This window comes from Euprymna scolopes, chromosome 1 (assembly GCF_053919585.1).
Source record: "Euprymna scolopes isolate OS-2025 chromosome 1, ASM5391958v1, whole genome shotgun sequence".
NCBI lineage: Eukaryota > Metazoa > Mollusca > Cephalopoda > Sepiida > Sepiolidae > Euprymna > Euprymna scolopes.
Window position 1 is genome coordinate 100,837,822 of NC_136482.1, and position 72,089 is coordinate 100,909,910.

The 72,089-nt window shown below is 33.8% G+C and overlaps 1 protein-coding gene across 2 annotated transcripts; it reads right to left on the bottom strand.

Annotated features, from left to right (window-relative positions):
* Window positions 1-8,764: 8,764 nt before the first annotated feature.
* LOC145260433 (lysine--tRNA ligase-like) lies at window positions 8,765-47,224 on the bottom strand. Of its 2 annotated transcripts, XM_080118483.1 has the most exons (16): window positions 47,098-47,216; window positions 42,351-42,543; window positions 39,128-39,272; window positions 36,505-36,670; window positions 32,932-33,025; window positions 31,511-31,593; window positions 29,108-29,211; window positions 27,124-27,249; window positions 23,590-23,709; window positions 23,309-23,471; window positions 20,892-21,065; window positions 19,421-19,506; window positions 16,066-16,151; window positions 11,850-11,976; window positions 11,397-11,540; window positions 8,765-9,758 (listed from the first exon to the last, which is right to left on the bottom strand). In XM_080118483.1, the coding sequence occupies exons 2-16, from the start codon at window positions 42,491-42,493 to the stop codon at window positions 9,675-9,677; spliced, it is 1,845 nt and encodes a 614-aa protein (XP_079974609.1). In that variant the 5' UTR covers window positions 42,494-42,543; window positions 47,098-47,216; the 3' UTR covers window positions 8,765-9,674. The 2 variants fall into 2 exon arrangements, with proteins under 2 accessions (XP_079974609.1, XP_079974696.1); XM_080118570.1 differs by lacking the exon at window positions 42,351-42,543 and having other exon boundaries at window positions 47,098-47,224.
* Between the last annotated feature and the right edge of the window lie 24,865 nt (window positions 47,225-72,089).

Below are 72,089 nucleotides of genomic sequence, written 5' to 3' on the forward strand. Positions count from 1 at the left end.
AAACTCGTGTAGTGAGTTCAATCTCAGCTGCAGCCGCATGTAACTTTTTTTTTTTATAGGTGTAGAGGAGGGCGCCATACTTTTCTCAGTTCTTTTAGTCTTTATCTTAACTTTATAATGCTGAGAGTTTAAGAATTGGGCATCAAGTACCATTTTTTAAATCCTTGATATGATTAGATCAAAGATTGAACCCTGGTTTCCCTGCACCATTTAGCAATTAAAGAAATTTAAAAATTTATTAGGTGTAATTTTCTACTTTTTGACCCAAAATGTTATTTTACTAAACTCATAAAATTCAAGATGTTATGTGTTTGCTTCTGTTGATTTTTATGCTGATCATTCATAGCTAAAATAAGATTTTTATTGACTTAATTATTTTGTGAAATATTTAAAAAAAATCTTTTTCATTAAAAAGTTTGTGAACAAAAATGACTGTTAATTAAAAACAATTTTTTTTGTTTTTGAAAAATAAAATTCTATAATTTTTAAAACTTTTTTATTTCATTCAATGTAAAAAGAAATTGGTATGTAATTGAAATCCAGTAGACGATGTCCTTTGTTCCTCCTTACAACCCCTTTCTCACAGAAGAGTCGTTGTGAGTCTATCTCTGCTCTATTGGCAGGTGCTTGACTGAGCTTCGATCTATAATCCCCCTCCTACAAAATATTCACAACAGACACTTGTCTATTTACAACCACTGTCAACAATTTCTCCTACTCTATCTGTGCCTAAAACTAAACGCAACTTCTATGAACAAAGTTTCTTTCCTAGAACTACTGCTTGCAGAACTCGATACTTCATGGTTGCTTATCAGCTGACTCCAACATGGTCATTTTCAAGTTTAATGTAAACAAGTTCTTCTTGAGCCATCCTTTTAAATAATCAAATTCTATCAAATTTCCACCATTACCTATCATTACAGTGTTGTCTCTTCGAGCTCCTTACACTCATTAACCCTTCTCCTCGAGCAGCCTTTGGGCCTTAATAAGCAGTGATTCTCTTGTAAAAGAGAAGAAAGTCAGGATCACCCTACAAGCATTTATTCATGGAAATCAGACTTATTTGTGACAGACAACCTACATAATCTATAATTTTTCATCATCTCCAGAACACTAGCCCACTCTAATAATGAAAAACCTATAATTACAATGGAGATATAGGTGTAGAATATCAAACACTAATATAAATAACTGACAATGAGACAGGCATCTATAAATGTGTTATAAAAACAGCAGAAAAAAGGAGAAAAAAAATATGAAATGTAATCGTGATAAAGATTAGGATAGGTTGTGCAACTATGTGCTTTCCTGCTTTACAACAATCATCGACCCCAACGCTGTGTGCCGTGGTTTCCTTCTCCCTCGTTTTTTTCTTTTTTCAGATCTGGTTGTGTTGTTATCTCTCACACATTAGCGACTGCCGAGGAGGTGAGCACGGGGTCACAAGTATATAAAAAAATAACAATGTAAGAGAAAATACAGAAAACGCAAACTTTGACACATTCAGTAGTTATCAGTTGAGCTCTGGATGCATGTGTGACACTATCGTAGAAAACAATCCTCTGAATGTTAACATTCACATCTTAGTCGTCTATATAGGCGATGTTTGTCAGTCAATTGATCAATTCATTCCTTCATCTTTATCTCCTAAAACTCTCCCAATCTGGTCCAAGCTGCAAATTGCCTTCAACTAGAAACTGTCGTCAACTGTTGCAAACTAGAGACTGTCCATAATTTGTTGAAAAACTCACTGCCACTCCTAAAATTGTCCATAAACTAACTCTGAACTCTATGTCCAATCTTTTGTCTCAGTTACTGCCACACCTGGACTAACAATCCTATTTCGGATACTTTGTGAACAACTTCCTCCTCATCGTCTTTCTACTAACCCAACTTTTTATACTTTTGTTCATTTGATCAACATTTTCCTGGGTTTTTTTTTATTTACTTCCTAGTAGGGGGATGTTAGTAGTAACATAAGGTCATGGCGAGTATATGCATGTCATTGTAACTTTATTTAATATTAGTGGACTGAGATAGTTTTCAAAGGAGTAGGAGAAACATAAGCTTCTAGGTTATTAGTGACCAGAGATGTACTGATTAGCAAATTGGCAAATTTTTTGTCATAAATGATACTAATATTAATTAAATTGTAAATGAAGATAAATTAATTCCCTCTTTTGCTTGCTAGTGAAAATTTATCAAAGAGACATGCATCATCTACAGCATATCAAATAACAGGTATCACGCGCTGTTAATATGTAGATTTTTACAACTATGCTGAATTTGAGGCAAATAGATGTAAGCATATGGAAAATTTCCCTCCTTTCTCGTCCTATCAAATTAACATCATTATTTTTTACTTTAAATTATCTGTCAAAAATAATTATTACTTCATCTTTCAGTTTTCATGTTGAGGAATTGTACAGTAAATTGTGCTGATGTGCAAACCAAAAATAAAGCATTCTTCATCAGTCATACTCTTGTTCATTTTTGGACTCTTGCTACCATTACATATATATTTTTATTTTTCTGGTTTAGGTAATGTATATTTTATTGATTTAAATTACTAATAAGATATCAGACATAAGTAATTTAAATATCTAAAAAATTAAGTAAATATTGACAACAACCTTCAAACATTATGACAACCAGTTTCTGTTAGAAGTATTTTGATGTCAATTCCAAGAATAAGAATACAGCTGCTTGCAAGTTATGTCAAACCATCACATCAAAGGATGGCAAATCAGCAAAAACTTTTACAATAACTAATATGTTACACCATTATAGAAAGGTTCGTTCAAAAGAAGCAAATTTGAGACACTATAAGATTCCTACCTTAACAACTTACCAATGGAGACTTATTCAAAAAATTGTCCAGTTACTGAGTCTATTTGAAGAAATCATTAACGAAGCAAGTTACAGAACTTCAACCATATCGATGATAATACCTACAATTTTAGCTTTGGGGTTATTTCTTCAAAAGCTGTACAATCTAATTCAGACATTTCTGACTTTAGTGGAATCCTTCTTACCACTGTTGAACAATTCAGTGAATCAATGGAAACAAAATTTTCATCCAATCCAAATGATAAAAACTTGTGTGTCTACTTTCCTAGATCCAATATTCACATTTAAATTTCAAAAGAATGACATGGGAAACACTAATATTCTACATCGTCTACTTTCTACTGATGATAATAAAGCAGAATCAGCAGAATACATTTTTAACTGTGTTGAGAGTCAAGAAGATCAAAGTAAAAGAAAAAGTGTATCTCTTTCAAGCTTATTTGATGAATTAGCTTCGAATAAGCCTACAGTAACAAATCCAAACTTAGAGCAGATAGAAGCTGAGTTAAATCTGGAGACTGCAGCTACAACAGAAATACAACAATCACAATCTAAACTCAAAAGGAGTAAATCTAAAATGCACTAAAGAACTTGATCATTATGTAGCTTTATTACTACTCGCAATGATCCATTTCAGCAGTGGAAAAAGACAAAAGAGACCTTACCACTGCTGAGTAAACTGGCTTCAAAATATTTAAGCGCACCACCTTCATCTGTGGAGAGCGAGAGTGGTAATGTGTATGAACCTATGCAAAACAGTCTGTGTTCTGAAACTCTGTTTCTACATTACAACTTAAAAGTATGCAACTTTAAATACTGAGGAGACTATAAGAGCAGAGGAGGCAGGCAGCAAGAATAGAAGAGGAAGTAGAGCAGGTGCAGAATTTCAGCTTATAGTTATTCACTTAAAGAATTACAATTTGTACTTTGTAGTTGGTTTGTAATTTTTTTTTTCTTATCTAATTATTTAATTATATTCATTTAAGAATTGGAAATTGTACTTTGTATTTTGTAATTTTTGTTAATAAAGGCAAAAAGCTATAATAGTGACCAGACAATTAAATGTTAAGCTAAATTAGCTTTGACACATTAGCATAGTACTGCTATCTGATGAGTCACTTGGCAGATATGAAATGATTTAAATTTAATAGGAAAGAGAAAAGTAATTAATCGGCAAATTGTCCGATTACTAATTAATTAGCAAAGTGGCCGATTAGGCTGATTACCGATTACCTGCTGATTAATCAGTACACTCTTATCAGTGACTCTATTTAATTGCCCCTCCATGAGGGCAATATGAGGTACAAAGTCGATTTTTAATATAGGGGATATCCAACTCTCCCAAAAGAGGCACTGGATGGTATAAAATTTCCCCAGTGAAGAAAGATTTCACTGCTAACAAAGCAGATACTACATGTTGAATTACTTGTTTGCAAATAGAAATCAACTTCACTGACAAATTAGGTAGAAGCCTGTAGCACTTGCGTGTAGGACCTATATTGTTTATATGCATGTGCAGCATCTTGTATTAGATTGAGTTATGGTTTGGCATGCACACCAACAAAGATTGGCACCAAAAAAATATGATTCAAACTAGTTCCAGAGTTGATCGCCTCATGATAGAATGGGTCATCCTATTCATGTTTCACCACAAGTGGCTTACAAAAATGGAATTCCAGGTTAGAACATTTGTTTATCGACAAAAATCAGCCTACCAAACAATTATAGCTACGTTTCAGGGTTCCTTTGAATAAAAGTTGATACCTATTTTGCGATTGAGATGTTGGTATTGTGTATGGAAGATGATGACCCTTTACTTATTCAATATTAGCAAGCCCTGTGGAAATTCCACGTAATGTAAAATGTATTTAATCAACAAATGTTTGATATTTTTTTGGATAATGCAAAAAATTAGGGGCTCTTGGTGGGGAGGGGGGGACAGAAAAACCAGTAACATGCAGCAAATATGAGTTTAACATTTCTCAGAAAATAGTATCTATTGTATTTTAAACATAGAACTGACCCAAATTAGATAAATTGATAAGTACTAATAACTAGGAAGATATATGGGGCTACATAGTTCAATACAAATAATAAAATCACACCGTAAGAGACAATCATTAATTTACTTCTTCAATCCAGCACCTCTTGGAAGACGATGTTCTTTTTTCCCTGTTTCTTTCAAATGTTCCCTTTTTATATATAACGTTTTGCTGACTTCTTTCTTCGGTGAAGAACCACTACATGTCAAAATTAATCTGAGTTCCTTTCTCACACCATTACAACAATGATCATATATTATTATAATAATGATATTCAGAAACAATGGCCACATCAAAGGGAGGTCACTCTCATACTCTTGTTCAATGTTGCCAGAATGGCCTTTCCAAAGTCAAATTTCATGAATTTGGCCTTTTCTGAAGCAGTTTGATCTTCATAAAGTGACCTTTTGCAAAGTGTAGCATACAGACTAAGAAGGAACAAGCAAAATATATAGAAATCAATTAGATGCTGTCAAGTTACATTTTTCATCCTAACCAAATCCTCTAACCAGAAGCAATAAAACTGAAAGGTCATTGAGTGTAGGGTGATGGTTGGATCAGTCTATTTATCCTACCCTCAACGAGATGCATTTTTTTTAATCATTCGTTCAAGCACATCCTTTTATTTGTTAATTTTTTGGTCCATCACTTTCACTTCAACAGTCACCACAATACCCCATTTACTTTATAGACTATCCTACTTAAAATACTCCCAATTATTTCAAATCAGTGTTTTATTTACAAAAGATATTCACAATTTCAGTGAAAAAAGTTGGGAACTCAGCAAAAAAACAAAAAATAAAATAAAATCAGGGTCAGCTTAGTAAGATCCTCCAAACCCATCGTAAGAGGAGACAGTCCACTGGTTTCCAGTCTGTTTTAACACCAAACACAAGCAATTTTATCTCTATGTGGGAGTTAGAGTAAAAAGAGATAAGGCTAATGTTGAGCTATAAATGATGAATGTTGGTGATAGCAAATCTATCCTGGTGTCAAATGGAAACGGTTACTAATGTCTTTTTTTGTTTTGTGTGGAGACCACGCTGGTACAGGCATAAGGATAGCAGATCCAATATTTCTGCATTGAAAAGCATCACGGAATTTAAAATATAAGAAATCCTTTTTAAAACCAAATTTGATGCTAGATATATATATCTAACATCCCAGTTATATCTTGAAGTTTTTTATGAATCATGACTTAATTTCTATTCATTTTCACTAGCTTTCATTCTCTTTATTCCAGGAAAAAAAAAAAAAAAAAATTGGAACTGTTTTGATAAACCAAACAGTTCCAATTTTTTTTTTCTGGAATAAAGAGGATGAAAGCTGGTGAAATAAAAAACTTCAAGATATAATTGGGATGTCAATTGTGTATGGATTTTTTCAGATGAGTGAATATTCATAGTAGACTTTTAATAGAGATGGTTAATATTTTGGTCATTATATTAACTGTCTCTAATGAGTTGTCTGGTGTTTGTATGCCATTCAACGAAACACATGTAAGACAAAATAAAATATGAAAGAAAAAGTATGAATAATATATATGTTTGAGGGGGGTGAATTTAGAATGTCAACTACTGATTTTATATATATATATATATATATATATATATATATATTGTATAAGAATATCAGTTCCAGGATGGATCAAGTTAATTCTTTGAATAAAACAGTTTTGCACCACGTTTACGTTTTCCTTACAAAGATTAAAATCAAGATATATAATAAAGATCTGGCATCCTAAAACGAACACCTGATGTTATATTATCATTCCCTACAAAGTTTAATGAATTGGCCGACCTCTTCATTGTCTTTCACCTATCTACTTTCTGATCATTTTTAAGGTGGGGGTAGTGAATGATCATAGTATCACAATAGCTGCATGGAGTCTGATGTAAATACGGCAAGCAATTATAATTTCAATTAATAATATCCCTCAATATCAAACTTGGCTAGAGATGTTAAGAAATAAGTTCAAAAGAGAACCAAATTATACAGTTAAACGTCTCTAGATGATACCAGACTCTTATGAAATGTCAATTGTGTATATGTAACCCCTACAGGGCAGCTCAGGTGCACAAGCTTGGGGTTGAGATGCAGCTGTAGCCGATACCTGTGGCGTCACCCATGTTTTCGTCTAGTGGTCGAATTTGTCGCCGTCATTCGCTCTTTGGTTCTGCTTTTGAATCAGCTTCCAAGCGGTCACCTGGGCTATCTGCAAAATATATTGCATTCAACAAGCATGTTTTCAAATAAAGAAAAACAAAGTCAAAGCTTAATTGGCTTTTCTTAACATAAAATAATTACTTTGGACTTTACAAATAATAGTTACATGCTGGCTTGGTCATGCAATCAGGTGGCTAGCAGATTTTTTCTTTCTTTTACCAAGTACTTCGTCTTTTCTACTGTCAGTATACGGGGAGGTCAGAGACATGCGTATCCAAGACCTGTCGGCCAGGCGCGTGGCAACAAAAATCTGTCTCATCCTCTCCTCCTTTTATCAATATCACTAGCTGTAATCCCCCCTCACATCTTGAAATATGCCCACAAGTGGCGGTCAACCAATCAGCGGCTGTGCCTTTGTTCGGAGGGGGAGGGGGCAGTAAGAGCCCGCTTGGTTGCAGTAGAGAAAGAAAATAAAATAATAAAAAGTGACCTTTACATTTATCTAAGCAAAAGAAAAGGAAAGAGATTTTCCTCTCTCATCTTCTCTCCACCCACCCTTCTCTCAACACATCAGGAACGCGAACCATCACATCGAATTAATCACAAAGGTTCCCATCACGCATGTCAGCCCAGGTGGTCCCTCAACACATGAGTTCATCTGTTAATTCAATCTGGTATTCATTCCCGAGGAGGGGGAGGGGGGAGATCATTTTGATTATCCACCAAGAAACAGACGTATTCTGTTTAAAACAACATCAAACCATCATCATCATTAGAGTCCAGCCGGGTGAATTCTCCTGAATTTGTGTCAATTGACCACCCAGACTACAAGCTGTTCTTTAATCAACTAGCAAGGTCTCCCAGCATCGCCCGGTCCCCATCGGGTCAAAATAGATTTTTTCAAATGAGTGAATCTTTATAGTAGTATTTTTTTGGGGGGGGGGGTCAGTAAAGGCAATTAGGGGAGTGGATTACGATACAATAGGCATGTCTAAAAATCTATGATCTGGTTGATATTCCTCTATGGTTGCAACACATGATAAATGAGGATGATTGATTAGTGGCAGCTGGAAATCTTTGACGATGACCATCTTAGACGCATTTTGTCCTAACTCCTATTTTCTGCCAATACTGCAACCTGAATCTTTACGATTTGTCTTGTTACAGTAATATCTTTGATGATTTGGGTATGCAGCTCGTTGCCCAGAGATAGAATTTGCAAGATATTTCTCTTCACCTCTCTGCATAAGTGAATAGCTGAGCACCTGGGCAATCAAAGAGAATTAATCTGAATTTTTAAATTCACAGGTGGTTAAACCTTCAACGGTGGAATCACAATTGGTTAGTTATCTGGTATGACCTTGGATGACCTGCCATGGATCAGGATGTAGTGCAGGCTAGGGAAGAAGTCAGCTCAATCTATCCAGATTAAACTCCATTACAACAGCCACATTATTATCTGTAACTCACAGAGCGGACAAGAGGTTTGTTTGTTTAACCAGCGTATCAACCTTCTTTGGGCCATTTAATGCTGTATACAAGATTTAAATTTTTGATACTTTCAGACTCGATTTTCGCTGGGTATATTCGAACAAGATGTAATCTTCCAAATAAATTCTAGATAATCTAAATGATTTCAATTTCATTGTTTTTCACCATTCGTAATTTATTCGCATATAGACAGAAAACAGAACAAGACAAGAATCTAAATTTATATTGAAACTTTTAATTTCCAGAACAGAAGTTCAAAATCATTGGATGAATGTTTTTAAGGCAGATATACACGATCAGGAATCAATGACAACACCACAGTAAAATAAAACTTCTCAAACTTATTTCAGAAATTATAAAAATGTTTCCTATTTGAATAAGTATAATATTTGAAATAACTACATTAAGTATAAATTTTAATTATTAAATTACCGATAACCTAATGTTAATGGATTCTGAATAAACCATTGAATTGAGGTGTAAGTTGACATTATCATATGGATGCAAAAAGGACAGCAAACAAGATTTTAAAATTATAAACATGTCTAAATCAATCCAACAGCTTTTGATATTGAGGAAAATTAGAATCCTGCATTTATTAAGATGAATTATAATATTTGAGAAAAATGTGTTGTGTAAATCTTGCAAACGCAAATACTTAAAATATTGCATAGTCTGAAAATGAATTGTGATATTTTTTTTTTGTTTTTAAAATAAAGTGTTAAACAATTTAAAAAAATATTTTTTGTAATAAAATAAAACAATTCCAATAAAATCATTGAATATTTAAGATTTTACAATAATAATTATTACATAATTAACATTTAGGCTAAAAAATATTGAATCTTTTATAAATAAAATTCTGAAATTAATTCTCTGAAGACATTTTTTTGTATTAGTTATATTAATTATTATATTAATCAAGTGTCATGTAATTGATTAGGTACAAACCAACACATGTACAAAAAGAAATAATGGTCCAGTTGAGAAGCCTAAATATAGAATAAGATCATAAAAATTAATTTAAAACTTAGAAGTTCTTTAAGTAATGTAAGAAGCAGAATTACTGTGATGTTATCATTACAATGAATACAAAGATTTCTATTAATATTCATATGTGGATATTTAGACTGCTGCTGGTGGCTTTTCAGTGCCATCTGCTGGTGCAAGACGGTCTTCAGGCTTCATAGCAGGGAATAACAGCACCTCCTAAAATAAGTTAAAAAAAAAAAAAAAAGAAAAAAAGAATGAATGAAATGATGAGGATGAAATCGTACAGGGGATACAATTAATTTGTTTTATATTTGGAACAAACTATCTTAAATGTTAGTTATTTTTTGTTACAGTCATAAAATTCTGACGGCTTCAGCAGCAGTTTCTACATTTCCTTAATTTTATATTTTGTTCTTTTATTCACTGCTGGCATAAAAAATCAGGGTTGTAATAATATCAATAAAAATAAAGAAAAATTTGTATGATGTATGGTACCCATGACAGAAACAAAAAGATCTTCCAAAAATTATAAAAATTGATCAAGTAATTTTATTTTTTATAAAGAAAATCAATTTTTAAGTAATTAACAGGAATTTGTAGGCTTGAACAACATAAATCATGCAAGTTTGAATTATATTGAATTACCCCCCCTCCCTTATTTCTAAAGATTATTTTCAAAATGGCAGACAAGACGGCCACTCTTTAGTTACTCATAAAATTTGATTTTCTTATTTAAAAATAATACTACTTGGTCAATTTATATGATTTTTGGAAATATAATTTTCGTTTCATCATAGGTACATATACAATTTTTTCTTTTATTTTGGTTTTTAATATAGGAGGAATTCTGGACAGGAACCCAAAAGTAAAAGTGTTACTTTGCATATGCATTAATCTGAACCAAAGTTAAATTCTGTCAAACTTTCAGTTTTTGAAATTTGCTGCAATGTTGACTTTTGAAAACTTATTTATAAAGTTAACAATTTAGTGAATAAATAACATTTCATCAATTGAATAATTCTGATTTTTTATATAATATGAAAAAAAATAAATGTCTACAAAATATAATATACATGTGGAATAACCTCTCTCACTAGATGGGAAGGAGAATGGACATGAGCTCATCGTAATCGCATAGATGTTCTAATGTAAAAAGTAAAGTCAGTCTCCTTGTCAAATTTTGTCGATATCTTTCTTCCTACAAAATCAATATTTGGTTTCTGGTTGGTCAGTTTTTTTTAGTGGATTGTGTTTCAGCTTTATTTTATTTTATTTTTTTCAAGATGAGGATAGATAATTTGGATTATTGACTACTGTTCTCATCTTAGATGTTATTCTTACAGCATAATCTCCAACCTACTTAAGGTGTATCTTGTGAAACTCAGAAATGTTTCAGTTGAACCTGGGAACCTACAGAATTTCAAGCGGAACCCATCTATTTAAGCTACTTGTGGAGTGAATAAAAGGTTTCATTCTTAATTCTGTATGGATACCCATGTTTGACAGAAAGATCCCCATGTTCAACAAGATGCACCTGAAGATGTTAGAAGCTACATTAGCTGAAAAATTGTGAGAATAATATCCAAGATGAGCACAGTAGTCACAATAATCCAAATTAAGGTGGATTGTTACAATATGGCTTTAAGAACAATAAAATGAAATTTAATTAAATTCTTTTTGTCCAGATTAAAAGAGGTGCTGAACCATCAGTTGCTGGAAAATCAATGTTACATCTGTATATGCTTTTGTTAAGCAATATTGATGTACAAAACAAACTTTTTAAAAAAATATTCTTTTGATTGGATTGTTTTATGTTTGTAATGAATACAAAAAGTGCAGATAAGAATTACTTACTTTAATGTTATTGCTATCAGTCAAAAACATTGTCAATCGATCAATTCCCATACCCCAACCGGCAGTTGGCGGCAATCCATACTCTAGAGATGTGCAGAAATTCTCATCCACAAACATTGCTTCATCATCTCCAGCTGCTTTGTCCTACAAATAAATGAAAAAAAAAAAATCTTATGAGAATAAACTTTTCAGAGAAAACATTTTTATAATAAGAAAAAGATATGAAAGTTAAGTCTTTTTATTACAAACTATGATATTCTATATAATATTATAAACTATTCATTCAGAGCATTTTCTTGTTAGCATTTTTTGGGTTATTCTTATCTTCCTTGCAACTAAAATTTTATTTATTTTTCTGTATAAGTTGAAACAAATAAAAATTAAAAAAACTAAAATGATAGAATTCTCAAGTAATGCAGTAAAATGTTAACATGATATTTTCCCATTACTTACTTGGGCCTGTTGTGAAAACCGATCACGTTGAATAACAGGATCATTCAACTCTGTGTAAGCATTACAGACTTCTTTTTTCATCACAAATAGCTCAAATCGTTCAGTCAGTCCTGGTACAGACCTATGCCTGAAGAAGAAATAATAATCCACATTTCAAAAGACATGAAGGATACAAACATAATTATGATTATATAAGGGTCATTCCAGAAAGAAAAAAGCCAATGGGTGAAGAGGAGGCTGGTCACTTTTAATGCATCTAAAACCAAGCTTCTATCTTTACATCATAAACACTCTGATCCCGATCTGGCATCAATTGAAATGGATGGTTCTCGTGTTTTGACAAGCTTCTGGGTTTGACCTTTACTCCTGATCTGAAATGGAACACGTACATCAAATCTGTTGCCAGGGATGCTGGGAAAATGGTGGGATCCTTCTACCGCTCCAGAAGATATCTCACTACTGATGCAATTCTCTATCTTTATAAAAGCCAAATACGTCCAAGGATGGAGTACTGCTGCCACATCTGGGCAGGAGCTGCTAAAAACAGCCTATCCTGCCTTGACAGAGTACAAAATAGACTTTGTGGTTTAGTGGGGGATGCCCTTTTCTCTTCCCTGCAACCTCTCTCCCACAGAAGAGACGTTGCAAGCCTGTCTTTGTTTTATCGCTATTTCCATGGCAGGTGCTTGCTGAGCTCCAATCCCTCGTCCCCCCTCGCCAGACTTTCACGAGAAACACCCGTCTGGCTGAAACTACTGTCAATAATTTTCCCCACTCTTTATCTGTGCCTAAATCCAAACGTAGATTCCATGAGCAAAGCGCTTGCCTGTTTCCCACCTGACTACAACTTGGACGTCTTCAAGTCCAACATAAACTCCTGACAAACCGCCCCCTTAAGTAAGACACTCTATTAAAACCCCCAATACTATCTCATTGATTACTGTACACGCAATAACCCTTATCCCTGAGTGGCCTTCAGGCCTTGATAAGTGGTGACCCCCATGTAAAAAAAAAAAAAAAAAGAAAGAAAGAAAAAAGCCTCCTATTTTGTAATTCAAAAGGTTGAAGAGCTACAAAGAGGGAAGTCACCAACAAGAACACCTAAAACAAGTCACCACCATTCTCAAAGCACTTTTGCCAGGAAGTCAATGATGCATTTCTGCTTCTAACACATGTCCATGACAGGGGTTGCTTTATTAAGAGTCTCACACCATCAATATCTGCAATAGACAGATGAAACTTGCAGGTCATGAATGCATTAGTTCAGACATTATAACAATGTAATTTTCAATCCTTCTGATCCATTCGAGTGAAATAAAAAAAATAGAAGGCATTACTTTTGGAATGCCCGCTCGTATATTTGCATTTACTATGGCAGAAGTTATTGATGGATAAAGAAAAGCAAACAGAGACAAAGGTTATGAAAAAATATTCGATTTTGGTTAGCACAGAATAGTTGTCAACCAAATGGATACTGTCATGGATTATGGAATCAGCTATACTAAGTTCAAATTCAATCAGATTCATGGTGGTCATTAATACACTAATAGATGATAGGTGAATATACAAGATTATATATATATGTCATGGTCGTGGCATTCACCATAGGTCAGCTGGGTCAGCTCTTTCTAACAAGTTCATCATGTCCCAAATACTGGCTGACCAGGCAAGGCGATTTAAGGTTGCTTCTGTTAGGAGTGCAAGTCATTTGCGGTTCCAATGTCAAACTCTGAAAAGGCGAATGTCCAGAATCAGTTCAGCATCCTGTTCCCTGTTCTGAGTCAAGTTTTGAGTTGGCCATCGCGATGTTTCTTCCAGCGGTGTTGGATTGATGACTTCATCTGAGTTTATATATTATATATACCTACCTATAAAGGAATTTTTTTTCTAACTCTGACATTGATATTAAAAGTTTACTATTTCTATTTAAAAATTATTAAAACATACCCCTTAATATACAGTTATGGATATGTGAGCAACTTCATGAATGTTAATCAATTTGTATATTCCTTTGAAAAATGAACGTTAATTGATTATTAATTTATTTTTTTATTAAATAATTGGTTTCATCTACCTATTATGCTTAATTCTATTTATACATAGTTTCTACATTGTGCATAATTGTGTAGAATTTACGAGGAAAATGTTCTAGCACACTTACACACACACACATATATATATATATAAAAATGATCTCGTCTGTGTGTGCGAAATGTCTCTACTAAACTTCTTTCTGAATATTTGGTCTCCAGACTTGAAACTTGATACATAGGAAATTTGGATATGTGACTCAATTTTGATTGTAGCCTGTAAAAATAGCTGCTGAGGGGTCAAAATAAAAACAAAAACATTGACCTTGGCAGAAGTAAGTCAAATAAAGCTGTTACTACTGCGCATGAACAAAAAATTCATAGTTTAAAGTCACTTAATTTTTAACATTTCTTATCTGTTTATAGCTCAAATAGTAACAACGTTGTAGTGCTATATAATGACTAAGATTGAAACGGTAATTTTTATTTTGATTCTAGCTGATGGCACAAAGTCATTTTTTTTATAACTTTCAAAATCATTACTATATATTGAATACAATAAAATAATCAACTGAGAAATTGCTCTATAATAATAAATATAAGATAATTGCATGAATTAAAATACTTATATGGGCAACGCGGGGCGACCTGCTAGTATATATGTTTAAATAAAACAGCAGACTTTTTAGTCCATTTAAAACAGGCAAATGTTATAAACCATTGACTTAGAATTAGTGCTCTATGTCAAAACTGATGATTGAATGTGGTTAAATTTTTGCATTAAACACTAATGCCTAAAAACACTAATGCCTAACTGTGCATCGAACAAATACCACAATACTTAGTTCACTGCATATTATCATAAAAAAGGTCGGTAATGTTGTATAACAAGACCCTAAGTTTCAAAGATGATGGCAGGTCTGTCAATTGAAGTATGGAAGCACAAAATTGATACAATACTTTCGCTATTCTTCAAAACAGCTTACATATATTTGGCCAAAATATTAAGATTATTTTTTTTTTGATATATTTTTTCTCACATATTTACATTTTTTTTCTCCAAATATAGTTACATTTTCTTTTTTTAAATGTAGTATATTTAAATATACTTTATTTAAATCTGCGCAGTCTATTACGATCATCAGTGATTTAAAAAAATATTATTTTTTATAGTTAACTATAATTTAGGTTGATTTTTTTCACTCCTTTAAAATAAAAATATATAAAAATAGTAAACTTTCTATATCAATGGATTTTAAATATCTATATTTATATTTTGTCAAATTGTTTAGATATTTCTATGTGATTAAAAAGCACAAAATCAATTGATAAAGAAAGTTTACATATTTTTATTATGGGGGGATGAAAAAAATAAATGTAAAATATAATTAACTATAAAAAATATTTTTTTTTAATCGGTGTTGATTGCAATGGACTGCACAGGTTTAAATAAAGTATATGTAAATAAAGTATAATTAAATATACTACATTTAGAAAAGAAAACGTAAATATATTAGAAAAAATATAGCAACAAAAAAATCTTAATATTTTGCTCAAATATATAAGTAAGCAGTTTTGAAGAATAGCAGGAATATTGTATCAGTTTTGTGCTTCCATACTTCAATTGACAGATCTGCCGCCATCTTTGAAACTTAGTGTCTCGTTTTATGCACCATTACCAAAAGGTCTATACAAAATTTCAGACAGATTGGCTCAGTAGTTTCTGAGAAAAAGTAGAATAGACAAACAGACTAAGAGAAATATAATATAGCTATAACAACAAAGTGAAAACATGCGGTATCTAAACAATCTTGTAATATAAAAATATACTTATTGCAAGTGAGCTACACAAATATTTTTTTTTTTTTTATTCTTGAGGTAAATCAGGCTTAATGCATTTAGCCTTATGAATTCTCTCAGAAATAAAAGAAACGTTTCTGTGTAGTTTACTTGGTATAGGTGTACTTTTTATACCACTACTAATCTGTATTCATGTATTGAGCACTGTCGAAGTAAATACTGAAACAAAAGGTATATGTAAGGGAAGGTCAATGGCTCTAGAACCAAAGTGTTTATCTAAGCAATTGTAATCTTACTGTTCCATAATTATTTAAGTCAATATCGCAACAGCAAACGCCTCATTGTGTCACACTATAAGAGAAATAGGAAGTTACATAGAAACTTACCATTTTGCTAAGGGACTCATTATTTGTGGATGATCGATGATGTATGATGGATTCACACACTGCTCTTCCAAAAATTCTCCAACCAACTGAACAAGAAAAGAAAGTTTGAAATAATTACTTGACAATGAAACACAAAAAGAGAGTGGAAAAAAAAAAAAAAAAAAAAAAGTCAAAGCAAAAGTGAATCTTTGATTTACATGAAACTAGCAGGACTACTCAGCATTACATGGGGCCGAAGTGTAACATAACTATTTCTTCTTTGCCTAACCTATTCTGCTTTCCGGACATGCACATACATGCAACTAAAGTTGACATAAGGGAAATAACTCTGAAAAAATCAATTACTTCCCTTTACATAATAACATTAAAAGATGTGTACGTTCGGATAACATTAAATGATATAAATGACCCTAATGTTTTTTTTTTTTAATTTTACATATTATTTATCCACCATTATACCCATTAAAAAATATCAACTTTATAGATGTTTGCTGCATATTTTTTAAGGTTTAGTTTGATATTTGCTCTTTATATAATAGATTTTATCATAATTCATGTTGATCATTAGTTTCATTAGATAGCTGTCCGACTAGTACTTTTGGTTCTTATTTAGAATTTAACCTAACCAAAAAAAAAAAAAAAAAAAAAATACAGAAAAATCTTTGATTATGTACCTGTCACGGAACGAATGTCATATTCCAAAACTTACGTAAACTAATCAAGCATTTTTTTTAACTAAGAAAATCAAATGTTATGAGTAAGCAAAAAGGAACTCTCTTGTGTCAACATGTTAGAAAAAAAGGGGGCGGGGCAGATAAGTCCATAATAATTCAAACTTGCAAGATCAGTATTGTAATGCTAACGATTTCACATTAATCACTTTAAAATCGTTTAGAAATGATTTTCTTTTTAAAAATAAAACTACTTAATCAATGAATATGATTTTTGGAATATGCCATTACTGTTGCATGACAGGTATGTACATCATAAAGATTTTTCTGTAGTTTTTTTTAATTAAGCTGAATTCTAAGAACCATACTTTTAAATACACATTTTAAATAAAATGGGATGTAAAAAATATATGAAACAAAAGTTATAAATGTCGAACTGTAAAACTGCTCATTTTAAACAAGTTTTAAAATCATTAAAGTGTGTAAACATGTGGAATGTTTGGTGGAGGGCATGGTTGTAAAGCATACAGATGACAGGCTTGCAATGGGAGAAATGTATAGCTTGTGATTTGATTACCCAAAGTTTTATTTCTCCACTTTTAATACTGAGTAACCAAACCATTTGAAATTCCTTGAAAAAGTAATGTCCATTTCAAATTCTAGTCAGTAATGTATGTCCAGCAATAAAACAGCTTAACTTTTTCAAGTAGGGCTGGCTGTGTGGTCTACCCTAAAAAAAAAAAAAAACCCAAAAAAGTATTTATCCCAGCAGAGTGAGCAGAGGGGATTCAATTGATCTCAGCCGGGTCTGAAAGACAGTTAGGCCTTTAGCTGATGGGCCATTTATGTTCAAGTGGGAAATATATTTGTATATTTTTACAAGTCCCAAGTGTTGTGGAGAAGCTGGACAAAATAAAACATTGTTAGTTATCTTTAACTTGAGCTGTGATCTTGTTTGGAAGGAAATCTTTTTTGTTACAGCAGTGATCAAAACCACAGGATTGACTCTACGTCCAGTGCTGAAATCAAACACCAAATTTAGATGGAGATGAATGGACAATCACAGCCTGTCCCACAAATGCACAGATGCAAGTTAACAAAAAACTATGGGTACTTTTCAAAGGATTTTGACAGTTTTGTGAATTATACATTTAAAACAATTTGAACAATGAATAACAATGAAAAATGGTGCTCTTTTAAACAAATGCATTTCAGGTGAAAACATTATTACATACTTATGTGTCATGCTGAAATTAGTATAAATTCGAAAAAGTATGAAAAATGATCCAGTAGAAAATTTTTGAGTTTAGTGATTTATTGAGTTTTAAATATGTTTTAATGGTAGAGAGGTCACAAAATCCAGTGAGAGGTAACTGCAATTAAAAATTTGGACTAAATCATTAGTACAGCCATTTTAATCCATATATCTAGGACTGTATTTGTGGTTGATTTTTTATTTAAAATACTTCTGGCACATGATCTACAGAATCAGTTTTCATAATTTTTTGAATTTATACTAATTTTAGCATGACATGTAAGTATGTAATAATGTTTTCACCTGAAATGTGTTTGTTCAAAAGATCAGTATTAACAAGCACCTGAAAAACTACTGAAAAACTAGTGAAGCCTTTTTTTTTTTTAATTACTTTTCATGATTTCAAAAGATTGCTTCATCGCCAAAGATGAAATACATATGTTATTGAAAGTTAAAGTAAAATGTTCTGACTTTATTTTATAATGAATTGTTCCAAATTTCTTTTTCCAAAATCTTCTCTTTTGGCATTCTTTTATTTTAATATTTCTATACAGATTTGTTAGAAGTTTAGAATATTTAGTTGACAATTTATTTTTTACAGAAGAAAGAGTAAATTTTTCTTAATATAATTATTAACTTTGTAAAAGATTTATCATTTCAAGAATATTATTAACAGTAAATGATCTGGAGATTTGGTATATGTGTCTGAATTCAAAACTTGCATGTTGATTTCTGAAAGGGTTATTTTATTAATGACTAGTGGGGTTACCTTGTGTTGTGGGGGGGGGGGGTGTAGTAAGGAACCCCGTATGTGTGTGTGGGTGAGGAAGGGAAATAAAAAAGTGCTAGTAGCGGGAAAGGGGGGGGGGAGATCAAAACAACAGTAGGCAGTTTGGGTAAAGAGAGGTGTTAAAAAACAAAAAAAAAGTGGTAGTAGGCAGGCAGGCTCGAATTCGTAATGCGAAGGAGTACAAAAAAAACAAAAACAAAAAAAACAAACAAAAAAAAAAACAAAACGTAACGTCTTAGCCGATGTCTCCATCGCACAACAGTCACCCCTTCTTGTACAAAACTGCCCAGTTGAGGGTGAAGGAATTAAAGTTTTTGGCCAATTTTTCGATATTTGTCGTCCGAAGGATCAAGCTTGATAACAATACCGATCTTGTGAGGATCCGTCATGTGTATCCAAAATTTTTGCGAGTCATACAAACATACACACATTTTGCCCTTTATATATAGTTTATTTATTTGCCCCTTTTTTAATCTTAATATTATTAATGTTATATTTCTGAAATGCTATTTGGACATATTCCAATTTTGATTAGTACGTCTTGCTCTTGTTTGATTTATGTTTTAGAAAAGTTTGATTCGATTATTTGTAATAAAAATATTTAAGAGGAAAAAAGAAAAATAATCACTGTAAACTGACCTTGTCCAGCAACCTGGCCGTAGTTCTTGGTGGAGTACATTCAATTTCTTTCTTTATACAAAGATCGTCAAAAAATTTGCGGCTTTCTACAAATAGAAAATTCAACTATTGTGAATTTATAAAGTAAAATCTCTCAGTACATGGGAACGTTGAATACAACTAAATGTCTTATTCATTAACAACATGATGACGGCAAACTCATGTTCAAGCATTGCCATTGCTTCACCATTTATGAAATGACAAGATCTTGAAGTTTTCAAACAATACCTCTGCCTAAAGTACAGATATTTTTTTTTATAAGTGAGAAAATCAATCTCATCTTTAAAAGATTACCAAATAAAAAAGAGTATGTCTACATCATTGGAAGCAACACTTGGTGCAGTTTCCCCATCTCCTAGATGCCCAATTTTTATAACAGGACATCTCTCTCATTGACTTTATTGTACTCTAAGACACCAAGCAGAACATTTGTTTCATCATATATAAAAACATTGATTTTAAAACAGATAAATGAACACTGATTTTCAAAGTAGTATATACACACACATATGCTATACTACATAGTATACATACATACATATATATATATTACTAAAAAAAAAAATTCTTAGACCCAAGTCAGACCATTTTAAATTTGAAAAATTAGAGTTGGATTCTTGGGCTACTGACTTCACAGCCAGACTCCAGCCAGCCTTCTTGTTTTAAAACTTTCCATTTGTTTTCTAATAAAATTATACTGAATCCCTTAAAAAAACAAAAAAAAAAACCCAAAAAAGTAAACACAATCAATAAGAAAACAGTGATATTTTCCCTAACAAAAGAGCACCAATAAAATTTAAGTGGCTATCATATTTAAAAAAATTATTTTTGTTTCTCATAATCTATATATTTACGCTTGTCGCTTTGACCATTATCATCACATTCGTAAACATACTTTAAAACAAAAATGGAATATTTCAAATCGCACCAACTTTTATTATATTATACTGAATGCTCTTATGAAAATGAAATATTGCCAGCCAGTGTTTGGTGGGTACAGATCACAATACTAAGAAGTTATTTTACGCCAGCTAATACGAAGGTGATATAAGGTATAATCACGTTCAATACACCAGTTCCCGTAAGATCACCAAAGTTAATGATGTTCAGTCTGGGCAGTACTAAATAGGTGACCATTTAGGAAAGCATATGTATGTGCTGTTTACCATAAACATTGTTTCCAGTTGTTCTTGATTTCTCCTTGTTGCCACTGGAATCAAGCAGTGCTAACTCAGGAGATATATAGTTAGAGATTGTGCAGCCCTTGCTTCACAATTACAAGCACAGCCACTCTCATAGGGAGTATTCATTGTCTCTCAAACGGAGGTGATGACTAAGACGAAATATCTTCAAAGCTTTCAGAAAATTGAAAAATAGGCAAAAGTTTTTATAGTAAAATGTATCCCCCACAAGATTAATCAGATTGTTTTACCTTCTGTTCCAAAAGTGGTTGGATCGGGAAACTTCACACCAAGAACCTTTTCAAGATCTTTAGTCATGCTAATTCTTCGGAAAGGCGGAGTGAAATCTATTTCAACTTCTTTTCCTTCTGGGCCATCCGGATGGTACTTGATCTTGTAACCTCCTGTAAGATATTTTACCATACCTGAAAAAAATAAAAATCATAAAAGTGAAAAACCCTTTTCAAAACAGTAAAAATATTTGGTGCTTATTTAGAATTAAACTTATTTTAAAAACAAAAAAATACAGAAAAAGCTTAAAAAAAAAAAAAAAAAAAAAAAAAAAATGATGTACATGTCCATCACTGAACGAAGATGTCACATTTCAAAAATCATGTAAATTGATCAAGTCTTTTTTTTTATACCAAGAAAATCAAATTTTATGATGAAGCAAGACTTTGTTTTGATCTGCCAGGTTTTATAAATAAGAAGACAACTTAATTTGAACTATTGAGATCAAAATCAATTAAAATTTCTAAAAGTCATAAAATTTTTTTCCGCACATACACACAAACTATTTGATCAATGTACATCAGTTTTGTAATATGATATTTTTCAGTGAAAGACACATCATGAATTTTCTGCAATTTGTTTTTTTAAATAAATTTAATTATAAATAAACACCAAATACTTTTCTTTTAATCAACTAAAATAAAAGCAAAGTACAAACATTTTCCTAAACAAATATTTTCAGTAAAAGTAGGCATGAAATTAAACACATCATAGTGTAATACATTTTGTTTTATTAGTCAAATATGTTTTTGTAGCTCAATTTTTAAGTATATAAATCCAATGAATACAAATACGCAACAAGACCTTATTGAAACATCACTGTAAATAATGAAGGCCAGAGGGAACACTGGTTGAAATGTAGTTAAAATATAAATATCAATGTGGTTGAAGATAACAGTCTGAAGAAAAACAATGGAAATATCCTGGCTTTTCTTTCCTTGAAAATATGCATTTCTCAATAGGGTCAACCAGAATTCATAGCCATCTTGTTTTCAGTCATTTAAAACCATTAACTGATGATATCTGTTTCAAACTTGAGCTTGACAGACAGTCTTTTATAAAGATGCTCAGATGCATCTCAATAAAAATTTAATAGCATGTTTAAAGCTGAGTTAATCAGCGTTTTTTTTTTCCCAAAGACTTTTTTCTCCTATATTTTAATCAGATATGTTGAAATATTGCTTAGTTTTGGGATTGAAAAAAAAAAAAAATCCATTTTAATTATTTGACTTATACTTAATTTGCAATTAACTCACAAATAACACTTTTCTTTCTAGATTTCGATTATCACGCTATCTCATTTGTATGTTGCCCGATCAAGCTGATATGTTGCCATCTAATTTGCTCCTTTCTGCCATTCTTTCCTTCTGCTTATTAACAGAAAGATAATCAATTTATCTCCATGGCTACTTTTGTTTAAATCTCCTTCTCTTAAATACAAAAAGAGGCAGCAAAAAATGTAGTACCACTATGTGTGTATGTGTAAGAGAGAGAGAGAGAGGCAGAACACAAAACTTAATTCTTTATTTCTAAAAATTTAACTGGTTTTGCAAGCTCGCTTTTTTGTCATACCAACCAGTCTGTTGGAATGAGGTATAGTTCTATTTAGTCATAGGAGGCCATCCTTCCAGGCATTAGCACTTTTCAAGAGAGAATTGGCTTTGGGGGAATGCTGACAGCTCTGTTCATGGCTATTTTCATACTCTTCCAGAATATAGCCCCAAGTGAGCTGTGACAAGCATGTAAATAAAGAGCCTCTTTTTGGTTTTTTTGAGACCAGTTATGGAATTCTTCATATATTTTGATCCTAAAGTTTAGGTTGTAAGATGACGGACCCTTTTGTCTAAATTATCTATAGTTTAGCAAGATCCTTTTGGAAAGAGTTTAGTTTTTATTGTCAGTCTGGATGGGGGTGGGGGAAGGACCAACAGATTTATTTACACTTACTTTTGTACCTTTCCAAATTGATACCAGCTATTGAAATCGATGCATGTATGTGTTGATAACAATGATAAAATTTTAGATAAATATGCATACAGAGTTATACCAACAAAAATTACCAACTTTGTGGGTGTTTGTTCTATGTTTTTAAAATTTTAACTCAATATGCAAACAGAAATTTCACCATAAGCTGTAGAGAAAGTTGGAAAAAAAGAAAGAAAAAAAAAAAGATTCTGTTTTGACCCTTTCTTTTGTTTGCCAACATAAAAATTTTTCAATGAGGCACGATTGCGTATGCCAATATGCATGCACAGAAACTTGATTAGATTCTAATTTGGTTAATTTTAGAATATCATATAGAATCAGCACGGTATGAGGCCGCACTTCAAATGCTTTAGTCTAGTTTTTCTTGTATTCATTATTTTAAGCAACTCACCAGACATTAACTCTTCTGTCATCTTCATCAAGTCTTGGTAATCTGCATATGCCATGTAAAATTCACATGTTGTGAATTCAGGATTATGAGTCATATCGATACTTTCATTTCGGAACTGACGGCCAATTTCATAGACACGATCGAGTCCACCCACGATTAACATCTGTAATCAAATAATGACCAAATATAATTAAATTCATAATTGGAAACTTAGACAGAGAAAAAAATGCACATCTGATAAATAAAAGCTTAAATTCTTGAGTAATATCTAAGCATGCTACCTTTAGATAAAGTTCTGGAGCAACTCTCATGTATAAATCTAACTTGAGGTCATTATGGTGTGTAATGAAGGGTTTAGCTGTAGCACCACCAGGAATCATATTCATCATTGGGGTTTCAACCTGAAAAACAAAACCAGAAACCATTCATCATTCATAAACAACCTTCACTTTAACAATGTCTAGCTAACATTCACCTTAGACTAGCACATTTGGTGCTTTTAAAAATGTTTTATTTTTGTAAACAATCATTTCAGTTTCAAATTTATATAGAATACTACAGCTCTGACAAACTTGTTTGCACACTGCATGTTTTAGATGGTGAAAGGAAGGACAAATAAGTGCTAAAAGAGAGTGTTAATTTGTCTCCCTTTGCATTAGGATAAAGAGAGTTCCGTTCTTTGGGTGATCTCCCTTGCTTGTAGATTACTGAAAAAGAAGATGAACATTTTGATAAACAATCCTATGTCTAGGATTGGAGTTAGGTGAAAAGTAAACTAAAAAAGGATGTGGTAAGAGGAGGGAAATAGATGTAGAAGTAGCATCATAAGAAAAGCAGAATGAGAGGATGATGTAAAGAAACGTAGTAGTAGTAGCAGAAGCAGAAGTGAAGGAAAGTAAGATCACATATGCGAAGGAAAACTTGAATATTATGAAAGAATGAAAAAAAAAAAAAAAAATGAGACCAGGTTTCCATTTTAGATGTTTAGTGACAATTATTGGAATTGTCACTAAACATCTGAAATAAATCCATGGATCATTTATAATATCCCTCTACCCTCCTCAGATGTGTTTACAATACTAACCAATCAAATTTCATCAAATTTAAAACATTTCATGGTCAAGGGGGTACACCTCATATCACCTATCTATTTCACCACAAACGTTTTGTCATTTTACAACTCATCAGCTTGGCTGAACCAAGCAAAATTAAAAACCAGGACCCCCATATATATTTATTATTGGTAGTATTGTTTAGTTATTTAAACAAAAACAATGTGTCTACCAAAGAATGCTCAATGACAGAGCAATATCAATATGTTGAATATGAAAACTAGTGGCTACACATATGCAAATATATTTCAGTGACCACCCTGCTCGGGAAAATCACATTATCAGGCTAAGAATATCTCCCCTTCTTGGCCTGATAATGTGATTTTCTCTAGCAGGGTGGTCACTGAAATATATTTGCATATGTGTAGCCACTAGTTTTCATATTCAACATATTCATATTGCTCTGTTTTCATATTCTATATATATATATATATATATATATATATATAGAGAGAGAGAGAGAGATAAAATAGATAAGAAGGTCAAATCAATAGACTTAAATAGAGTGTAGATGGATAAGTATTAACCTAACCTTAAAGATAAGGGTGGTTAAGTTAAAATTATAACATTATATTAGTGATGGGATGATTCCAAAATCTTTCCCGATCTCAATATAATTATCAATTCTGTTCTAAATTCTCGATTCCAATTATTTTAAAATTTGATTACAGATTTGTTGCTTTTTTTTTTTGTCCCCCGACAAAAGGAGGGTGGATCTGTAAATTCACCCTTGTCCGTTCATCCATTCACACTTTTCTCAATATAAGTACACCTTGGAATTTTTTGAAATTTTGCACAAACATTAAAACATGATGAGTAAAAAAGTAACAGAACAAATTGTGTTGCCTCCCTAGGGATGCTTTTCGGGTTAAAATGGCTAAAATTGACACTTTTGTGCTTATTAAAAAAAATTGATTTCTGGGATTTTTATAAAACTTTCTGAAAAGTTTTTAATTAACTGATTTCTATATAATTTTGTTTGTCTATACTTTGCGTTAACTCTTGGGTGTGCCCCAGGGGCTCTTTTAGGGCTAATAAAAACACTCCAATTTTCGGACTAATTTACCATATTTGTCCAAAATTTTCCGTGTATGTCTATTTAGCAGTTTTGCATGGCACTGAACTAACTCAAATTTAAATATGTTAAGGCCTTGGGCACTTTTAGGGCTAAATGGGGAGGGGCCAAGGGGAATGATGGACTTAGTCATTTTTTTTTTGTATAGTGCAGAACTCAAATTTACATATATTAAGGCCTAAAACTGCACCGTTTGTTCATTTTCATCAGAATTTGACATCTCTTGGGGCTAAATGGGTAGAGGGGCAAATGCTGAACTTAATCATTTTTTTATGCTTTGTCAACTGTGCACTCACCGGGGACCATGCATGCTTCACTTGTTTATTTAAAAAATTACTGTAAAACCTTTGTGTAATGTCTGCATTTATTTTCACAAATGTAAAAAAATAGAGGGAGGGGGCGTATATTACACGAGTAGATATTTCTAAATATTTTTCTCAAATGTTTTCCTTTTAATTGATTGAGAATAGCTAAACAACTAAAAGTTCATATTTTTAAAACAAAGCCGACTTGCATTTTTTGTTAGTTGACTAATGCCATTTGAATATTTACATAAACAATTGAAAATAGTTGACGATTGGTAAGCAAAATAAGATGGTGTCGGAATAGAATAGTTAACAAACCCCTTCCCATGTTAAGAATGAGTTTCTAAATAACATTCTTAAGATTTAGAAAACCATTCTTAACATGAAGAATGGGGGGGGGTATTGTTAACTATTCCATACGTTCCCGAATGTTCATGCATTTACTCTCAGTACTGCCACTGACAAATATATAATAGTATTGATTTGTTTATGTAAAAATCAAAATAAGATACAGATAATAATAATAGAAATATTACTAATAATAATAATGTCAGATTTGTAGATTAACACCCTCAGCTAAAAATGAGATTTTGCTTTTATTTAATGTGAACAATTGGAAAACTTGCCGGAAAAGAAAACAAAAACAATTATTTTAGAATTATGACGTATATAAATTTAATAGAAAATGATCTATGCACATCGTTTCCAGGTTTTTAGCACTAACCCTAAGTCTGACTGGCAAGATCGTAAAACCATGCGTAATTTTATTTTTTGGAACCTTGAAAATAAATTGCATTTTTTGAAAGGTTACCCAGCGAATTTTTGCATTGTTTCAATTTCTGTTTTGTTTAATTTATGCAAATTAAATAAATTTACATTTTGATGTTATTATGATCAACAACAACAAATTTGTTTTACTAATAGTTTAAAAACAATAAATATTTATCATCACTACTAGCAATGGAAAATTAAGTTTAAAAAATATGAAAAGAATCAGTTTTGGAATCAGAAATTTGGCTTGGATTTTTCCAATACCGATATCCCAAAAAGTTAAGATTTTTTTCAATTCCCAATTCCAATTAATTGTCCCAGCATATTATATACTCAGAATACTGCTGGTATCAACTCAGCGGAATGTAAAAACTTTCAGGTCAAAAACAGCTATTATAAAGTAGATTGATAAATAAATTTATATAGCTGGTCTCTGCAGTAAGCCGTCACATGCTTAAAATTGTTGATTCTAGTGTCTAAGCATTTTACAAGATGTCTTCTACAACTGTACATTAGAGTTCTCAAAATATTTTCAAATAATTATGTACTCACCTCTAAGAATCCTCTTTGATCTAGAAAACTCCGAATATAATTTATAATCTTGGAACGTGTGATGAACTTATGTCTAACTGGACTGTTTATGATCAAATCCAGATACCGCTGCCGATATCTTGTCTCCTAAAAATGATCAAATTATGAAAAGACAATTATAACAGAAGAATTCTAGCATAAAATGAGAAGATGATTTTTATTTCAACTTGCAATAAGTAATAATAAACTCTTCAAAGAGTATAATCATATATGTATAAAAATTACTCAAGATCAAAGGTAGGGAATCAGCAAATTTTTCAGGAATGAGTCAGTAAAAATTAGAATGGAATGGAGTCAGATTTTTTTCAGTCTACATCCAACTATAAAACACAAGAGCCAGGACTTTTTGATCATATCTGATAAAATTATTGGTGCTTGTTCATAAAAATGCACAGGTGAAATATCGCAGTTCCAAGTAAATTAACCGGAAAATTCTTTGATATATTTACATATAAAGCAAAAATAGATGTTTATACTAAAAATTAGGGAAAATTATCAAGTAGAATTTTAATTATAAATAAAATTCAGTTTTATCATATTCTTCCAATTTGCCATTGCATTTAAAATAGGGGAGATAAGTCAGTCTGTAATCTTGCCAAGTCATAATAGCAAATCAGAAAAATATGATAAAACATATTTTTAATTAAAAGTTTACTCAATAATTTTCTTTTATTTTTTTGTGTAGATACCTACTTTTGCCTGATATGATAGTTTGATGCGTGTTAAAATATAGTTGACAAATCTATTTTTTAAATATATCATTTTAAGCAAATACAATATTATGTACTTAATTGTCACGTCGAAAATAGTAATATATCCAAATATTATGAAGATTCATCAAGTAGAACAACTGCTAAAAAAAAGTCTATCGCTATAGACAACAAATATTGCAGCCATGACACAAGTAATCTAAAATATTTGTTTTGGAGTTATGCCCCTGCATTTAGACTCTACTGCCTACTTTATAATGTCTAAGAAAAATACAATTTTACACAATTTTCCGTAAAAATTACTTTTAACTAGAAATAACTTTTTACATGATGATTGTTTGTAATTTTTATATTTTTTACTATTTTCGGCATGACAAGTATGCAATATTGTTTTTGTTTAAAACAACGTATTAAAAAAAAAAAAAAATCGATCTGTCCACTGTACCGTTTGCAAAAACAAGTACCAAAAGTTTCCCTGTAAATTTATTTGAAACTGCCATATTTCACCTGCACATTTTATAGATAAGCATCAAATTATTTTGTTTGATTGGATAAAAATTAAGGGACATAACTCTAGATGTACATTTTCTTTTTGAGAACTGTAGGATAAAGTTAAGAAATCTTGGTTTTTATTTGGAATTTGATTTAATTAAAAAAAAAAACCCAAAAAACAAACATACAAATCTTTATGATGTACGTGCCTGTGACAGAATGAAGATCTCATATTGCAAAAATCATGTAAATTGATTAAATAATTTTTTTAACTATAAGAAAATCAAATTTTATGATGAGCAAGACCAGCGAGATGGGAACTAATAAATTATTTTAGAATGTGTTAAAATCGAAGGATGATAACTCAATTCAACTACCGAGATTGTGTTTGTATTCAAAATAAAACTGTTCAACTGGTAAAAATCGTCAATTTTGATTTTCATAGTTAAAAAAAGATCTACTTGATAAATTTACATGATTTTGGGAACATAACAGGTTTATTCCTTGATGAGTACATGCATTATAAAGATTTGTCCGAATTTGTTTTTTAAGTCGAATTCTAAACAAGAACCAAAATCTCTAATATTTAAATCAAATATCAATATTCAATTAAATTTAAATCAATATTATTTCAGATGAGATTTGTAATATACCACAAATGCGTAAAGTATGATTTTTATACACTATAAAATATGATGATTGGGGTAAAAAATAGCATTATGTGAAAGAAAATTAAGACACACCTGATTCTTGACACCATAATAAAGATGAGGCAGTTGATGAAGACAAGGGGACAACAGAACTAATTCTCGTGGAATGATACTCAATTCTCCCTTCTTAGTTTTACCTTAAAAAATAAAAAAAGTTTTACGTTCATAAAAAGATGGATTTAATATATAAAAGAAATTGTCTACAACTCAAAAGTAAATCAAATTATGAACTAAGACTCTTCTGATTTAACTGATTTACAAGTCAATTGAGGCAAGCATAAAAACAAGTGTTCTAAATGAATTCCTGCCGATTTCAGATACAATTCCCATTTTTTCCCCCCCAATTTTTATTAGATATATGTGTATAGATATAAGGGTAAACTCCGAAATCTTTTTTTATGTTTCTGCAATAAACTACATAAATAAGTCCTTCAGACCAATTAAGAGGTTTGTAAAAGCCATAGAAATGAATGGCACAACTTTCTAAAATATACTATTCTACTAAGCCCAAGAACATCTTTATCAAACTTCAGATTCTAGAGGGGCTGAAGGATGAGGAAATTGAGAGGATTCTTATCTTCAAATAGACTATAGGAAGCATTTAAGTTATCCTGCCATTGCGTACTTGGTAGTATACAGGCACTAGATAACAAAAAATATATAAGGAAGTTGTTATAGGCTTAGGAGACTTAGAAATACTACATCATTTTCTCCCACCATAACTACTTCTTCCACAAAATTATAACGGAAAGGTATTACAAAACTGTTATGAAAACAGAATAAAAAAGGATATGGAAGTCCAGTAGGATGGGAGATTCTGCTGTATAGTTCTGTAATATTCCAATGACAAATTATATGAAATTGTACTAAAAAACAACTTTTGACACTCTTGTACTTTGTATTATATTATATGAATAATACAAGGTGGTCGCTAGAAAAGCGGGAAATTTGTCAAACAATAGTTTTGTTTTACAAAAAATGACATTTATAAAGATTTTGAAAATCAATTCATAAAATCAAACATAAAAGAAGAATTTAAAAATGTCTGTGCACTTCATAGCAATGTCTTAACCTAGAAATTTAAACTTACATGACATTTTGAAAAGCAAATTATGGGATATAATTCCAAGCTCTTGCCAATCACATTTTCGAAGCATTAATAGAGTCTATGTCATGCTGACATTTTCGAGTTTCTGTTCATAACCAGCTCTCAATACCATGTAATCCATGACATTTAAGTCTCAGTTTTTTGAGGGCCAATCCTCTGGTGCAGTAAAATCAGGAGTAGATTGCTGAAGAAATTTTGTTGTGCGAGTCTTTGCACCATCATGTCTATATTTTGTCATCCATTACATTTCTAATATTGTGAAACATTTGTGGACACATCTCTTCACAAGAAACTTATTTTTTTTCCTCCTGCACTATGATAAAACATTTACAAGCTCAAATTTCCCAGTTCTCCTAGCGACCACCCTGTAGTATTTAGTTATGTCACTAACCTGTATAGTTTATTTTCTGTAATAAGCTTATATATATATATATATATATATGATACAAATTATGGAAATGATATTCCAACATGGAGAGACGAAGCAGGAACAAACCAAATTATATGTTCAATATTTTGTCTTTATTTCAAGACTTCCTCAAGATATATATCGTTAGTTCTCATTCCGAAACTAGATTTATTTCACACTCGTAATATTTGATTCATATGCTTATGTAATACATCTTTTGTTGAATAGCGGAGGTTCACCAAACAACTAATCAGAGACAAATGCCTATTCCTTGGAAATATATATACATTGTACAATAGACACATTGTATAATGGATATAGTATACTATAAAACTTGAGATTAGTATAGTCCATTATAAACAAAAAGAAAATATTACCACATGTAGTAATACTACTAAACCCTTAGCTGAGAGTGAAGAAGAGGCAACAGGTACCATATTTTTTCTAGTATGCAGTACAGTAGAACCACGGGAATAGAGATTTTTCAGGTTATGATGTTTTTTTGGCCTTTGGTTATGGTATTTGCCCCGTCTTACGGTGTTATTTATAATGTTATTTGATTAAATATATGTGTATAATAAACTGTATTGTATTTTGTTACTAATTTTTAACATGTACTGTATAAAATTTTGCTTAGGCCCAACCATATGGCAATTACACTTTACGATCCCAACCCTGGAACAGATTTATGCTGTATCCCAGGGTCCTACTGTATAATAAAAACAAGACACATATATAAAAAAACTGTAATAACCCCCCCCCCAACAAAGTTTCAAAAATTCTAAACATGACTATATTTTTAATTATTTTTTCTTCATCTCCTTCCACTCAACAATATTCTCAGCTGAGCAATACCAGGTAGGTACAGAAAGTTAATTGCTATTTCAGTGGATTTAAAATTAAGCACAAAATTACAAACCTGGATGACCTCTTACACCAACAATATCTCCTCTTTTTACTTTGTCATTGGCAGACAAAAATTCTTCTTCAGATGCATAGTACCTAAGATAAACATGGGCACAAAAGAGAAGATAAATAAAAACTTAGGTTAATATTAATTCATAAGGAAACCTTGTTTAAATATTAAAAAAGAGAAAGGAAATGTTATAGTCAGCTAACACACTTCCTAATTTCTGGTGTGGTGCTACCAGAAGCGGCGATAAGGCAAATCAGTTCCTTCACTTTTATTGTTCTTCAGTATTTTTATTGTGAAATGACTTATTGAAATATAATATGAGAAAAGGTCATTATTGAAAAGTATACAAAAAAAAAATAACAAAATTATACAGATAAAAATAACAGTTTTTATTTTCACTTTTAATAGCAAAATTAAAAAAATAAGTTTTTATTTTATCTGAAATATGTTTATGAAATAAATTTGAAAAACATAAGATGCACAGGGGAGATATAGGCGTTAGGAGAAAAAAGTGAAGGCTGATTTGCATTGTCATTGCTTCTGGTAGTGCTATACGAGAAATCAAGTATGTTAGCTGACTATAACCTGAATAAATTTTGTAATTTTTATCAGCATAATAGACATTAAAAATAAATTCAAATGTAAAGATAGATTGATTAATATTGTATACATGGTTTTAATGTAAAAAAAAAAAAAAAAAAAAGTGGGAGTACATAAGAATGGATAGCAGAGAAATATAAATAAAACTTATAATCAGCAGAGAAAAAAATATACATAATAAAAGTAGTTCAAACTTTACAGGATTTGCCAAATAGAGTCCATGGGAATAGAGCCATTTACAAGGAATTCAAAGACTGAATCTGGAACTTTGGCATTCATATCGAAAAGATCCTGCGGATCAGTAACTGAGTGATCAGAGATAGAAGTGAATGCATGCTTACACATCAATGTGTAAAAAGATAAGAAAGCATTGTATATAAATCCATCAAGACGGCTCTAAAAAAGCCCCAGATTCCTACACTTTCTACTTCCTGCTACTGTATGCATATATCTTTTCCTATTTCTAAGCTGATCTCATTAAGCCAGTTTTTCTCTAGATTTATAATTCTGGCTCTTTCTCCTCTTCTAATGAGAAGCTCTTAGCTTCGAAATGCCAGGACCCAAAGAGTTTTTTTCTTTCCTGTCTTCCTTATTAATCTGATGAGTTATTAGTTTTATTCAACTTCAAACTTTCATCTCTCACTTCTTATACTTCTTATATATATATATATATATATATATATATATATATATATATATATATGTATGTATGTAACACAAGTATATGAAAATTTTCAATGCTTATTTGTTGTGAAGAATATTTACTGAATCTACTCATAAATCGATTAAAGCAATAATAAGATATTACAAATAATAGCACATACTTTGCATTCGCCATAACTTGAATCTTCGTATCTTCACCACGTAAGTCATAGAACAGTAATTTAGCTCCAGAAACCCGCTTTGCATGAATCCGGCCTGAAAAAGTTTTAAGATCACAAACTGACACAACATAGTATAACAAATATCCAAAATTATAAACTACAAGATGATTTCACTCCCTGTAATTGCTGACAAAATTCATAATCCTTTCTGAAATTGATGCTTTTTAAGTCATGAACAGCAAATGCCTCCACTCAAAAAAGCTTCCTAGCTGGAAAAAGTACTTACTGAAAGAAACTAAAGCAAAATATATTACTTTTACAAAGAACTTAGAAGAAAAAAGACATTGGCTAATCAAAATCAAATACTGATTTATCAGGTGCATTACTAAATGGGTCTAACTTCAAGAATCCAGCTGATCTAGCTTAGATCATTCCATAACTAAAAAGCTGGATTTTTATTAATAAATTCTCGTCAAGAAGAGACAAGGCAGATGATATATAGTGACCACAATCACTTAATAGGTCTGGCTTGTCCGCCAAGTTTCAATAGTGAGTGTTCAACAGGGTTTTTTCTTTTTGTCTTTCAATAAGTATTCCTGGATACATGAAAAATTGTCAATAATTGACACACTCCTCTTTTGACAGTCCTGAATTTGAGTGTGATGCCCCTCTTTAATTCAGTAATATGGATATTGCTTGAAAGGCATTATCTTTTAAATAACCACACAGATAAAAGTCTAGTAAGGGGTGGAGTTCAGTGATGAGATTATCAGCAAACTCATCATAGAACAACGCTAAAATAAAGACTGTTGAACATTCATGATGAAACTTGGTGGACCAGTCAGGCATAGACAGAAGTTTATTTTGAATCAAATATAAATGGATTGCAGAAAGGTTTAACAATTTCACTGGTAGAATTTTGTTTTATGTCACACTGTACAATAATCATTTGTATTGTGTTAATAGGGGTTATTAATTTTAATTAAAATAAAACTTGAAAAGATTTCACTTAAGAAGTTCTTCATAAAACATTTAAAATTTTAACAAATTATGTTTATTCATTAAATTAAGTTTGAATGTATAATAATGAAAATAACAAACAAACAATTTTGTTTGACAATACTTGTGAGATGAGTTATTGCTTATGTTTACAAGTCTGTTATGGTTACAGCGTTTCGACCATGGTAATCTCTCATTTTTTTCAGAGGCATTAACTTTAAATTGAATCCTTCATTTACTCCACTGGGTGCAGATTGCTATCAACAAACATTCAACGTCTTTTATATATCTTGTATTCAATTATTTTTGTTAAACTAATGCAGGAACTTATTTAAAATTTAACTTCTACAATATATTATGCATTAGATTACCTTTTTTTTTTTTTTTTAATGCTAATGTAACATTGCTAAACAAACACTTTAGTTCACAGGGTTGGAAATAAATACCACAAAGAGAAAAATGAGACTTTCACAGGATACAAACCTCTGAGAGATCACTCAACACGGGTGATTTTTTAGACCCCGACTAATAAGCCGAACAATTAGAGAAAGATTAGCATCAACAACCCTCCCCAGCCTATTACATAATGTATTGTAAAAAATAAATTTCAATGTTAAACTTATACAATATATCTAAAAAGGTATAGAACACAAAATGAGTAATGTATTCGCGTGAATTAAATAAACAGTTCAGTTAGAAATTACAAAAAAAGGCAACCGATGAAGAGTACAATGGTTGAAATGTTGCGAACATAATAACTAACAAGATAAGACAGCAGTCCAAAATATGTAAAATAAAAATATAAATATAAAAAAAAACTGTAGATGAATACAGAGTTATGTCCCTTTTCATTGTTTTTGTTTTTGTAAGATGGTAGCAATTTGACAGTAATTCAGACCCAAATAAAGTATTTTCTGGAAGGAATTAAATCAAATTACATTTTATTCTTCTTAACAACATGCTGCAACAATCATCATCATCATCATGAGTTTAACATCCTTTTTACATGGTGGTATATGTTAAACAGTTTTTAAAAATCTACTTCCAAACTAACCTATCCCTCTTTCTCTCAAATCCATTCTTATAATTTCCTCATGTTTTTCTTGACTTTCCACTGCCACCTTAGCTTATTCTATATCTTCTAACCCAAAAAGCTTTCATCCATACTTTGAATATTACCATACCATTACCATCATGCTCTGCACACATCTCCCTATATTGTCCAGATTAAATCTTCCCCCGAGGTCATTAGTTCTAAAGTCATCTTTAAGACTCACATTACACATCCATCATCATTTCTCTTTATGAAATGCACGTCCTCATTGGTGAAATTTCACTTCTCTACATCATCATTGTGTACACATGCCTAATAGACTCTTCTGATGTTCTGCTGGTTAGTAATCCATTACTAACTCTTGCAATAACACTAGCATCAGCTCCTCTCTAGGCTCCAATTAGCAACTTTTGGACAACCTCAATACTTTTACCATCCAAATATACTTGGTCCATATTAGAAAACTCATCTGCCTTCATTGTCTTACACATTTTGCAGACTCTCCTTATCCTCTCTTAACTTACCAGTAATTCCACTGCATGTCTTGTGTATCCAATGCTTACAAGTACTACAAAAAATTTGAGTTGCACCCAACTCCTTTTCTACAAACCAAGCATGGGAATTTTCCTTTTCCCAAGGGCAGTTCATCACTAATCATCAATTTGGTCTTGGTACTATTCACTTTTTACCTTTCACAGCATTCCTCTAAGTTTTTAACTTAACAAGTAAGTACTAAATCAGCATAAAATGTCCTTTCCAGATAACTCATACAAAACTCTCTGGATGTGTCTAAGGTTGGTTGGTTGGTTGTTTTTGTTTTATGGCATATCAACCCTTTTCAGGTTATTTAACACTGAATCCATTGATTTTGAAGAAAATTTTTTTAATGGAATAATTTTTTTTTCCAGTCAGTTTCTATTTAACCCATGGTTGGGACCCTAACAGATACTACCACTCCGAGTCAGAGTGGACTTGGGAGCAATGGCAATTAAGGGGTGGCTCCACACTCCCCAAAGTCCACAAGTTGGGGCCTCACCATCAGATATAGTTTAAGGTCATATCCAGGACCATGCGTCTAAGGCACAAATGAAAAGCAAGGAACTCAGTATAGAACTCTGATGTACTCCCACTTTAACATTAAAGCCGTAACTAAATGTTCCGTTAAGTCAAACACAATTTTGAGCATTTCTGTACATTGCTTGAAGAAATGTCACCAACTAACTGCTTGTCCCTAATTTATGCAAAGTCCACCAGACATTTCTTGACACTTATGTCCAAAGCTTCCTTCAGATCCACAAGAAAAGTCTGATGAACTTGAATCAAATATTGATGTTGTAGAAAGAAAGTTATCGATAACAAAGAAACAAAAAGACTGACTTTACTTCATGTTTGAAGAAAATGGATATTTTTTTTTAGAATCATCATTTTCAGTTAAACGAGAATGAATCGAATTACATTCTGAAATGGAGAAAAAAGATTGAGAAACATTGGTTTAGAAAATAAACAAGATTTGTTCTTACCTGCCACACTGACAGTTTCATTTTCTAAAACAGTACCAGGTTCTGTGTTCTGGTAAGTTTCAATGAATTTCTCTAGAGAAATACTAACATGAAACTTATGAGGGTAAGGCTGACAATCAGTATCTTTAAGGGCTGCAACTGCTTTACTACGAAGCTTGAAATATTCCTGTGAAAAAAAAAAAAAAAAAAAAAAAAAATTGAAATATTTATATTTAATAATTTTCTAAAAACAAAAATGGCAAACATATATATGGCACATTATTCAATTCAAACGTCTACAAAAAAAAAGAAAAATGAAAATTATTATCACAGCAACTCAATAACCAGTGGACTTAAATGATCTATGTCTTGAATAATATTGTATTACTTGGACTACTATTCTCATATTAATTGTTATATTCATAATGTTTTAGCCAATTGTAACCGCAGACTTTTTCAGGTGCATCTTTTCAAAGTTGGCACCCTTTCAATTGAACTCAGAAACTCATACAGAATTTCGAGCTGAGCCCTTTGTAAAATATTTCCAAGTTAGACTAGAATAGAGTTTCTCAACCAGGTTCCTTAAGAGCTTGTCAAGAGTTCTTTCAGAAAATAAATAGACTGAGTGTCACATTGCAGAAACATTTCATTGTTGATTAATATATTTTTTTATCTGTATTATTCTGATTGGATATTGCTTGTTCAACAAATTATTTCAGTAGCAAGTGTCGATAATTATGCATTGAATTGTTATCATTTACTATTAATTAATCATTTATGGAAATATAAATGCAATAGTGTAAGATAAAACAAAATTTTAAGATTTCATTTCAAATTTCTTTAATACTCCCTAGCAGGAATACCCAACATTGCCTGGGATTGAATGATGATCAACGAATGTTTCACACTCTTATATTTTTATTATCATCGAAATCGGTAAAATAGTCCATTTTTCAATCAAATCGATTGATTACCTGCTCTAGTTGGGGATCCATCAGCTGCACCAGGAGGAAGCTTCATATGTCTCCCCGCAGTGACTTAGTCCACAATTTATTGAAGCCTATATTGCACTGTAGATAACCTACTGTTGATTTTATAAAATTATTTTTATATATGTATATACTTGAATTAAAGTTTAAAATACAAGTCAACTATCATGGTTCATTTGTGCTCTAAACAGAAACATTCATTTCAAATAACTTACTGTTGATTATGTGTGAGTCTTTCTGCTTGTGTGATAATAAAACTTCTCAAAACACATTTGTGATGTTAGGCTGTATAAGGTATTAACTAACAAAATCGTCTGTTTCTTTTTTTAATAATTTTTTTCTGATCATCAATACTTATTGACTGCCAGATCGGCCCAGCCATTTCAGAGTTCATAAGGAATGAACTTCTTCACACACAAAGTTCCTTTTATATAATTGTAGAGATTCTCTTCTTTCATTCCTATTTACACAAAACCATTATGTACCCATTTTTTCTTCTTTCATTCATCGCATAATCAGCACAGTAACGGTTTGCCTGCTGGTTTGGTTGTTTTGTTTTATGTCATATCAACCCTTTTCGGGTTATTAATGCCAAATTCAGTAATTTTAGAAAAAAGGTTTCAGGTTTCAAATTCTTTATACCTTTAAATATTTATTCATAGTGTTTAGTTTTATAGAAAAAAAATTATTTTTGTTTTTGGCTTAGCAAAACATGACTGAGTGTTGCAAAGAAAAAGGAATAAAAATGATAACATCGATATTAGGTGCATTTAAGTCAGGAAACCAATATTTTCAGACATCCTGATTTAGTAGCACCAGATGCTGATTTGGTATCCCTGGCTGTTAGTTTATTATTTTTATTGTTATTATTATTTATAAATTTAAATTTTAAGTTTAAATACTCAGGGTTCGTACAGATTTTCAATGTTCATTTTCAAAGTTTTTGAAAGCTTTTTCCAGACAAAATTCAAGTTTTCAAAACAAAATTTGGGGTGTTTTACAATTGACAGAGATTAAAAAAAAGTGGTAAAAAAATCAAATATGAAATAAATAAATGTTACTATAACCAATAAAAGTTACTTTGAAACCTACCTCCATCATCTTTTGTGTGTTTTTATGTAATTTTAAATGCTATTTATTTCATCTTAAATATTAATTCTTTTTATGGCTTTTACATTTCCAACCAAAATCGCTAGTCTTGTCCAGCCTCATTTTAGGTTATCACAATTTTCTTTTGTGGGGTAGGAAAAAGAATTTGCCATTGGAGAGTCCCATCCGCAGAAGGAAAGTTGAGGGAGAGGGGACAGTCATTTTTTTATTTATGGCTCCTGCACTACCTACCACTCCCTCATTAAATGATCAATGAAAGCAAAAATGGAGATAGATTTATTTTGATTTTATTTTTGATATTTCAACACAAATTTTTACTGGACATAAAGAATACAATTTGCAAGGCATTTCAAGATATTTTCAAGGATTTTTCAAGGTAATAATTAAAATAAGGCCTTATCAAGGCAAAAGTTAAAATTCAAGGACTTTTCAAGTCTGTGTGAACCCTGGTACTATTGCAATTAAAAAAAAAAGTGAAACGAAAATGAAAGACTTCTGGGCAACACATCGGTTGGATAAATACAGATTTCTAATCCGAGTCTTACGTTTGGGTCAATGTCCTCATCATCAGTGCTGATCAGCTTATTCTCTTGCTTCACTTCTTTTGTTGTATTCACTGCAGTTGCCTTTTCAGCTTTCTCCGCCTTCTCTTTGGCCTTCTTCTCAGCCTTCAGGCGACGCTTCAATTCACTAAGAACAAACAAACAACAAAAATCTTGGTCAATAAACAAAAACAAACATCCATTAAAAAGATAAGATAGAAAATAATGTTTTGCAACCTGACAAATCGCTTTAATTTTTGTCCAAAGTTCTTCCAAATTTGAAATTTTATCATTATGTAGCTGTTGCTGGATGCAATGCCATACATTTTCAATAGGATTGAGGTCTGGAGATTGTGCAGGCCAATCCAAACACGGAATATCATGCTCTTCCAGGAACCTCTTGACATTGCCAACTGTGTGAATGGGAGCATTATCCTTCATAAAGATGGGATCATCACCCAAATTCCGACCAAAGTAAGGTAGAAAATGCTTAGTCAACATATCAATGTACTTGGTCGAATTAATTCGACCTTGCAAGCGAACTATAGGCCCTGGACTATTGGTACTAATAATGCCCCACACCAAAACTGAACTCCTACCACCTTGCAGCTTGAAACTGAGCACCTAAGATTAAATTCTTTGTCTTTCCTCCGATGGACGTACTGCCTACCACCACTGCCTAGCCTATTGAACTTGCTTTCATCGCTAAAAAGCACTTTTGACCAATATGAAGAGTCATGATCTTCATTGCATCTGACAAAGTCCTGACAGCGCTTTCTGTTCTTTACAGAAATCTTGCAACATATTCTTGCAAATTAAATTCCTTTAATCTGTTCTTGACAGTAGAAAGGGAGCACTTTTTAACAAGATTGCAATGTTGTTGGATTTGGGGAGCCGTTTCAAATCTGTTTCTTAGGTTGCGGATCTTGATAGCATTGTCTTCCCTGTTAAAAGTAACTCTAGTATGACCAGATTTAGAGGCATCACGAACACTACCTGTGTTTTGGTTTTCTCATCACATTTCAATCTGTGGCCAATTTCTCGATTGGATAAACCATGAAGATGGAGATAAATGAGCTCCTGATGATTACTAAGAGAAAGTCGTGGCATATGGACTAAATGTTACCTTGTATAACCTGGAACGACAACAATATACGATTAGAGATGCTTTGTTGCCTGTTGGTGGATATTTTAAACTGATTTAGGGGTGATAATTTAATCTGGTTTTAAGCAAATTTATTGCCGTGGACTTTCTTTTTGCCTCCTCAATTAGAAGTTATTTTTTTAAATTGACGTGAACACTAGAATATTTCAAGTCAAATATGAACAGGTAAAATTATAGAGGAATAAAAGGTGAATCAAATGAGGTATAGGTTGTTTAAACAATTAGATTAAATTTAGCTTAAATTTGCAGTTTTTGATAAAATTACAAGTGCGGACTTTCTTTGTGCGGGCACTGTATATATATATATATATATATATATATATATATATATATATATATATATATTTTAGGAGGTATATTTGATAAAAAACAAGGAAAAGAGTGCTCAATACGTTAGTAGAGCGCAATATGTTTTTATTATTATTTCAACCTCGGGTGTATCAAATTAATCCATTGCAGGTTTTTTCAATAAATGAGATAAAGATTACCAGTTCATATCTTCAGATGATTTAAGTTAAAATGAATTATAAGGAAATTGTTTTTCTGATTACATATGTATATTAAAAACCAAGAGTAGGAGTAATGCATAAAGAGGGGAGGAGGGAAAAGGGGGAAAATATAAGAAAAAATATATTTAAAGTAAATTAGAGGCAATAAAGAAAGGAAAGAAAAGGATACACTTGGCAGTCTCTTTCTGACAAGTGTATTCTTTTCTTTCTTTATTGCCTCTAATTTACTTTAGATATATTTTCTCTCTAATATTTTTCCTTCTCCCCTCTTAATGCATTACTCCCACTCTTAATTTTATATAATAAAAAAAAAAAAAAAAAAAAAAAAAAAAAGAAAAACCCAATTTTTTTCCTTATAATTTATTTTAATTTAAACCATCTGAAGATATGAAGAGTAATATTTATCTCATTTATTGAAACAACTTGTAAGTTGATACATCCGAGGTTGAACAAAATTGACTTGGGTGCCATCAGCTAGAACTGAAACCAAAACATTTAGCACTTCATCCACTTCCCTACTGTTTGAGTTATCGACAGATAGAGAAGAAAGGTTCAAAATTAAACCACTTCAAGCTATGAATGAATTTGCGCATGTGCAAAAGTAATAGAAATATGTTGGCAAGTTAAAATGAACATTTTGCATTTCAACTTATTGAAATTTTTGTATGCATTAATCCTCCATCCAAACAAAGATTTTACTCATTATAAACCATCCTTGGTGAATATTTATTATTTCCTGTTAATTTCAATGTTATGTGACCAGGAGTTTATCGGTTAAATATTTACACACACACGCATACATTTACTGTTTTATTTATATTGAGTATTAACTAGCTATACCAATAATTTATAATGAACTATTCCCCACGTTAATTTTCCAATCTAACCCTTTTTGTCATTTTTGCCTATGCTATTTTTTCTGGTGCTATTATTTACCTAAATTTGTTTTAGTCATACTGGTAATTTAAATTCAATAAATATTCATCATTTTATCATTAGTATGAGCGATAGAAAATTATGTTTTAAACAAAGAAACAAAATAAAAGAGTAAAGAATTATTTTTGGAATCAGAAATTAGACTAAAATTTTTTTATGATTTCAATAATTAAAAAAGTTCCGATTTTTTTATATTTCGATTCCAAGTAATCGTTTCAATATTCATCTATTTTATAATGTTGCCAATAACATAGTACAACAACAAATGACAAAGCAGAATTTCATTTGTTAGTTTAAATGCCATTTGGATCTGATTTTGAAAATCCGACAAGATAACTCTGTATATTAGATCTTTAATTTGATAATCTTATTTAATAAATGCTATAGATCCATTCAATTAATTAGCAAAACAACTAGTTGACAATAAAAATATAGAATAAATGGCGTAAAACCTGGAAAAATCATCTTCATGAAGTTTCTCAAAACATATTGTAAATTTACTTAAAAAAATTAAGAAAGGCGGGAAAACACCCATCTTGTTTGATAATTTTCTATCTACAAACTACATCAGGAGTATTTCAGACATTGAAAAGGATGTCCGTGGTACTGAATTTACCTGGCTTTTAATGTCCAGCTGGTAGAATGAAAGCTACATGATGAGCTTGGTAGAACTGGTATCACTTTGTGGACAAGTGTCCGACGGGTGAGTAATTGTGTAACCCTTCGAGACAGAAGAATGTAGGCTAGCTTGGTAGACATTGTTTTCAGAGGGACAAACCTTGCCGGCAGATCCGTTTCACACGTCCTCCCTAGCGACCAAAACAGAAAAAATTGGATCATGTATCTAAAACCTAGAGGTTATAACTATGTATATGACTAAGTGTCATTTTTGCAAGTAAATGAAGATACTAAAGAAATATCTTGGTAGTATTTATCCTAAAATGGAGAAGACATGTGTCGAGTAATTCTTTGTATCGTCGTACAAAAAGGATTTATACAATAGGTGATTAATGTAAAATGCATAAATAAATTTACTAAAAAAAAAAAAAAAAAAAAAAAATAATTCAACAATTAACAAAATAATTTTCAGATATCTTGCTAACTTTGTAGGCTGAGAGCAAGCTGAAGGCGTTTCCTCAAATAATGATGGAGATGTGTTAATAGAGACAAGTCAATTCATGAGGGTCCCTGGTGTGGTCCATGTGCTGAGGCTAATCACTCAATTGCAATTAATTGGAGTACAAATTTGTCAAAATGATCAACATTTTTTGTCATAGCAACAACATTCATCCTGGGTTGGTTGGGCTGGCTCTTTCCAACAAGTTCACCACATCCCGAACATTGGTTGACCAGGCATTCAAGGCTGCTCTTGTTTTAAGTGTAAGCCATTCATGGTTCCAGCGACAAAACCTGTACAAGTGGGGACCAACAATCAGGTTAGTATCCCACTTCACTGTTCTGAGTGAGGTTTTAAGTTGACCACCACAACATTTTTTCCAGTTTGGGTGTCACCGAAGGGTGTGACCGAACCAAAAAAAAGGTGTCTGGCAAGGAAAGATTTTTGGAGGGAATCGATCTTACAGTGAGTACGAATTGTACTGTTGGGGATAAACTATTACCAGTGGACACAGAGGATGCAGCATAGGTAGTGAGGGTTGAATACCTCCAGTTTGCATAGGTCACATGCCCACACAGGCCGAGTCTCACAGCCATAAAGGAAAATGGTGCAGACGAAGGCCTGGTAGATTCAGACTTTGGTATTCAGCCATATTGTGATTGTTAGATTCTTTTAAGTAAAATAAGAAACGTGTAAAGAAAATATACGGGACAATAAAATGAAACATGAAAAGAAAATAGAAACATAAATAAAAATGTGAAAAATAAAAATGGGAGGGGGGGGAAGAAAAACACATTATTATAATATAAGAATAGGTTAGATACAATATTTTTATATGGTATAATAATGTCGACAAATTGATCCTCATTAGATCATCATAATTAAGCAATGTTCAGTCCGGTCAGTACCAGATGGATGATTATTTGGGAATACCAAGCGCTGTATGTAGGATGTCGACACCTTGTAAGAACTGCAAAAACCTAACATCATCATCTCCCCTAACCAAAATATACGTGCAACTGGGAACCACTTGTGAATTTGATATTCCCTAAATACTTCCTCCTCCTTTGGAAGACCGTGGCGTTCAACCCACCTAGGGTGAATAATGCCGCTGGCTGGCTAGATCCGATATTTATAATATTTTACTTACTCTGTACATATACAGCCTAAAAATTTTCTCAGCTTGTTTGTTTTCAGAAAAGCATATCAACACTTTTCTGACTGGGGAGGGGGATCAGTGTACAGAAACTGTCAACTTTTATCTCATAATCGCCCCCCCCCAAAAAAAAACAATACCGAAGGAGAAAAGCAACTAATAAATTTATTTAAAAAAAAAAAAAAAAAAAAAAAAAAAAAATGACAAAATATGATTATTAGATTTAAATTAAGAAGTACATGAAAATCTTTTCCAACCACCAAAATTTAAAAAGCCGATATTTAGAACGTTAGAAAGTTTTATTTTAATGTCCAGTGAGAGCTCCTAGAGCAATTTAAAATTAGATTGTCTCTCTCTTTTTTTTTTTTTTTTTTTTTTTTTTACATAGGCATCACCACATTATCAAGGCCCAGAGGCCACTCAAGGATAAGGGTTAAAGAGTGTACAGTAGAAATTGGACAATATAGTAATCATTAGTAATGAAAATTGGGTAAATTTGATAACTTATATGGAACGGCTCATCAAGAACTTATTTACTTTAGACTTGAAGACAACCATATTGTAGTCAGCCGGAAAGCAGGAAAACGGAAGACAATTCCACAGGCGTGCAGTTCTAAGAAAGAAGCTTTGTTCATGGAATCTACATTTAGGTTTAGGCACAGATAAAGAGTGGGGGAAATTATTGATAGTGTTTACAGCTAGACGAGTGTTTCTTGTGAAAGTTTGGCGAGGGGGGACCATAGATTGAAGCTCAGTCGAACTCTTTCCATGAAAATAACGATACATCAGAGACAAACTCGCAACATCTCTTCTGTGAGATAGAGGTTGCAAGGAGGAGAAAAGAACATCTACGAGGCTACGAAGTCTATTTTGAACTTTATCAAGGCAGGACAAGTCCTTTCTAGCAGCTCCTGCCCAGATGTGGCAACAGTATTCCATCCTTGGACGTACCTGGCTCTTATATAGATAGAGAATAGCATCAGCAGTGAGATATTTACCGGATCGATAGAAAGATCCCACCATTTTTCCAGCGGCCTTGGCAACAGATTTGATGTACGTGTTCCATTTAAGATCAGGAGTAATGGTCAAGCCCAGAAGCTTGAGGCCTCCTGAAGACGAGAGCCATTCATTTCAATTGATGCCAAATGTGGATTAGAATGTTGATGATGTAAAGAGAGAAGCTTGGTTTTAGATGCATTAAAAGTAACCAGCCACTCCTTTCCCCATTGTACTACGTGCTTAAGATCAGAGGAGAGAGAATTGGAGAGAACTTGGTCGTTTACGTTTACTGTCTTAGATGTGCTACCATAAATGGTAGTGTCGTCAGCATAAATGTCTACAAATGATGTAAGGATATGATTTGGAAGATCATTAATGTAGATCAGGAAAAGAGTTGGGCCCAGGATGGATCCCTGAGGGACACCGGCATTAATACTGTGAGCTTCTGATTTTTGCCCCTCAACTCTTATGAACCTATCAGAAAGAAATGATTTAATAATTGAGAAGACTTTTATTCAAGAAAAGGAATTACATTAGGAGTCAGAATGAAGATTGTTTCAGAAAATGTTAAATTGAAATGAAATCTTTTGAAATAATGTATCTAAAATTTTTTACTACCAACCCTAAGGGGTTTGTATTACTGTACACATAGATTCGAAAAAGTTGTCAAAATACAAATATATAACAAATAAATGTTATCAAAGGCAAGATAAGTTACTTTTCTACCTAACTGGATATATTTTTTGTGTTTTTATTCAATGTAACATGTTTATTCAGCTCGAAAAACATGCAGTGTTTACCGATGTATGTATTGGAAAATTCAAAATGGCACCCGACTGTCTCTTTAACACGGTAAGTTTGGGAAAAGATGTTATAAATAATAAACTAGACAAAATACTATTAAAAACCAACCGAATATATGTCAACTTATGTCACGGTAACATATATTGAGCGAATTTCTAACCGTATTTTGTCTAGTTTATTATTTATAATACCTTTTCCCAAACTTACCCTCTCCGAGAGAGAGTTGGCCGCCATTTTGAATTTTCCAATACATCGGTAAACATTGCATGTTTTTCGAGCTGAATAAACATGTTACACTGAATAAAAACACAAAAAATATATCCAGTTAGGTAGAAAAGTAACTTATCTTGCCTTTGATAACATTTATTTGTTATATATTTGTTTTTTGACAACTTTTTCCAATCTATGTGTACAGTAATACAAACCCCTTTTTCGAATCTATGTGTACAGTAATACATTGTATTACTAATACAAACCCACAAAAGCAAACAAATAAAACAATTAAAAGAATCGTTGGTATTTTTTACGACCTGCTCCAGCATAAACCACCCCAATCAACACATGTTAAGAACGGCTTTCGAGGTTGGGAAGGGGGGTGGGTGTTTATTCCGAAAACCGTTCTTAACATGGCAGGTTGAGGTGTTTATAATACGCTAGGGCACGTCGTAAAAAAATTACCGAATTGTTTTTGGCATTGAAAAATAGGCATACTTTTTTTCCGATTCCGACTCTCAACACTATTAGCAAGGTCGTAAAATTACACTTAACCACACAGAATTTATCTCGCGTAATCAAAGAAGATGATATAAAAGAAGTAAATTGCCCTAAAAAACGCTCGGAAATGAGGATCGTTTTACGTTAAATGTATATGACAAACTGAGTGATCCCATATCTAAAATAATTTTTTTCTTTCCGCTAAGTTTTTCAAGGTGTTCACACGTAATCGCCTAAAATAAGTAGAATCTCATTTTTTTTTTTTTTTTTTTTTTAAAGGGCATGGTAGCTTCAAATGTTAATCTACAATATACGCTTTCCCAGGAAATTAAATTAAAAGCAAAACTGAAAACTTTTTTTGTTCATATTAAGAATAAAAAAATGCAACCAATGCCGGGAAATAAAACGAAGACAATAAAGGTGAAATGGGTCTTGTTTAGTGATACTTCTAAAGTTAGTCCGACGAAATAGAAACAACAATATTACACAAAATATACAAATAGTTTTTAAAATTATCATTTTGTTACTTAATTGCGTGTTTGATAGAAGTAATGTGTATTTTAAAGGACTCACTTCTTACTGATATTCTCCTCGTCAGCCATATTGCAGTAGTACCACGTGCACAATGTTCTACGCCAAAGGTTACATAAAAAAATGGCGAGTCGAGAGAAAACTAACGAAACGAAACGAAACGAAACGAAACGAACCCACTACTTCGGATGACGCAATTTTCATAGAATTTTCATTTTATACTTACATAATTCCATGTATTTTTGGCTTCGTGGGAAATTTAGTAAAACAAAAATATATTTTATATAAAAGAAGATTTTATTAAAATAAAAAATGTTCAAATTAGTCTGCTATTTTTTTTCGAAACAAGATGCAACAACCTTTTTTACCTTTAAAATTAAAACTTTCAAAAATATTTCTAAAATTAATTACATTTTTTCCTCACATAATGGGGGATAAAAAAAAAAAAAAAAAGATTCGCTCCGAAATTATAAAAAGAAAAACTTTTTTTAATTATTTAAAATATTAGAAAAGAAAAGAAAAAAAAGAGCAGCTGTTTCTTTCTGTCACTTACTGGACACTAGGGTCTGCCAAACGATTGTGAAAAATGAACCGCATGTTTCCATGACGTCAGATTTGTGTTAACTATACGAACTATGGAAAAGCAGAAGCGACTTAATGATTTTTTAAAACCTTTGTTTATCTTCTTCAAACTGCAATGAATAAGTAATCTTTATTATAATTTTGTTAGGTTTTAAGATTTATACAGTTTAACGATTAATAATATTATAAACATTTGTATATTAAATATGAAATACGGTTTTACTGAATGTTCATTTGGTTACCTACGGGGTTCCATATTTTGTTCGGTAAAAAGGGACAAACAAAATCTGAGGGGGGGGGGGGCTACAAAATGCTTAATATTTGTGCAATAGGAACTGCCAAAATTCACCACAGAATTACCCCACCCTATATGTAACACGATGTAACTTTATTATAAATTAATATTATCAGTATAAATTTTGTACCATTTAAAAGAAGAAGGGCAAAATAAACCAGTAATAATTTAAAAAAAAAGTTTTTTTCATCGAACGAAAATAATGAAATTGCGAGACGAAAATCGTGTTGGCATAATTGGCGCTTTAAAATAACGTTTCCATGTAATAGACATACCCGTGTTTAATAAATCTAGCAAAAATCAACTAATGATCAGATTTTCGTGAAATTTTCGATACTTATCCATTTCAGAATGACATTACATATAAAATGCAGTTTTCGTAAATTATATGAGGGGAAATATTTTTTTAATGCGTGCCCCCCCCCCCATATTTAATTTTTCGAAATTCGAACAAAATATATTTAAATCTATCGAAATTTCTATTTATTATAAAACATAAGAGTTCAAATAAGTAAAAAATGTTTATGTTTTTAAAGTTTAAATACGCGTCTTGAACAAAAATTTACATTGAAGTTGCAATTAAAAAAAATGATATAAATTTAATATTATTATGTTTTATGTTTTAAATAGCGTTTTTTCGAATTAATATATACTATAATCAGTTGAATTGCCAAGAAAAAGAAACTTCGTAAACATTAATTAATTAAAAAAAAATTAAAACGATTAAAATTCCATTATTTCAAAATGTTCCGTTACAACATAGATTCTATTCTGGCGATAAAATAGCTGACAAGAGTGTGGGAGCCTTTTCTAGTCTCACACAAAAACACGCGTTCACATTGTCGTTATGTCTTATTCAATCTATTGACATCCTCGATAATGACACATGGTGGCCGCGAGTGGGATAAAGATATGTCTAAGCAAGATGTACAAAAGGATAAGAAGCGGAAAGTTATTTGCAGAAACAGATAAGTAACTTTATTGTTCTTGTTTAAAATTGTAATTCGTACGTACGTCACGTGGAGAAAAAAAAAATGTCGGAAGAAAGCATGGAAGAAACAAACAGACCAGTGGCTGGCATAAGACTGCCAGCGCCCTTATGCATAGAAGATAATTTATCGGCGAACTGGAAGTTGTTTAAACTGAAATGGCACAATTACGCCATTATTACATGTTTGACAAGACAGTCATTACAATATCAAACGGCACTTTTGCTTCACACGTTGGGAGATGACGCATTGAAAGTTTACTACGGATTTCAATTTCTAACACCTGAGGATGAAAGAACACCCACCGAAATTATTCAGGCATTCGATAAATACGCTATAGGGGAAACGAATGAGACCTACGAGCGTTATGTATTTTATTCTAGAAAGCAAGGAGGATCAGAGACTGTGGAATCCTTTATTACGGCACTTCGGACGTTAGTAAAAATGTGCAATTTTTGTGACAATTGCGTTTCATCAGTACTCAGAGATCAGGTAGTGCTGGGAATACACAACCCCCAGACACAAGCTGAATTATTGAAAATAAGACAGTAGACTTACAAAAATGTATTGACATTTGTAAGCTGTCTGAAAATGACACGGTCCAGTCCAGAATTCTAAGGCCTGAAGGAGTGAATAAGGTTGATTTTAAACCGAGGAGAAAGACACCGGCACAAACTGACAGAGATTGCTGGGCGTGTGCACTGCGGCATGGACCGAGAAAAGAGTTATGTCCTGCATTTGGCAAGACCTGTTATCAATGTAATGGGAAAAACCACTTTGCCGTGAAATGCAAAGTATCAAGGAAAAAGAAGGTGCAGGCTGTCAAAACCCAATATGAGGACCAGGAAAACGACAGTAGTAGTTCAGACTATGGACAGGTAGACAACATAACGATTAAGGAAAAGGTAAATGCTGTGAGTCAAGAGGTGATAAAGGCGGAAATGATGGTGAAAGGAAAACCAATTGCTTTTCAGCTCGATAGTGGAGCGTCCGTGAACATATTGAACGTGAAACACGTGATTGGAAAAACACTGGAACATTCAAATAAGACCCTTGTCATGTGGAATGGAGCAGAAGTGAAGCCGTTAGGAGAGTGTCGAGTTAAAATGATAAACCCCAAAATTGGACAAAAATATGCAGTTAAGTTTGTCATTGTGAAAGAGGATTTCCATCCCTTACTGGGAGCAAATGCAATCCAGAAAATGGAACTCGTCACAATCAATAACGACAAATTCAAAATGGTCGCCAAAGTTTCTCAAATAAATGAATCCAGCACCCAGTACTCGGACAGCATTATCAATGACTTCAGAGATGTATTCAAGGAAGAATTGGGTCAATTACCAGGAGAGGTACATTTGCAGGTGGATCCAGGAGTAACACCAAATGTTGCAGCAACACGGAGAATACCAGTGGCACTTAAAGACAAGCTAAAAGTCGAGTTGGAAAAACTGGTTAAGAAGAATGTTATTGAACCAGTGAGCGACCCAACACCATGGGTAAGTGCGTTAGCACTGGTAACTAAGAAAAATGGAAGTCTGCGGATATGTATAGACCCAAGACCACTGAATAAGGCTCTGAAGAGGGAACATTTTCAGTTACCTACACTGGACGATTTACTACCAGAACTGGCTGACATCAAGGTATTTTCTACCCTGGATCTACGAGATGGATTCTGGCATGTAAAATTAGACGAAGTCAGCAGTCGCTTAACAACATTTGCTACACCATACGGTAGGTTCCGGTGGAAGGTTTTATTTTTCGGTATTTCTCCAGCTCCAGAGATATTTCAAAAGACCCTTTTTAACAATGTATCCGATTTGGAGGGGGTGGTTAACAAAGCGGATGATCTTCTGGTGATTGGGAAGGGTAAAACGATGGAAGAAGCAACAATTGATCATGACCTAAAACTCAGGAAACTGTTGCAGAGATGTCGTGATCGCGGGATGCGATTGAATGCTGGAAAATTGAACTTATGACAAACGTCTATATCTTTCCTGGGACACATAATAACCAGTGATGGTTTACTTCCTGATCCTGGGAAGGTAAGAGCCATAAAAGAGATGCCGTGTCCAACAGATGTGAAAGGAGTGCAACGATTGGTTGGATTCGTGAATTACCTGGCAAAATTTCTACCACACATATCTGATGTGATGTCCCCAATTCGAAATTTAGTGAAGGTAGATGTGCCATGGACATGGTCCCAAATCCATGAAGAGGCTTTTTGGGAAAATTAAAGTTAGTGAGTGAGGCACCAGTGTTGAGGTACTATGACCCCAACAAAGCTTTGGTCATCCAATGCGATGCAAGTGAGAGCATGGGGGCTGCACTACTACAAGAAAGTCAACCCCTAGCCTATACCAGCCATGCACTGACCGACACAGAAACTCGGTATGCACAGATTGAAAAGGAACTACTAGCAGTAGTCTACGCATGTGAACGGTTTCATCAATATACGTTTGGTCGACAGATAACAGTGCTAATCGATCATAAGCCACTGGAGGCGATTATGAAAAAAGAATTGGTGAAATGCCCAAAACGACTTCAAAACATGCTGATGCGACTACAGGCTTACAATGCTACAGTTCTGTACCATCCAGGTAAGAAAATGTTCCTTGCAGACACGCTATCAAGAGCATACATTTATGCATTGAGCAGTGAAGATATGGACGATGAAGATGATGTCAAGGAAGCAGAATATATTCCTGTAACAGAGAGAAGGCTGTTTGAACTGCGCTCAGCCACGAAGGAAGACAGAAGCATGCAGCAGTTACAGCAAGTAATTCTGGAAGGATGGCCAGAAGAAAAAATACATCTTGACCCAGAGGTGAGACCATATTTTAACATGCGGAATGAAATGACGGTGCAAGATGGTTTAATTTTCAGAGGAAACCGGGTAGTGGTTCCACTGACACAGCGGGCGGTGTTGAAAGAAAAGCTGCATTCCACACACCTGGGAGTAGAAGGATGTTGCAGAAGAGCAAGAGAATGCTTGTATTGGCCAAATATGAACAGTGACATCAAAGACTATGTGTCAAAGTGCCCCACATGTAGAAAATATGAAGTGGCCAACCCGGCAGAACCATTAATGGTCCATGAAGTTCCTGACAGACCCTGGGCGAAAGTGGGAGTAGATCTCTTTAAGTTTGCAGATAGAGACTATCTGTGCACAGTTGATTATATGAGCAACTTCTGGGAAATCGATCATCTTCTCAATACACAAGCAAAGACAGTGATAACTAAACTTAAACACCATTTTGCACGACATGGAATACCAGATCAGGTCGTAACTGATAATGGGCCTCAGTTTAGTAGCCAGGAATTTTCTACCTTTGCAAAAAAGTGGTGTTTTACACATACACCTGTCAGTCCATACAATAGCAAGGCAAATGGCAAAGTGGAATCTGCGGTAAAGATGGCAAAGAACCTTTTCCGGAAAGCGATGGACGATAAGGCTGATCCATACCTAGCAATGTTGGATCACAGGAATACGCCAGCCAAAGGTCTCTTATCACCAGCTCAGAAGCTGATGTCAAGGAGAACAAAAACACTTCTCCCAACCAGGGAGGATTTACTCAAACCAGAATTGCCCCAAAATCTGAGAAAATCAGTGAAGCAAGACCGCAGGAGGCAAGAACATTCTTTCAACCACAAAGTAAAACCACTTAAACCATTGTATCCTGGAGATGTAGTACGGATGAAACCACACATAAATGGTCAAAAAGAGTGGAGGAAAGCTGTTGTATGGGGGAGACTGGATGAGCGATCATACCATGTAAAAGTGGATGGGGACTTATATCGACGGAATAGAGTAGATTTGAAGAAAACTGCAGAGACACCCCCACTCACATCAGGAATACACCAGCCATATGAAGTGCAGAGCGAGTTACTCAAGAGTATAGGGCAGAGTACAGAAGAGATATGTAACTCAGAACCACCTCAATATGAAGGTGAAATAAGAGAAAACCTCAACCCGACCCCATCCCCAACAAAACCAAGTCCGGAAAGGTTGCGGACAACATGGTCAGGAAGAATAATAAGAGATTCTGTGAGATTCAAGGATTTCACAACATAAGTGAAAGGGCAGAATAATCCCTGTTAGGTAGGAGGGTAGTCAGCCCAAGGAATGCCTAGATCACTGTGTTTTGTAGACTGTTTTAATTCTTATCAGACTTTTTGTTGTGTTTTTTTTTTTGTTTTGTTTGTCTTTATCTTCTGTTTTTATTATTGAGAAAAGGGAAGATGTTGCATGAGGGACTGAACAGGAGTTTTCACCAGCTGGAGTTACGCCCCCTTACCGGTGTACTCATGTTTGGCAGATGTAAATAAAGACGCCATTTTTTATAGAAGCTGATCTGTCGTTATGTCTTATTCAATCTATTGACATCCTCGATAATGACACACACATCTCAAGCTATATTACTTGTTATATACATACGCACACACAAACATACGCGCGCACGTCCATATAGGCGCACGTCCATATAGTCACGTTCGCGTATATACACTCACATTCACGTGTATACACACATGCTAACGTACACACATCTACTCACATATGTGCACACATGGACAACGTCACTTCCCCTTTCAAAGGAAATCCACACATGCGCAAAAGACGACCGGAAACACCGATAAAAGCAAGAGCAATAAGCAGCTTCTTCCTTTTTTCGGACCAGCTCTCGAGCTGAGAAGTTTGACGAACCAGCCACCTCCCTTTCGGGAGGCGTGCACCTATGCACGTCACGTCCCCTGCTACTGTATGTGTAGGGGCAAGAGTTAACAGACAGTGCATACACCTTACATGTTTTCTATCTCCATGGCCTGGATTGACTTTTTCTCATTTTCTCTCTCTCTCTCTCTATACTACAATAGACTTTCCGGGTTTGTATTACTGTACACATAGATTCGAAAAAGTTGTCAAAACAATAAATATATAACAAATAAATGTGATCAAAGGCAAGATAAGTTATTTTTCTACCAAACTGGATACATTTTTTGTGTTTTTATTCAATGTAACATGTTTATTCAGCTCGAAAAACATGCAGTGTTTACCGATGTATTGGAAAATTCAAAATGGCGCCCGACACTCTCTTTAACATGGTAAGTTTGTGAAAAGGTGTTATAAATAATAAACTATACAAAATACTATTTAAAAAACACCGAATATATGTCAACTTATGTCACGGTAATATATATTGAGCGAATTTCTAACAGTATTTTGTCTAGTTTATTATTTATAACATGTTTTCCTGAACTTACCGTGTTAAAGAGAGACTCGGGGAGTCATTTTGAATTTTCCAATACATCGGTAAACACTGTATGCTTTTCGAGCTGAATAAACATGTTACATTGAATAAAAACACGAAAAATATATCCAGTTAGGTAGAAAAGTAACTTATCTTGCCTTTGATAACATTTATTTGTTATATATTTGTTTTTTGACAACTTTTTCGAATCCATGTGTACAGTAATACAAACCCGACTTTCCTTCTAACCAGCTAACAGCGAGAGACGCACACCAAACTGGATTGACTTTCTCTCTTTCTCTCTCTATGACAATAGACTTTCCTTCTCACCAGTAAACAGCAAGAGAGAGAGAGACGAACGCGGACATGAACACGAGTTGTACCCTTTTCTTTCATGTGTTCTTCACGAAATAAATTCTAGTTCGTTTAATTCAATTTAACATGTTGTCCGTTCCTTCCTTAAAGCAATTCATTTTTCCTTTCTCAATGCAATTCATTTTTCATATTTTGTATGACTGGTGGATGTATAATATATCCACCAGTCCACTACAAGAGACATGTTTATATTAAAACTTAATATTTAAAATAAAATTTAAACACAATTAATTAAAAATCTATAATTATAATTAAAACCTTTAAAAAATAAACATTTTTTACTTATTTGAACGCTTATGTTTCATAATAAATAGAAATTTCGATAGATTTAAATATATTTTGTTCGAATTTCGAAAAAATAAATATGGGGGAGGGGGGGCACGCACTAAAAAAGTATTTCCCCTCACATATTTTACGAAGCCTGCATTTTATATGTAATTTCACGTTCGGCATGTCTACTACATGGGAACGTTATTTTAAAGCGCCAGTTATGCAAACACAATTTTCGTCTTGCAATTTCATTATTTTAATTCGATGAAAAAAATGTTTTTAAAATTATTACTGGTTTATTTTGCCCTTCTTTTTTTAAATGGTACAAAAGTTATACTGATAATATTAATTTATAATAAAGTTACATCGTGTTACATATAGGGTGGGGTAATTCTGTGGTGAATTTTGGCAGTCTCTACTGGACACAGCATTATCTTTTACCAGGAGGGCTATCTGTAGTTGCACGATGTCTTGGCCGGGGGTGGGGGAATAGTTAAAAGTGATAAAGAGTATATTGATATCTATTGTAGATTAACATCTTTTTTGTGTTAAATCTCTCTCTCTCTCTCTCTCTCTCCCCGTTTATCTCTGTCTGTCTTTCTCCTCCTTTTCATGTTACGTTTTAAACTGTGCAGTCACACACACACACACACACACACACACACACACACACACACACACACACACACACACACACACACACACACACACACACACACACACACACTCACGCGCAAATAAACGAACCTTTATTCATTTCAATTTCCCTGCGCATTTTGCACAAAAATAAGTTCTTCCAGCAACGGCACAATTTCAAATACTCCCACACACTTTTCTCACAACAACAAAAGTAAAATGAACATATTTCTGGGGGACGTAGTTGGTGACAGTATCACATGACACAAGCGACCAATGAGAAAATTCAGAAGATTGTTTTTTTAACGCTTTTCCAAAAACACAAATATCAGCAGTAGCAATCTTGTTTTTGGAGCCGGCCCAAAATATATAAAAACGCATCAAACAGTCTTCTAGGGTTAATTCAATTAATTCAGTTCATTTCCTTCATTCAGTCACTTCAGTCCTTTTCCTTTCTTTGACGACACATAAGAACATGCTTCGCGTCTTCACAACATCATTGCTGCCGAAGCCGTTGACACCATGATTACACACGCCACGCGGACACTCAAAAATCACTTATGCACACACACACACATCCATTTTGCACATTTTCTAATTAATAACAATGAATTACTTTCCTCACGAATTACTTTCCTCATGGGATTTTTAAGTAAGGCGAACTTCGCCAGATAAACACAAACTTTTAAATAATCTCATTATTTTGACACAAGACTTTAACCTTCTAAACTCCTTAATTCCATGAAGGACTTTCATCTAACATTCTAATCATAATGACTTCGAAAGAACTTTCACCAATCGGACCTTTCTTTATTCACCTTGTTGTTTTTGTTAAAAAATAAATGCAGTGCATTTTAAACCGTATCACTGGTAGAATACTTAACATAATTAAATCCTTCTTAGATAAGAGAAAAATCCAGGTTGTCCTCGACAGTCATACATCTAAACAATATGATATAAATGCGGGGGTGCCCCAGGGTTCTATCCTTGGACCTCTATTGTTCCTGATATTCATAAATGACCTCCCCGACAACATTGCCTCTGAGATGGGTAAATATGACACTACACTCTATGGCAGGCATGACAGGAAGGCGAATGAACACATTTCTAAAGAAATGGCAGAAACACTAGAGGAAGACCTTCAATCTGTAGTGGAATGGGGACAAAAGTGGTTGGTCGCGTTCAATGCTGCCAAGACTAAACTAGTTTCATTCAATAATTACAAGAAACCCTCTCTACCACCCATAGCAATGGCCAACGACTCTTTATCTGAGAGTCCATCTTTCAAACTCCTTGGCCTAACGTTCACAGGAAACATGAGTTGGAACAATTACATTGAAGGCATTGCCAGGGCCGCTGCAAGAAAGGTGGGCTCTCTCTACCGTGCTAGAAAACTACTAACACCCGAAAGTATCCTGTACCTCTATAAGGCCACCATTCGCCCATGTATGGAGTATTGCTGCCACATCTGGGCTGGTGCATCTGCTACTAGTCTCTCGCTCCTTGACAAGGTTCAAAAGTGAGTCGCAAACCTGATAGGCCCTGAACTGGCATCTAAGCTTCAGCCTCTGTCCCATCGACGAAATGTTGCATCCCTCTGCCTTTTCTACAAGTATTTTAGTGGTGAATGCTCTGACGAACTGCAATCACTTGTACCCCCACGACGTGTGCACCCTCGACAAACCCGACAGGCTGCTAAATCCCACCCCCACACTGTAGAGATCCCTAGATGTAAAAGATCTTTTTACTCCAATAGTTTCTTCCCCAGAACCGCTAGACTCTGGAATTCCATTCCAGGTCCCTGCTTCCCCAACTGTACTGACGTACAGAAGTTCAAGTGTAACGTGAACCGACACCTTGCTGCCCAAATCCATACATAGTACCCCAGTAGTTGCTGCCCCTGATAGTAGCCCCTTACACCAAAGTGGCAATTTGCCTTGTTTGGGGTGAAAATGTAATAAAAAAAAAAAAAAAAAAAAAAAAAACCAGGAGGAGGTGTCATTTTGTTTTATTCCTTTTTTTATTATTTTGTTTGGGGCAAAGAGATTTAATTCCACTTAAACCTCTGCACCCCTACAAAACCCACCTATCCTCTGCTTTTCTCTAATTCATGCATAAACTTTTGCAACAAATGAAAGAAAAGGTAATCAATAGCCAATTGTTTAACCTAGTTTCAGTGTTGTTTTTGAAAAGTTACAAACAAAAACAACAACCAAATCGAACATCGTACATAAATATTTAAAGAACTTGAAGCATGAAAAGTTTTTTTCAAAATTACTGGAATCAGCATTAAATAACCCGAAAAGGGTTGATATGTCGTAAAACAAAACAACTAAAATAAACATCATGGATAAATATTTGAAGATATAAAAAAAACTTGAAGCGCCAGTAAATAAAGCTATATCACATGAAACTGTTTGAATGAACGAAGAGACTTTATTCTCAAGTGTACAGAATGAAACTCCAAACAAAACTGAAAACCTAAACACAAAATGTAAGATGCAGACGACAACTGTAAAGAACACCGTCATGCTGAGTTATCTCCGTTGATCGATATGCGGTCATAATTCAACACTGGCATGAAGTCTTTTTTTTCTTCTTTTCTCTTTTATCAAGATAAGGGTTCATAGAGCCGATCACAAAAGGTTAGTGACATAGTTTTTCAGGGAGAATGGTTTTGCCCTACATCTGGGAGGACGAGCATGTCTTTGTCTATTGACCATCAACGAGATGGGGTGTTTTGTGTCTGGTTCAGTGAAAGAAGTCGACTGGAATCTTCTCCTCAGTCACAATAAGGGGTTGGCTGGTTGGTTGACTGCTTAGTAGTAACCTCTTGTCACTGGTTACGCTGCTAATTGTCTCAGGGATGGAGGACTTGGTATGCAAGGCCAGGTCGCTACCTTCCTCATCACTGTCATCTGGATATTTAAGATTAATCCTCAGGCTGTTACCTGGATGAGAAGGGATCCTGAAGCAATCATCTTTGTTGACCTTGTATGTACTGGGAGGCAGCAAACCTTTGAATATATATCCACTCATCTTGCTCACGTCCTTTATTTTTTTATACAATTTTGTTTATGGCTTCAGCCATGTCCAAGGCATAGAAATACCAGCTCACTACCTGGTGTTTGGTAGGGTGTCCTAGCTTAATATGCAGCACTGTCAATAAGGCATGTAGTGCATGTCGTGGGACAATAATTGCATCCTGTTGTTGGAGAAACAACTACAACACCATCTTGGACTAATGTGGTGGTCTAAATGCCATTAAGTTGTTTTGAAGGGCAAGTTCCCTGCATAAGTGTGTGCCCGTGTTCATCTAAGGTCTGACCACTGATTTTGAAGTTCTTTCCATGTGGGACAGTTGGTATACAGGAGATTTGAGGATCTCTTAATTATCTCTACAAGATAAGTCCTAAACATGGCGGCCTCTTCCCGCATCTGCAAGAAGGAAAGGAACAGACCCGACATGTTGGATGCCTGCACTCAAGAGCATTACAGCCAGCAAAATCTGCTCACAAGATATTGGACAGAAGCCTGGAAACAGTAGACAGTTGACAGGAACAATGTTAACCTGGGGCTGGTTGAGAACTGGCCTCAGCAGAGCTTTTCATAGTCTTGAACATAGGCTTTGCTATCAGTGAGGATAGTGGAATGATGTTCTGACTGAATTAGGTACGGGCAAAAATGTTCAATCATTACAATGTTATCATGGTATTTGCTTGAAGTTGGATAGGTGCTCGCCATGCCAGAACATGTTCTTGGAATAAGTATTTGTTGTGGTTCACTGGTGTTGTTGACAAGACACACTCTGCCTCCTACACTACTTGTGATTATGGGTAGCGGCCAAGATTTAACTGATACTATGCAGCCTGAATCCCAACGAGGCTCAATGGAAAATTTGTTGTCCTCATCATCGAGCATGTAGAGTTCCAATTACTCATCAAGCTACAAGCACGTCTGATCAGTCTCGTGTCAGGAGAGGATGCAGTAGTCATAACTGAATTGTGTGTCGGCAATCCATATCTCAAAACTAGCAGTTCTCACTAACAGGTCATTATTGTGCATGAATGGAACACTACCAAGTATCAAGATCCTCAATAATCAGGTCTTCACAGAAGCACATTGTGTCCCCTTGCTCCAAACTAAGCCTGGTCTCTCCAACCACATTAAGGGCAGGGGATGATCTATTTGCTTGTCTGGCAGACTGGAAGTATTTTATGATTTTAGTGCACAGGCGCTTGGTTGTTGAGTGTCGAATCATATTCCCTGTATCCACAATGATCCATACTGGATGATGATTTGAGAACATGTTGATATAAGGGGATTGTTTAGTTTTCACTCACAGTGAGGTTGCCATAATTTCATACTCTATATCATCCTCTATATGTAAATTGTTTAAGGTCTTGAGACAAATGGGCTCCTCATCGTCGAAGATATGAAGGATCTGGTGAGCCTTGGTCATATATCTATGGTCTGATTCAGGAAGGTAGATGCATTCACTCTGGTTTGTGTTGGGTCTCTTAGCCTGACTACACGGTGGACAAGTCTTCTTCGGTTGAGGCTTCCTAGTATATTGAAGTGGAGTAGTAAATGTCCGGCTCACAGATGCCTCATTTCTCAACTCAAGTAGAAAATCCAGGAAGATCTTGGACTTGATTGATGCCAATGTGAGTGATCTCGACTCCATCCCATAGCGTTGCTTAACTGAATTAGGGAGGGCTAGATGGAGTTGACACAACCAAGTGAGGATTATTCTACATTAGAGAATCTAATAATCCTCACTTGGTTGTGCCTACTTCATCTCGCCCTCCCTAACTGTTACAACTTGTTGAACAACAATGTCAAATAAAATTAATTTATCATGTATAGATTAGTTTTTGTGGTTACTTCCGGTATTTCATGGAAGTCAGTGAAGGCTAGTGGGTAATCTTATTTAAACATTCTTTTTTTTTTTGCCTATAAGTTTTTTTTTCTATTATTTGGAAATTTTGACTCCAACCAGACTTTTGGCTCATTTTTAACGGGTTAAAATGTGGAAACGGACAGGTAGACAAGCAAACAGATAAATATAATATCGAAGACATTTTAGCAAATTAACAACAAGCAAAAGTTATAGCCCATTAACTTAAAATAAGTGCTTTATGCCAAATTGATGGCTGAATATGATTAAATTTGTGTTACTTTTGGCATTAAATACTAATCCTTATTAATCCTTATTAATGCCTAAGTATGCACTGAACAAATACCATAATACTTAGTTTGCCGCATCTTATCACAACAGAGGTCCATACAAAATTTTAAGCAGATCGATTCAGTAGTTTCCAAGGAAAGGTGGAGCAAACAGACTAAGAGAAATATAAAATAAATAAAATAAAGAGTTGTTTTTCTTTATTGTAGCTACTTTGATCAAAATGAAATATACTAGGGTTCAATTAATTTCAGGGTATATATGACTACGACTACAGAGAGCTATCTCCAAAAATGTAAGTGTTTGTGCCGTATTTCTTTTTCATGGACGTGCACACTGCAATATTATTGTACATTGCTTGTACATTATCTCTTTCCTTCTTAGGTCGAATGGATTTATTGTTTGTGTCGTAAGTTCCTTTATTTATGAAGGTGTGTCAATGGCACTATCCAGATAATGTTTCTCCCCTTCAGAGTTTCATTTTATTTTCTCTACCTTAAAAACAGTAAATATAGAAATTTCTTTCATTTAACACCCTATCTCTCGCTTTTTTATTTTCTCTTTCTCCTTTTCTCGTTTTCTCTCCTCCATATTCATCTCTCTTTCTTTATCATGCAAACTGGTAAAAAAAAAAAAAAAAAAATGAAGCTAACATTTAAGCCACTCCTTAAATATATATATATAAAAAGAAAAAAAAAAAACAGCCGGCTTTTTAAACCTAATCATTCTTCCTCTCTCACTCACTATCTCCTTTCTCTCTCCCTTTATCTCACCCATTTTCTATCTCTCTCTCTCTCTCTCTCTTCTCTCTCCTTCTCACTTGCTTTTGACGCTTGGACAATTTGGCCCAAAATAAAATCATCTATTTAGAATGTCTCAATAATAACTGAAAATAAGCATTTTTTTTTTTTGCATTCAAAATTTCTGACTCCCTGTTGACTTTGGGCACATAAATATATGAATATTACATTATTTTCTTTTAACTTAATAGGGTTCAGACCCACACTGTACTGATGATGTAAGGTTTGTAAGTGTATTTTGTGTAGTTTTTGACTTCTAGCCACACAAATACACACACAGAGAAAATGCAATTTTCTTTTATATAATAGCTGACTGATGAAGACTGTAAAGTATTAAAAAAAAGTGGTCAGTACTGCATATACAGTCAAAAAAGTAATTGACAGCATGTGCTCGACTTTTTACCCTGTCTTGTATCCTTCGCTGCCAATCACTCAGCTGTTGTCCTTACTCCGTCAGTCTTTTTATAACATCTTTTTAATGCAACTTTGATATACAAATGAATGCATATCAAACTACAGGGCCTCATGATCCTTAAAGCTCATCTCACATAAACCTGTGCCCAGATTGGCACTCACATTGCCATGGCTTCCAGGCACAACTAGCTCTTCAAACACAACTAGACACAGCTAGCCCTTCAAACATGACCAGACACAGTTAGTTCTCATGAGACAATAACGCAAATTCTAAAAAAAACAAAAAACATCTGGCTTGAATTGTAACTTAATCCTCTCCATAACTTAACAAAGCACACCTCCAAAGTCTGACGCGAATTGTATTTTAATGTTTTCTCTTTCACTACAATGGTAATTTTCAAAAAAGTTCAATTTGAATCATATTTTAATTGCTCTATTTAACAGTGTTGACAATTTTCATAAAGTTCGACTCAAATCGCATTTTAATCTTTCCATTTCATGGCGATGACAACTTTTTAAAGATTACAAGCTTTTTTGTAAAACGAACTGGATTTGAATTTGGAACACCCAGGTCATCAGTCCATGTTATTAACCACTTGACCACCATCTTTCATATTCCCAGATGAGGCATATGCACGGTTGAATTGTAATCTTACTCTGCACTCATGTGCAAAAGCTTTAAATTCTGCAGAAGGTGATGCAATTATCCATTAGAATTTTGTGTGGCAAGAACCGTTTCAAATGACTATAGTCTTAACAGAGCTGAACAGGATAACTAAATCAGGGCATTAAGAATAATTTCAAATGATAGTGTCTTTGAAAGAAATAGTTATTATACCGGTTATTGTAAGAGGAATTGTCCTAATGAAAATAAAATCTAAAGAAATACTTAGACACAATTCCTGGAAGACTAGACTGTAGCAAGATACAGATAGCAGCCATAAAAGGAACAATGTCTATCCTTAAAAGAATTATCGGATATAAATTTAAATAGTAATGAAACCAAATGTTAGCTTCAAGATGGAACCCTTGATCTCTTCAAACTAACTGAACTAAAATAAAAACAAAGAAGATTAATTAATAAATTGTGCTTACTGAGTTCTGGTACTCCAATTGCCTTCAAATAGAAAAAATATGGTGTATTGTTAACAGCTGGTAGACACTAAGATATGTATACCCATTCTTAACCTCTGCTAATTTTTGTTAGTTTTAATCAGCAAATTAGTGCAGCATGTATATAAATTAGGATTCTTCACACAACTTGTTTATCGATGAGCAGATTCTCTTGAAAAAGTAAATATATGCTGTGTCACTGGATGCCAACTGCATTAGTGAATAAGCATTAATTTTGACTATCTTAGCTCATCCATATGGTCAGCAGCAATTAATGACTTTGATCCTTTCTCTTTTTTTCATTGAGTATTACCACATTGACACACCAGTTCTTGTTAGATCAGCAATGTTAAACCTGTCGAATACCAGATGGATGGCTATTTTGAAATAATAGGTGCTGTATGTATTTAGGTATGCAAGTATGTATAATAACCATAGAGAGCTGAACGCCCTCACCTTGCACAGTTCCAGGTCATCTTTGGGCAAGGTATAGCACTTGTTCACATCCTTCTGATATTCTATAGGGTTACCATACAATCTGGTTTTGATTCTAGCGGATGGTACCTACATCATGTTGTTTTTATAGCTTTTGAAATAATTACTATATATTAGATAATTATCAATACAGAATTCACTCTATAATAATAATAAATAAGAAATATAATTAAAACATAATATTTAAGAATTAAAACAATATTTATGTGTACTTATGACTGGGCAATGTCGAGTGGCTTGCTAATATATATATATATATATATATATATATATATATATATATATATATATATATATATATAAAAAAAAAAAAAAAAAAAAAAAATTGCCTGTTCATCTCCGAGCTGGCCAGCTTACTGCGGTTGGCGGCTGTTCCTTAAAGCAGGAAAAATACCCAAAAGAACAAACAAAGACTCATGATATTGACCTGGAACGTCCGAACACTTATTGACCACGATATTTTTTCTTCTAACCCTGAGCGACGAACGGCTATCGTCGCGAAGGAACTTAAGCGGTATAGGATTGATATCGCTGCTCTGGCTGAAACCCGCCTGAGTGGTGAAGATCAGCTAACCGAAGTGGGAGGTGGATACACTTTCTTCTGGAAGGGAAAACCGGAGGGGGAAAAGAGGGTCGGTGGGGTGGGGTTTGCCATCCGAACCGAACTAGTTAAAGGATTAGAACAGCCATGCGCGCTGTCTGATAGGATTATGTACCTTAGAGCACCCATAGGGAGAAATCGTTTCGGTAGCGTATATTCCATCTACGCTCCCACGCTCTGCAGGGACGAAAAAGACACCATTACATTTTACCAGGAGTTACGAGCAGCCCTATGTTCAACCCCGAAAGCGGATAAAATAATACTGCTGGGGGATTTCAATGCTAGAGTGGGAAATGACCATGAGATTTGGTCACCGTTGGGAAAATATGGTACGGGTAAGACAAATAGGAATGGACTTCACCTCTTACAGCTTTGCTCTGAATTTGAGCTGGTGATATGCAATACGTTCTCACAGCAAAAGGCCGCCCATAAAGCGACATGGTTTCATCCTCGCTCTGGACACGGTCATATCCTGGACTATGTTATCACCAGAAGAAGAGACATTCAGGATGTCTGCAAGGTTCGCGTGATGAGGGGTGCGGACTGTGGAACGGATCACATGCTTGTTAGAGCCAAGCTGAAACTCCACATTAGGAGGAGATTCCGGTCACAAGGTGCGCAGCCACCCAAAAGACTAGCCACAGGTAAGCTAAAGTCCAAGGCCGTGCAGAAAGAACTACAAGTCGCTCTCGGAAGTGTGGACTACGATGGTTCATGGGAGAAATTTAAGTCGACCGTACACAGTGTCAGCTGTGAAGTACTAGGTGTCGTGAAACAAAAGAATCAAGATTGGTTCGACGAAAATGATGCCATAATCAATGAACTTATAGAGCAAAAAAATAATGCACTCCAGAAAATGCTCGGAGCGCCCAAAAGGGACCGGCCGAGACTAAAGCAGGAGTTCAAGGAAGCGAAAGCATCGCTACAACGCAACATACGAAGCATGAAGAATAAATGGTGGAAGAACATATCCAACCAGGTGCAACTGGCGTTTGATAGCAAAGATGCAAAAACTATGTACCACCTTATCAGACAGGTATTTGGGCCTCAATCCTCAGTGATGGTTCCCCTCAGATCAAAGGATGGGGCGTCGCTAAATAGGAGCCCGGACAAAATCATGCAGCGCTGGACAGAACACTTCAGAGATCTGTTCGACAACCCCTCAACTATTGATGAGGAAGTCATCAGGAATCTGCCACAGCAGGAAATCAGACAAAAGATGCTGGCTCACCCGACTCAACATGATATCAGCAAAGCTATTAGCGAGATAAATATGGGATAGTCGCCGGGGCTGGACGGCATTCCTGTCGAGATTCTCCGATATGGGGGCAATCAAATTACAGCTGAAGTACACCGATTGATATCCAAGGTCTGGTCTGGGTCTCCTGTACCCCAAGATTGGATCGACGCGATACTAATCCCACTGTATAAGGGAAAAGGACAAAAAGTCCTATGTGGGAACTACAGGGGTATAAGTCTGTTGGAGGTAGTCGGTAAGGTATTTGCCAGACTCCTACTAAACAGACTAAATGAATATATTTGCCCCTCAGTACTGCCCGAAGCCCAAAGTGGGTTCAGACCCGGGCGTGGCACAATGGACATGATCTTCTCAGTCCGTCAGATACAGGAAAAATGCAAAGAACAAAGGCTAGCTCTATACCAGGTATTTGTAGATCTGAAAAAAGCCTTCGACACTGTAAACCGAACTGCCCTGTGGATAATATTGGGGAAACATGGATGTCCACCTGGTTTCGTAAATATGATCAGACAACTGCATGAAAACATGAAAGCGCGACTCCAGCTAAACGGCACAGTTTCAGAGGGCATTGCCATTGACAACGGGGTTAAACAGGGAGATATTCTAGCTCCAACCTTGTTCTCAATCTATTTCGCAACAGCACTCGCGTTCGCATTTAGAAACTGTGAAACGGGAGTGCTCTTTCGATTTCGGACAACGGGCAAGTTATTCAACCTTACTCGTTTCAGGGCCAGATCGAAAACATTTCACTCAATTGTCAGAGAGCTGCTGTATGCTGACGATGTAGACTTCGTCGCACACACGGCAGAAGATATGCAGGGCATCATGGACCGCTTCTCCAGGGCGTGCACTGCCTTTGGCCTCACAATTAGCCTGGAGAAAACCAAGGTAATGTTCACCCCAGCTCCAAACAGCCGCTACGAGGAACCGGTCATCTGTGTAAATGGAACGAAACTGGGCACCGTTGATGACTTTGTATATCTTGGCAGTACTATATCGAGCGACGGAACCCTCGATAAGGAAATCTTAGGAAGGATCAATAAGGCAAGTAAGGCCTTTGGTAATCTCGAAAAACGAGTGTGGGCAGATAGAGCCCTGACCTTCAAAACAAAGATAAAGGTATACGAGACTTGTGTACTACCTGTCCTCCTATATGCCTCGGAAACATGGACGACATATCGCTGTCATATCAAGGCTCTGGAAAGATTCCACCAGACATGCCTACGCAGGATATTTAATGTCACCAAACAAGCTCTCTTGTCCGATGAAGAGGTGCTCAAGAAGGCGAGCACATTCAGCATAGAGGCTCGAGTCTTTAGAAACCAGACTCGATGGGCGGGTCACGTAGTGAGAATGGAGGATTATAGGATACCTAAGCAATTGTTCTATGGGGAGCTTGAATGTGGCAAACGACCCAATCACAAACCTCGGAAAAGGTACAAAGATGTAGTTAAGGGAAACCTGCGGGCACTTGGCATAGAAATAACAAGGTGGGAAGAGATGGCTGAAGACCGGGAAAGTTGGAGGCGCTACGTCTACACGGGATGTGAGAATTTTGAGGTTTTGAGAGTTGAGCACGCCACTATAAAGCGAGCCTTACGAAAGCGAGAGGATACAGAGGACTTTGATCTCGACCCCGCGTACTCGTGCGGGATATGTGGCAGGGTGTGCCTGTCAAAGGCAGGCCTCAAGAGTCATGGAACTACACACACGGGACATGAACTGGGAGCATGGGAGGGAGGGGGGCGGTCACCAACAAGGTTATCCTGCAGAATATGCGGCAAACTGTGCAGGCCGGGTGGGGCTATGTGGAATCATATACGGACTCACTCACACGCCATCGTATCGTGAGGGTTGGCCGTCTTCTGTAAAGAAGTGGCAGTCACCATATATATATATATATATATATATATATATATATATATATATATATATATATATATATATTTGTCTTTACATAAGCAGTAGTTTGTTGGTTGTTGCCTGATGAGGTCTCTAGTTAGTAAATACTAGTAGACCGAAACATGCTCATGACTGTGACTGTGTAGCAACAAACTACTGCTTATGTAAAGACAAATATAACCTGCTCTACTTCTGTATTGAGCACTCTTGTATGAACCTCGTTATATTTCACTGGTTACCCAACCTTTGGAAAATAGCAACCTCAAATTATATATATATATATATATATATATATAGTCATCCGCATACATATATATATATATATATATATATATATATATATATATATATATATATATATATATATATATATATATATATGTCCTGGTTTGTCAGCTAACCACTCCTATGTTTGTAAACAAAAACATCCCAGCACTCCCAACTCACTTGTGCAGCTTACTCTTACAGCGTGTCCAGCGACTCCAGCTCACTCCTGCAGCTTGCAACTCCAGGTCACTCCTGCAACTTCCAGTGACCCCAACTTATTCTGGCAGCGACTCCAGCGGCTTTCTTGCTTACTTCTGCAGCTTCCAACTCATTCCTGCAGTGACCAACACCTCCAGCGACTTTTCAGCTTATCCTTGCAGCTTCCAGTGATCCAGAGTACTACTGCAGTGACTCCAGTGGCTCTTCAGCTTACTCCTGCAGCTAACAGCGACTTAAGTGCCTTCAGCTCAACTCCAGCTGCTCCCCAGTTCTCTCCTGGTGCTCCAACGCTTCCAGCTACCAGCTTCCTACCTCAAGGACCCAAGAATCTCAACCTCGAGTGATGCTTATTCTCGCTTTGGCTGATCCCGAATTTATTGCTGTGCATTTTACCATTTATTTCTTGGTAAAAATAGAACACGATACATATCGTTTTTAACCAAACATCTGTTTGTCATTCTTCTTTGCTGTTGCCATTACTGCTTTGCCTTGTGTCTAGCTTTATTAGTTATACAGTCGATTAGCACCTCACTCTGCCCCTCAGCCCTCTGCAATATAATATGAATAAAATACAAACGATGGTTAACGTTATGTGAATGAAAAGATAAACCTCAAATATATAAGTGGTAATCAATGTTTCGTTCCTATTTCAGAGGACATCATCAGGATTTGGTTAAAAATGCTGAGAAAACAGGTTACAGACCACATGCGAGTGAAGAGGGTTACTTCCTACTCTGGAAAAACATTTGTGCATAGAGAGGTTGGATTATTCTATGTATATATACAATTAAATGTCGCTTATATACATGTATATCTATATAGATTTACTGAACCATTAAATGTTTTTTTTTGTTTAATGCATTTTTAAAAAATATTTAAAATTACATAAGGAGAAACGGTTAAGGATAAATAGAATAGCTACCCAGGATCTACATTCATGTTTTAGTCTTTGGTTATTACATTTCCTATAATGGAAGCTAAATTCTAGAATCCTTTTCTCTGCGTGATGGTGCTAGTATTTAAAATGAGTGAAGTCTTCATTAGAAGTCTGCATTTAGCTCTATCTGGAATGAATTTGATGATTTTTGCATGTACAATGCTGAACAAGTGATCATGTTCAGCACAGTGGGAGAAAAGTGCGTTTAAGGGGTTGCCGTTCTTTATGTCTCTTCTGTTCACTGAATCTTATTTGTAACTTACATTATGTTTCGCCTATATATGTTTATTACAAGAGATAGAGTATATGCCAACGTTGGATGTGGAAGTTTCGGAGGGGTGCCTAGTTGTTTTTAATGTTTGGTTTATTGTTTAAGAAATTGTTTGTATCATATGCATACCAAATCTGTTGAGAATGTTGCAAATTGTTGCATTATTAGTATGGGTTGGTACGAGGAGATATCTATTTAGTAGGGATGTGTGTTGTGTCATGTTTCTGTTTCTTGTGTTAGAATATATTTTTGTGGCTTTTTTCTTCGCATTAGAAATGAAATAAGTCAAATATTGTATGTTTTTAGTGCGTTTGTGATATGTTGAATTTCATCATCAAGGTATTGGGGACTACAGATTCTGAAGGCACATGAGAAAAAGCCGATAACCATGTCAGTTTTTATTCTATCATTGTGGTGTGAGTAGTAGTGTAAGTAATCGTTCTTATGTGTAGCTTTTCTGTGTACTTTGAACATTAGATCGTTTTCTCATCTTATTATCAGTACATCTAGAAAGGGTAGGGAGCTGTCTTGTTTGGATTCATGTGTGAATTTTATAGAGGGTTCAACTGAATTAAGTTTATTTGTAAAATATTCCAATCTTTCATTAACTTTTTTTCAAAATTTATTTTTTAAATCATTTATTTTTTAAATCATTTATTTTTTAAATCATTTATTTTTTAAAATCATTTATATCATTTTATATCATTTAAAATTGTAGTGACCGCTACATATCGCCAAAGCAAATCTTCCACAGAGACATTTTCATAGCAATCATTGTTTCAATGTCCACGGATATCAGAATGTGCAGGATTACAATGTCGTAATTTGCCCATTCGCACATATGCGATAAAAGAACTATGTTGTGTTCCATGTGTAGTTATACAACAAACAGACTAGAATGTTCCAGAACACCTGTATATAAAGGTTCGTCTGCGAAAATTAAATCAGTTTCTCTTCAGAATTCTCCAGCCCGACACGTGGCTAAGAAACTCTGTCCTTGTGAGACGTTAAATCATCCAACATAACTTTGCACGCGTCATGCACCTAAATTCTCATCATGGAAAGTTACCATATCAAACAAGAATTAATTCTTCTTAAACAAATTTTATTGCAGAACTACTGTTTTCTTATGTGATTAACACACACACACACACACACGCATCCTGCTTACATGGTTTAATGACTATTTCTTCTTCTCAGAAAATAACCACATGTGACACTCCGTCCATAAAAATCAGTAATTTTAAATTTCATGCCCTTTTTATGAGACACTCATTTAGCTAAGCCAATGAATTTCAATGAACACTTGTTGCAAAAATTAATGTTGGAACGATTTGAATTAATTTTACTCTAAAATGTAAATAAATATAGTTATTTCATATCAATCCAGTGATCTCGAATTCTTTATCAGGTGTCGTTATGTTCTGGAGTTATTCATATTTTTATTTTATGTATGTGATGATGTAGTTGTATCAGAATTTTTATAGGAATTTTTGACACCCCTAACACGAAACTGCGAATAAAATATAAAAAAAATCGTAATTTCTCTTTTAAAAGTGGATTGTTTATTTTCTTTATGGAGTATACTTCCAAAATAAACTATTAAAGTTGTATAAAAAGTAATAGAAATATTATTTTTTTATTTTTTAAAAAACAGTAATGAAATTAATTGAATTTTAAGAGCTCAGTATTTTTCAATTTTTAAAGTTTAAAAATCTATAAAAATTTTTCTATTGATTCTATTTTTACGATATTTTCAGGTCAATGTGAAATTTTATGCTCTTTCCAATAAATCGAATATAATATTTTAGACAAATGTTTTTTTTAAATTCACGCCCCCCCCCATTTGAAATGTCTATTAAAAAGTAAATAATTAATTTACTCACCAAAGTTTTATATATCATAAATTGAAGATAAAAGATCAATAAATAATATATTCAAATTTAAAACAAAAAAAGTAGTGTTTTTAGAAATTTATCTCTATAAAGTCCGAAGTTTAAAACCTTATTTTTTTTTAAACCACGTTATTTTTTTTTTTAAATGAAACCTTGGTCCTTGCTCCTTTAAGTGAAAAAAAAAAAAAAAAGAAGAAAATTAGGGCTTGAATTACATTTTTCGAGGCTTGGAAAGACAGAGGTGGAATTATTCAATATTTTTCACGAAATTTCTGACACATTGGTGGAAGCCTTCTGTAAATCAGAGATCTGGCTAAATTTAACTTTAATGGTCCCGCGGATACTCTACTACTTTCGATTTCTAGAGATTCGTGCACTTGCAACTTCGGTCTTAAAAATTGATAGATCCCGATTATGAAGTGGTGAACATGAACACCGACTCCCACCCTTAACCTATAAAATAAAAAGCTCAAGATAAAATAAATTTTGTAAAATTGTTTTTTAACGATTTCAAAATTTTATTGAATTTCGTTTTTAAATAATGATCAAACGATCTTTTTGTTCATGTTAGAATGATTGCTTTTGTGTCATCATTTCATCTTGTTTCTTAAGAATAAAATGTTTAAAAATAACAACCATTTACATTATTTGTTTTCAGTTCACTAAGGAGGTCAAGGGCGACAATTCAAATAATCTGAAAATGATGAAGGGATCAAGGGAGATAATAATACATTAAAAAGATTTTCCTGACCAAATTCAAGGGAGAGCACTTCGAAAATACTGCTAATAAAAGATCACTGCAAAATATGTTACAATCAAATATGTCCGGGGGTTTTGTATTGCCCTTTACTATGGTATTATGTCACTTTCTTTACCTTAAAAAAATAAAAATAAAAATAAAAATAAAATAAAAAATAAAAATAAGCTAAGCCTGAGTAGCAAAAATTCAAAGCAGAATGCAGGGAAAAATTTTGTATAGGCATGTAAAATGGTTTTATGTTGTTTTCTTAAATGAGAAACCATTTCGATTTAACATCCCTTTATCACGCATGTAAACTGGAGAAAAGCATACTTGAAACGTGTTTACATTATCAGTGTGTAACTAAATTGCTTAACAGTGACAATTGTTGGAGTGAGAAAATCAGTCAAAATTTATGACTTTTTACTTTTAACTAAAACAATCACACCAGGAAACTTCATTCTTACCAAAAATAAAATAAGATAAGATTGGAACGAGGCAAAGATGTTTTTGGTAAATTTGTAGATCAACACCAATCTGCT

Excerpts from the sequence above, each read along its gene's own strand:
- LOC145260433 (XM_080118483.1), bottom strand. The coding sequence starts at position 42,493 with ATGTCTACCAAGCTAGCCTACATTCTTCTGTCTCGAAGGGTTACACAA. Across the intron at positions 16,152-19,420 it reads CGGCCAGGTTGCTGGACAAG|TTGGTTGGAGAATTTTTGGA; the intron begins GTCAGTTTACAG and ends TTTCTTGTTCAG. Across the intron at positions 9,759-11,396 it reads CTGATAGCAATAACATTAAA|GAGGTGCTGTTATTCCCTGC; the intron begins GTAAGTAATTCT and ends AACTTATTTTAG.